The sequence below is a fragment of the Pleurodeles waltl genome, chromosome 4_2, assembly GCF_031143425.1.
Source record: "Pleurodeles waltl isolate 20211129_DDA chromosome 4_2, aPleWal1.hap1.20221129, whole genome shotgun sequence".
In the NCBI taxonomy this organism is placed as follows: Eukaryota; Metazoa; Chordata; class Amphibia; order Caudata; family Salamandridae; genus Pleurodeles; species Pleurodeles waltl.
In genome coordinates, this window is record NC_090443.1 from 954,734,428 (window position 1) to 954,806,516 (window position 72,089).

Genomic DNA, 72,089 nt, shown 5'->3' on the forward strand with positions numbered 1-72,089 from the left:
AGAAGAAAGGCTTGCCAAAGAACACCTGTAGGCCAACTGTGGAAACAGAAATGAAGGCCTAAACCACAACTGGGGCACTGTACAGAAACTTGATCAAGACAAAAAGAAGTGGAGGTCCATCATTGCTGCCCTACGTGCCAGCCGGGATAATGATATAAGGCTGAGTGGGCCAAGGGGCTCTGTAACGAGTATTGCTGACCTACTTGGTACCACTCAAAAGATGTGAACATCACCCTGTCTACATTTTGGAGTTCTTATCAGGTAACAAGGACTTCAAGATGATTCAGGGTGTGGACTGGAGGGTTCCACTACTTGTACTGGCCCCACGAAGATGCACAGAAATCCAGTTGGCAATCAGAGAGCAATACATTATTTACATTTAAAGTCTCTTTTTGTGAGGCAAACTGGAGGTACAGTAGAGTGTTGGAAAAAACATTTGTATTTTCCGGCCATTTCTCACAAAGAGTAAAACAACTTCTTAAATGAGAACATATGTCTCAAACAGTTGCTTAGTTGAGAGTGTCCCTATGTGAGAGATATATCAGCTAAAGCGCCCAACACCTTTGTGAAGCATGGCCAAATTATTACATAGCTGTCATTAGGAAAATAGCTTCTATTTTGCTTTTTGGTGAGGGAATTCATGGATTTGCCCAGGGTCCAGGAGGATTCACCCCTTGGCGACAGTCAACAGACTCTACCCACAAACCTTACAGTAGGCTGGTGGCAACAATGCATTCCCACCACAGTAAATTTTGTAAGCCCAATCACCCGAGTTGCAGGAGTGGGCTGGGGAAGTAGGGCTTGGCTTTCACACATAGTGTTGGCAACCTCAGAGTCCCTAGGCACCAGAGACTGTAGGGTAATGGGAGAAATGTGGAATGTCTTTGAGTGAAAGAGAAAACTGATAATCAAGGTAAAGCCCTAAGAAATGTTGCTGAAACGTAACATTCCTCATAGACTAGAAGAAAGACACTCATTCCATGGTAATTACATTTCTGACCAGGCTGCATTCAGAAGTATAAAGGTAAACACATTATTCCAGGCTGCGTCCCCTATCCTTGAAGTCACAGGGACAACCAAGATCTGACAAAGGAGTTCCCCACCCACCAAGACATTGGGTATATGCTGTATCGCATAATGTTATATTACAACACTCCCTTTACTCTCCAGAGGTGAGTACCCTCAAAATCAACACCAGAACATGGATGGGACATATTATTGAAGACAAAATATTGAAAATAAAATATCAACATGGAAGTAACTCTAGAGTTTCCATACCTAACTCCACATACCTGTACCTTGGCATTATACATATATCTTAAAGGTCCAAATATGTGGTGTTAGGAATAGTAAGTATAACGTTCCCTACGTACACTTCTCTTTCAATAGTTTGTCCCTTAATAGTCTCTCCTTGATATTCTTGCACCACAATATATTGGGGGTCACTACTCAGGAGTGCAACCGTCTTCTGGTAGCCGTGGATGTGAATTCACATCTTAGCTCCAAGTTGGTGGTGAATAGTTAAGTCTAGGTACAGTAAAACACAGTTATCAAAGTTGCAATAAAGGTGGGAATATCCTGCCAGACTTAACAGTATTTCAGCATTTAAATATATGTACTGTAAAAACAAAAGTCAAATAGCAAAAAGTGCACACATCACAGTGCACAACAATCAATCAATCACTTGTAAAGCGTGCTACTCACCCGTTCGGGTCCAAGGCGCTGGAGAGGGGGGGGTTGCTACTGCTCGAATAACCAGGTCTTGAGGCGTTTCCTGAAGGTCAGGAGGTCTGTCGTAGGTGGACGGGGAGGGAGTTACAGGTTTTGGCGGCGAGGTGTGGAAAGGATCTGCCGCTGGCTGTGGTTTGATGGATGCGGGGAATGGCGGTGAGGGAAACATTGGGAAACATTGTCATACAATGTTATTACAATGCTAAAACGAATAACCCTGTAATAAACATTGTACTAAGGATGTCCTCACTACATGTTTGCGAACACCGGAATACTCCTGAAAAATAACACAAAAGCAGCACAAAGCAGTGACCAGTAATAGTGGATTGTCGATACAGAGGGCCTGATTTAGAGTTTGTCAGACAGGTTACTCTGTGACAAACATGACAGATATCTTAACACGCCATTTTATAAGTGCTTTATATCCAATGGCACTTGCAGTACGGCCGACGGAATATGTTCGAGTAACTTGTCCGCTGAACTATAAATAAGGGCTAGAGTTAGCAAACATGTGAAATAGAGGATCAAAATCCTCACCATATTGTTTGCAGTGCCGATCAGTGAGGACAAGCAAAGCAATTGCTTATTTCCCTGCAATTGAAAACAAGTGTGTGTCAAAACTATTGCCCAAATCAAGGGGCCAAATTTATCAAAGAGTTGCGTTGCCCTTGTGCCATGCAAGGGGGTGCAAGGGCGACACAACTATTAAGTCAGATTTATCAAGCCACTCAAGGCCACGTTGCATGGCCTTGTGTGGCTTGATAAATCTAGAGTAACGCAGTGCAAATCAGTGAGTTGCATTACTCTGCCCCACAAAGGCGTTCCATAGGTGGAATGTCGGCGTTTCCACACATTCACCCATTGCTTTTGGTGCATTCTGAGCTTTCCCATTAGTGGTAGACCTGGGAATGTGTCAAGATGGTAAGCATCCCCAGGAGACGCGTAACAAAGAGAAATATTTTTATTTCTCCTCGTTTTTTTCTCTTTCTATGTGTGCACCACACATAGAAAGAGGTAAATGCCTCAGAGGATTGTTTTTGTGGAGGAAGGTCCCCCTTCCTGCTTTGGTGCAAGGCAGCATTCTGTGCACCAACGCAAGGAAAGGACAGGAATGCGCGCATTCCTGCCCTAGCGCTGCAAGATGGCTTGCTCTGCAGCGTGAAATATTGATGAATCTGTAGTGCTTAATTTGTAAATAAACACTGCTGGTGCTCAAAGCTCTCCTCTTAAACACTTGGCTGCTGCAATTAAATGTACGAGCACGGAATACTGAGGCAGCGTAATCCTGAAGCCATCTCCGATTTCATTAATCCATTTACAGCCACTCCCTGCCCCTTCAGCTCACTCTTGCAGCTTCCTGCTTTTCCCCTTTCCAACGCTTTTTTATTCTTCTCTTCCTCGGTCTTTCCCTTATCTGTCTTTAGCTTGCAGTAAATGCTTGAGGCATAAAAATAAGTGCCAGCCTTCAAAAATAAGTGCTGGTGCTCGGCACTGTAAACAACAAGCACAAATTAAGCACTGTGAAACTGCCCCCAAGGACCTTCTTTCCTGGCTAGAAGACATAGAAAGGGCTTGGATGGAGAGAGTAAAATGTCTTTCTTTATTTAGACAATCTTTGTGGGAATCACAAGACTGAGAGTCCTAAATCTATTCTGAAACCTAGGAATTCTAACCGTGTTAAAGGAACTTTGTTAGACTTCACCTTGTTGACTATGAAGCTAAGGCTCTGTAAAAGGGGCATATCTGACAGTCTTTTTAGGTCGAGCATAGCAGTGCACAAGCGCTGCTTTTCCGAAGTATTGTTATCTATTTGGTCTTTTAACCACGCCCGCCTCACGACCATCACTATCGCTCATTCATGGGCTTGCCCTTCAAAAATCCTTTGTTATCATTGGTAAATGTTTTATGTTTGTCCCTCCATGGGGCAATTTGGTAACTGCCTTGGACATCGACCCGGTTACATGTCAATTGTAGTTTTGTCGATACGTTTGACTGCAAGCTTCTATTTCCTTTTGTGTGTCTCCTTCACGCTCATGGCATGACACTTTGAATCGGCTTGCTTATGTGAAGCTGTTTTACTTTTCTTTTTCAATTTATGTGGCAAGAAAAGTCTGGTTAGGAGTTTACAACGCTAATAGCTATAACTCAAACAAATGTGAGACTCATTACATTGCAAGTACTTGTTTCCATATTATTAACTGCTTCTGGGCCGTGAATAAGATATAGGCCCTCATTACAACCCTGGCAGTCGGTGTTAAATTGGTGGTAATACCGCCAACAGTCCGGTGGTAACAAAAATGGAATCATGACCACGGCGGCAACTGCCAACACAGACAGCCACTTTAACACTCTGACCGCCACGGCAGTAGCAACAAACATCGTGGCGGTAACCGCCAACAGCCAGGCGGAAGACAATGTACTGCCCACCCATTACAACCCGCCCATCCGCAAGCTTTTCCGGGGCAGTACCAACGCCATCAAAAGCACGGTGGAAACAGTACACATAAGGGAAACCACTCACCTCTCGACAATCAAGGAAGAACCAGGACGCCATGGAGCCCGAGCTGCAGGTCCTCCCCATGCTGGTGTACCTTCTCATATACCAGAAGTACCAACGGCGGCAGCGACGACCACGGTGAGTATTGCACCTAGCACATAGGCGGGGGGGAGAGGTGACACACACACATGCAACACTCAACACGCAACATCCCCACCCCCACCCTCACCCTCAACACCATACACACAAACACATGCAACAACATTACATATACACCCTGTAACCCTCAGGAATAACGCAAGGACAATAGGAATTGAGTCAAATGAGTGTTATATTAGAAATAGTCAGAAAAAAATTCATATTTCTTAAACAATATTTACAAAATATACAATATGTACAAAAGGCGGGACAATGTCAACTCAAAATGTCTGTGGCCCGCTGGGCCAAAACACAGGCCAAGCCCACACTTGACTCCTGCCTCAATATGGAGAGAACACTGCAGGGGCATCAGGTTGAAAACACACAGGCACCTCAGGGGGACGGAGAAGGGGAGGGCACCTCAGCCGGATGATGGTACAACGCCACTGCTCCTGGAGGGGGCCCCATGCCCACAGCGATGTCCTGGGGAGTGCAAGGCCACAGTCTCTCAAGTCTCTCAAGTGGGTGGTTTACCCACTGTTTGGTCCTGGGGAGTGCAAAGCCACAGTGTCTCAAGTGGGTGGGTTACCCACTGCTTGTTCCTGGGGAGTGCAAAGCCACAGTCTCTCAAGTCTCTCAAGTGGGTGGGTTGCCCACCGCTTGGTCCTGGGGAGTGCAAAGCCACAGTCTCTCTTCACCTTGCCAGGTGGCGGAATGTTCTTTGCCTTGGCAGGGGTTGGTGGCACACTGGCTGGGCTGACAGGTGCCCTCTTTGAGCCTCTGACAGTTGCAGGAACGTGGACTTGGTGGCTGAGGTGCTGGGCCGGGTTTAGGCCACCCTGGCCCGAAGGGAAGGATGGGGGGGTAGGGGTAGGGAAGAGGTCAATGTTTGCCAGGAAAAGCTTCTTAGGGACATTGGGGCGGGAAGAGGGTGAAGGTTTGGGAGTGAAGGAAGAGGGGGTGCTTGTAGGAGGTGTCAGTCTGCTGTGTTTGGGTGCAGGTGCATGAGGTGGATGCTGTTGTGAGGTGGATGGCTGTTTGGTGGGTGTGTGCTTGCGTTTGAGTAATTTGGGAGGAGGGGGTCACAGACTCAGTGGGAGAGGACACAGGGAACGTGTGCATGGATGTGGGGGTGGTGAGTGCCAGTGAGGGGTGTGTAGTGATGGGCATGCTGGTGATGGAGGTAGTGGATGAGGATGTAGTGTATGCAGGTGTGAGTGGAGACACTACTGGGAGGGAGGTGGACGAGGAGGAGGAGGGGGACACAGTGGAGGCAGTGGATGTTGGTGTATCTGCATGGGGATGGTGCTTGTGTGAGTGCCTGTGAGATGAAGTGTGGTGCTTGTGTTTGCCTGAGCCACTTCTGTGTGTTGATTTGGGTGAATGCTTGTCTGCAGGTGTCCTTGGGATAGGCTGGGGTTGCGGAGATTGGGACTGCGTAGAGGAAGTTGGTGGGGGGAGGCTAGAGACAGGGACAATGGCTGCCATCAGTGCGGAGGCTGTACCTGTTGTTGGGGTGGGCACAGAGGTGTTCGCCACCGGCAGGGAGCTTCCATTGGAGGAGGAGTCGCTGTCTGTAGAGTCCCCTCCTGTCTCCGTCGTGGTGCTCCCCTCGCCCTCCGTCCTACTGGTGCCCTCACCCTCGGTTGATTCAGCCACCAGGCCCATGTGGGATGCAGCTCCCTCTGTCGCCAGTGCCTCTGCTCCTCCGCCAGAGGATGCTAATGCACACAAGGACAGGGTGACAAAACAAAAAGTGGGGGGGGGAGACAGAGGATACACTTGGTCAATGCCAGCAACAACACTACCGTTGGTGTACACAACACACAGGGAGCTGCCCTATGCACTAGGTCAGGCACTACCAGTTACAATGCTAGTCACCAGCCCATGGGGTACGTAGCATAACGCCATCAGCTGCACACCTAAAACAAGCAAGGCCCTGACCAGTAGTAGATGCCCACTAACACCATTGGGGTTGGAGTGCTTCAGAGCCTGACCAACAAGGGACCTACCCTGCCCTGTTCGCCCTGGCCAAGGGGCACCCACAGTCCACATCCCCACCCAGATAAAACCATAATGCGCGCAAACTCAGGAATCTGAATTTTTACTCATCCCCTTGTGGCTGCTGTGATGCCCTCAAGCGCCCATCCAACTTGGGATAGGCCACCGCCAGGATGCAGAACATCAGGGGGGTCATGGTACGACGGGCACCCTTTCCTCATTGGGAGGCCAGCCCCAGCTGGGCCTCCGCCGTCTTCCTCGCCCAGCGGCGCAGGTCCTCCCACCGTTTGCGGCAGTGGGTGCTCCGCCTGTCAAAGACCCCCAGGGTCCGCACCTCCTTGGTGATGGCAAGCAAAATACCCTTTTTCTGATTGGCGCTGACCTGCAGGAAAAATACAGCAGAAAAGGGATTAGTAATACCGTCTGGACCATCACACTCATGGCCCACCATATCCCTCCCATCCCCTAACGCACATACATTGACCACCATACATGTAGCACTCTGCCCAGGACACCTCAGCCCCCCCTACATGTGGCTTTCACACACAGCACTCCATACATTCATGGCCCACGCATCATGCTCACAGTGTACTCACCTGTTTGTCTGGAGGACGATAGAGTAAAGTGTACTGGGGTAGGACCCCATCCACCAGTCTCTCCAACTCCTCCGCAGTGAAAGCAGGGGCCCTTTCCCCAGACACATGAGCCATTGTCGCTTCCAGACACAGGTCACAGCAGCACTTGCAGTGTAGGTCCTCTCCTATTGAGGGTCAGGTAGTAAGTGAGTGAATAGATAGAAAATGGCGATCACGTCCGCGGCGGTGCGTACCGGCTCCGCTGGCATACATCGCCATTGGCTCCTGGAACCCACAGGGCCCAATGATAACCAATGCGAAGTTGCGCGGTGGTCATCAACCGCCTACCGCAACGGCGCACAATGCCAGCGGAATTACCTCATTTCCACTTGTCCCTCCTCACAGGTCAGGCAGCCGCCATTTCAGGGTGGCACAGGCGATGGCACCTAACTGAGTCACAGCAGACATTGGCCCATCAACTGACTCTCGGATTCACATACTGGTTCTGTTAATGAAGAGAGGCATCATTATTTCAATAGATGTGTGAATATGACCCTCTGCTCACCGTTTTCCTCCCTAGGCTTCAACCGCTGAGGATGAATATGAGATGGAGACATCCTCCAGTGTACAGACCCATGGTGGACCTGGCGACAATGGAGGACAGACACATTATCCTAACCTACAGACTTGATAGGGCCACAATCCAAGAACTGTGTGCCCAATTGGAGCCAGACCTGATGTCAGCTATCTGCCAGCCCACAGGTATTACCCCCCCCCCCCCCCCCCCCCCCCCCAGTGCAGGTCCTGTCAATGCTCCATTTCCTGGCAAGTGGTTCCTTCCAAACAACAGTGTCCATGGCATCAGGGATGTCTCAGCCAATGTTCTCCAACGTGTTGACCAGAGTGTTGTCTGCCCTGCTGAAACACATGCGCAGCTACATCGTATTCCCTCAGGTGGAGGATTTGGCCGCAGTGAAAGCTACTTTTATGCCCTGGGACATATCTTCAACATCATTGGTGCCATTGATGGTACACAAGTAGCATTTGGGCCCCACCCCTCTCCCCCCCATAGAAATGAACAAGTGTTCAGGAATAGAAAAAGCTTTCACTCTCTGAATGTGCAGATGGTGTGTTTGGCAGACCAGTACATCTCCCATGTGAATGTCAAGTATCCTAGCTCTGTGCATGACGCCTTTGTCTTGAGGAATAGCAGCATCCCATATGTGATGGTTCAACTCCAGAGGCACAGGGTGTGGCTAATAGGTGAGCCCATGGTCCCCACCCAGTGTCTGTTGGTATATGGGTGTGGGGTTGGCCCTAACGGTGAGTGTCTGGCTAACAGGTATCCCTCGATATTTACAGGTGACTGGTTACCCCAACCTCTTATAGCTACTGACCCCAGTGAGGAATGCCAGGACAAGGGCAGAGAAACGTTACAATGAGGCACATGGGCGAACAAGGAAGATTATTGAGAGAACCTTTGGCCTCCTAAAAGACCAGGTTCCGGTGCCTCCATCTGACCGGTGGATCCCTGTACTACTCTCCCAAGAAGGTGTGCCAGATCATTGTTGCATGTTGTATGTTGCACAACCTCGCCTTGAGATGCCAGGAGCCTTTTCTGCAGGAGGATGAGCCTGTGGACAGTGAAGAAGAGGAGGCAGAGGATGAAGATGTGGACAACAGAAGCTCTCTCATACAGCAGTACTTCCAGTGACACACAGGTAAGACACTGTAACTTCACTTTCCATTTCAGTTTTCTGTTGGACATTCTACATGGCAGCCTGATTTCCCTATTTCTATGGCCACTTACTGTACCCGTTGGCATTTCTATTTTCAGATCTCTGTGTCCCACTCTGGCTCCTGGTGTGTTTACTGCTGCCCACTACAGGTCATACCAATGTATATATAACTGTACATATGAATTGCAATGTTTTCATATTGTTGTACTAATACATATTTAAATCAATTGACAGACTCCAGAATTGTATTTGTTCCAAGGGTGTATATTTAAGTGCTAATAAGTAGAGGGGAATGTGCAATGGGCTGGGGTGATGGTGGAGGAATGTCCAGTTAGAGTCCAGTCTCTTGGTATCACAGGTGCATTGTCCAAGGGGCATAGGAAGGGGAGCAATGGCAGTTCAAGGTGGACAGGGTGACAGAGTGAGACACAAGGGTGACAATCAGGAGAGTCGTAATTCCTGGCGGGGGTCTTGGCAATGTTCTCTGGCTTCTGCCTGGATCGCAGGGACCGTTTGCGGGGTGGTTCTCCTTCTGCAGGGGGTGGGGTGCTGGTGGACTGTTGTTCCAGTGGCGGGGCCTCCTGTCCACTAGCGCCGGCGGAGGTGGAGAGCTGTTCATCGGTGTGGCTAGCGTCAGGGGCCCGTTTGATGTGCCTCTGCCTCCCTCATGTTGTTGGCCATGTCAGCCAGCACACCTGCAATGGTGACCAGGATGGTGTGGATGTGTTTGAGGTCATTCCTGTTCCCCAGGTGCTGTCCCTCCTGCAGGTGCTGGGTCTCCTGCAACTTGGCCAGCATCTGGCCCACGGTCTCCTGGGAATGTTGGTATGCTCCCAGGATCCCTGCAAGTGCCTCGTGGAGAGTGGGTTCCCTGGGCCTGTCCTCCCCCAGTTGCACAGCAGTCCTCCCAGCTTCCCTGTTGTCCTGTGCCTCTGTCCCCTGAACCGTGTGCCCACTGCCACTGACCCCAGGTCCCTGATTTATGGGTTTGTGGGGTTACCTGGGGTCCCTGTAGTGGTGGACACACTGCTGACAGACGTGTCCTGGGGACAGTGTTATGGGCCCGCTGGGTGGGTGCTCTGCTGGTGTTTCCTGAGGGGGGAGGCTCTTTGGTGGTATGGGACTGTGGCAGGGTAACCGACTGTCCAGAGATCCCTGATGGGCCATTTTGGTCATCATGATCCAGGCGTGCAGAGCTGCTGTCATCACTGTAGGCCTCTTCTGTGGGGGGACTGCATGTTGGTGGCACCTCCTCTCCAGTGACGTTGAGTGGGGGTCCTGTGGGGATGAAAATGCAGTGTTATTGTATCTGCGTGTGCCATCTTGTGCATGGGTGTGTTTCCCTGTATGGTTGTGATTGCCCTGTCAGATTTGCCTTGTGTGCGTGGTGATTTTGTGGGCTAGGTGATTCTCTCTAATGGGCATGCTGTGGTGATGGGTGTCCATGCAGGTCTTTGATAGGTGTCCATGCATTGGTGTTGCATGCAGGGCTTGGTATTGGGATGGGTGGGTTGTGATGGTGGGGTATATGTTAGGTGGTAGAGTGATGGGGGTGAGGGTAAGGGTAGGAGTTTGTGATGGCATGCCGGTAGGGTGGGGGATATAGTAGTAAAGATTTGACTTACCAGAGTCCAGTCCTTCTGCTACTCCTGCGAGGCCCTCAGGATGCATGATCGCCAAGACTTGCTCCTCCCATGTTGTTAGTTGTGGGGGAGGAGGTAGGGGTCCACCGCCAGTCCTGTGTACGGCTACCTGGTGTCTTGCAACCACAGAACGCACCTTCACCCATAGGTCGTTCCACCTCTTCCTGATGTCATCCCTTGTTCTGGGGTGCTGTCCCATGGCGTTGACCCTGTCCACGACTCTTTGCCATAACTCCTTCTTCCTTGCAATGGATGTCTGCTGCACCTGTGATCCGAATAGCTGTGGCTCTACCCGGATGATTTCCTCCACCATGACCCTTAGCTCCTCCTCTGAAAACCTGGGGTATCTTTGGTGTGCCGTTGATGTGGTGTGAGTGGTATGTGTGAGGATGTGTGGGGTGATGTGTTGTGGTGTGTGCTGTGAGGTGCGTGGATGGTGTATGGGTGATAATGTTTTGTGGCTCAGATTGAGTGGGTGCTCCTGGCTTGTCTCTCTCTCTCTGTTAGCAATCTTTTTTTTTCATTGAAAGGGTTGTGGGTAATGTGGGTGGGTGTTTTATAGTGGTGTGGGTGTGGGGGTGTGGTGTGTGTATGTGTGTCAGGTGTATCTAGTTTGAATTGTCCAATGTGGTGTAGTTTTGTAAATGTATGTGTATTTTGAGCGCGGCGTGTGTACTGCCAATGGTTTACCACAGTTGAAAGACCGCTGCGGTGATTCGTGGGTCCTGATGCTGTGGGCAAAATGTAAACAGTGTGGGTTTTAGTACCGCCAGTTCATCACTGACCTTTGGTCTGGCGGACTTGTGGTAGTGTCTGTATAGTGGCGGATTTCTCTGTGTGGGTCATAATACCCGTAGCAGTATACCACCGTGGTCACGGTATGTTGGCAGCCGTCGGCACAGCGGTAGGCAGCATTTACCGCCAAGGTTGAAATGAGGGCCATAGTCTAAACACGTTATCAGTCATTCTCCTTGAGAGTGAACCACCACAGAGAGTGGTTTCAAAATGTTTGTAAAACACCAGGGGGCTGACTACTGCGAGAACTGGAGATGTGAAGCTTTAGCAATGGTCACGCCAAATTAATTTCAAGTAATTGTGATGTTGGAGGCATATTTATAACATGAGACACTTGAAAAGTTTGGTACTGAGTGGAATACAAGTTTATTTGAAATCCATTAAAAGTGTGAAAAACCTAGAAATCGGCTGAAATATCTACCCAGTTTGAATAAACCATTGTTAACCTGCCACCTCCGTGAATAGAGGGGTCTGGTTGCCCTACTACAGAGGCTTGTTCTCTGTCTTCACTCTATAACCGGAAAATTAGAAAAGCCTTCCTTTTTGTGGGAATAATTGGGGTCAGTAATCTTGATAGCTAGTTCGAGAACCTCAGAATCATGAATGAACCTAGAGTTTTGTTGGGAGCGGTCATTAGAGCAGTTCTTACCACCAGCGACCCTCCCAGAAACCTAGGAGCCCACAATTCTTCAGCATTCTTTTTTGGGACAAAAAAAGTGCTGAACAGGCATCAATCGTGGCAGCTCTGCCGTCATTGACATTTTCGCTGAAAGTGGTCCCACCATGCTAGGAGGAGCATTATTGGTGAAAAGCACCTTCCAGAGCAGGAGAGAACTCTTAATTTTGTTAAGCAGCTCACCTCAGGATTGGTGGCACAGCAGCCTTGTCAAGATTATTATAATTTTTTTCTTCTGTGCATTCCCCTGATTGAGTTATGTGTCAACCAATTAAAAGTGAACGCCTGATTAACAGAAAGCATATTTAGCTAATATTATGTTCTGTAACATGATAAACTAGTATTGCTTGAATATATTAACAGTATTTAATTTAAATGCTGGTAGTTCTGTATCTGGTATTGATCTCCATCTAGTTTCTAGACTGTACTAAGGCCCTAATTTATACTTTTTTTGCGCTGCATTTGCGTCATTTTTTTACGCAAAAGCGGCGCAAACTTACAAAATACAATTGTATTTGCATTTTGTAAGTTTGCGCTGCTTTTGTGTCAAAAAATGACGCAAATGCGGCGCAAAAAAAGTATAAATCAGGGCCTATGTGTCTCGTTTGTCGTTATTCAAAAAAACACCATCTCTGAATGAAAAGAAGTGAAAAGGCATTGAGCCGCTCTCTGCTAATTGTTTACTCTGAGAGTTTCTGTAACAGTGGAATAATGTTATAAAAGCTGAGCACCATGCGAGAAGGGGGGACCTTCATGTCAGGAGACACTGGGACATGCTGTGGAGAATCATATCAGCAGCTCTTATTGGAAGCTACTGGGGAGCCACCTACCTGTCACCTCCCTGCTGGCTGAGCCTTTGACACTGACTGAATCCTTAGAGCCTGGGGGTCTAGAACAGAACTTTGCTTTTCTAGAACAAGCTAGAAATCGGCTCAGCCTCTGTCACCCTAGCAGTTTCCCACTGTAGTGATGTCATAGTTCTGACGTCAGCTGGGAATGGAATGGGATGGAGATTCTATGGAGGTTGAGGGTGGAACTGGGAGCACGGTAGAGATGGATGGCTGAGCTGTTTCTCTCTGAGGACTTGAAATAAACATCTACTCATCAGACAACTACAGCATGCAACCTCATTTATTACACCCACCCTGTGTGACAAAGAGCAAAAGTGCCCCTGGCGATTTCTTGTATAGCTCCAAATGATAACAGGTGGTCAGAAGACAAAACTTTGTGAAGTTTAGGTTGCCTTTGCAGCATATTGCATCAGTCTCAGCATGTGCTCTCTGCAGTACTTGACTGTCAGAACCTGATGCCTCTGTGACTCAATGCTCATGGCATATGTTTATGAAGAAAACATTAAATTGTTCAGACTGTGCGTATGCCTTCTCCCAGGAGCACACTTTATACCAGTTCTATCTGCACTGCTGGTATATTTGGTTATTTTTCAAAATCTCAGGCATGTGCCCAAAATTGAGGAAATCAACTCACAGTTTAGCCAGTTCGTGGAAATCAACCCTTGGCAAATGCTTGTTTTCTGTCACTTATGTTTAACATCTATACTACTATATTCTACTTGCAAGTATGTGATCATCTCATCCTTTTAAGACATCCTTAAAGTTTCCTTAAAATACACAGACCCTATTTGATTGGATATATGGAATTTTCTTTACGGACAGTGCTATTCTTGCTTAACTGATACACGTGTTGATCACATTTTGTCACCCGAGTGTATCACTTCAAAAGGAGGGCACAGAGCACGTTTTTCTACACCTATACTCACTGCACTTCTATATGGTTTTAAAAAAGAATTTGTTAATTTTTTTAGAATTATTATTTTGTAATTTGGTACTTTGTTTCGTAAATATCATTACTGGGACCCTTGTTTGTTTTGGTATAGTTAAAGTTTGCTTGCCATAGACCGACCAACATCAAGCGACTGCTGGGCTGTGGTTTATAGCACAATGGTTGAAAGGATAGATGCTTATGGACAGTAGTGGGACACTTCTCACGAAATGGCAGAAGTCCTGTCTGCCCTCTCTTGTTTTCCACCACCTGAGCTGAGAGACCCAATGGCGAAGCCTTGCCTGGCCCAGACATCACGAGTTGATGCTGACGCTACTGTAAATTGTGGCAGACTAGCGTCCTCATTTTTTTATATCCGACCTTCAACATTTTTGACATCTCTATTACAGAGAAAGACGCACATCCTCCTCCTCCCAAAGAAGCTGAAGCCATTCATCCTACTGGAAGATTTCAGGTCTACTGCACAGGAACTGGTCCTCGCACACCTAGATGGGGTCAATGGCTTACTCAGCCCTACCAAACAATGCTCTAACCCCACTCAGAGTAAGTTATCTCACATGCAGCTGCATAGCTTGTCAAAGAGGAGGACACATCTGGCCTTATCACCCCTTCTTGAGAGACATCCACTGTCTCCCACTGGAGGCCAAAATCTAATTCATGCCAGCCTACTTACCCACAAACCCATTTACTTAGGACGTCCCAACTTACTGAAAATTGGAGAGGGTAGAGACTCCAGGAAAAATCTTCTCCAAAGCAGGAGATCTTCAAAGTATGGAAGACACAAACACTGACCCAAGCTGCTTTATGTCCGGCTTCTAGACTCTTCCTGAAGAAAGAAGATGGAAGGAATCCCTGCTGTCTTCATGAAAAACAAACCTGGGGACCTACACATTCAAAATGAACTCTCCCTGTTCTCTTGCTTATCTCTCCTGTCTCAGTCTCCCCCGCTTACTGTTACTTTATCTCAGTACAGTCAGTTACCTCATTCTTGTTCATCATTGTATGTTTCCTATTATCTGTAAAGTGCTCTGCTGCTCATGTGGTGGGTTCTTGCTATACAAATATATGTAATAAATAAATAAAGCGAAATATTTGAAAAATTCAAAGGGTTTATGGAAATTGAAATAGAAGGTGCTGTCTGGTGCGGTCCCGCCTGAGGTTCCACAGCTGGCAATACTTTTGGCAATATTAGGATGCTTGCTTGTTTGTGTCCTATGGGTTAAAAACAGGACAAAATCTATCTCTGAAGTAAAATGAATTATGGCCTTTTGCAGTTATTTATGGATCAGGCCCACACATCTAGGAACATGTGCTGGAAGCTCCCCAGAGTAAGGGTTATTTAGCGACACGCACAGAAACCCTACTGCTACAGATCTGATCTGCCCTAACTCTAATACAGGAGTTGTACCCATGTCCTAGGGGGACGCTGGGATATACACTTGTCTTGCAGCTCACTAGTCTATGGGCACCTAATGTAGGTGTTGTGCCCGGGTGCCATTGGACACACTGGAGGACACTGGTTTTCCTGCTCAATTATCTAGGGGCAACTAATGTAGGTGTTGTGCCCAGCCACCAGCGAGCACAAGGAAGGTCTTTCGTCTTGCTCAATTGTCTAAGATATCTTAATGTAGGAAGTGTGCCCACGTACCAGATGGGCATAGGTAAGGTCTATCATCTTCCTATTCTGATGTCTAAGGGCACATAGTGTACCCAGGTACCAGGTGGGCCCAAGAAAGGACTTTTTTCTTGCTGCTCAGGTGGCAAGGAGCACCTGTTGTAGCATGTGTGCCCAGGTACTGATGGGCACAAGGAAATTCCCTCAGCTTTCTTCTTAGAGTCTAGCAGCACACAATATACGATCTATGCCCAGTTTTGCATTAGGCACAAGAAAAACCTCTAGAATTTCTTCTCAGAGTTTAGCGACTTTTAGTGTAGAAGTGGTACCCAGGTCCTGTATGGGCAGAAGAAAGGCTCTTGTCTTCCTGCTTAGGTGTCTAGTAGCCTACTGACTCTACATTTCAGTTTGGTGTCCAGTGGACTCCTGATACACCCATGGTCTCTAGGAGTGATACTGACCTGCAGTGTGACATCCATCTTATCAGCACTGAGGATGGGAGGCTTGCAGTCCTCTGTTATATGCTATTAATGCTCCTAATTTTTTCACTGTTAAAGCAAATAGCACATGTATATTAACCCATTTGCCAAAACTCATAAACCTCAGGTTTTGATTCCAGTGTAAGAACTGTGGTATCCTAATTTCACCGCACAAGGTTTCCCACTTAATCACATCACATACAATTGTGTTCCTCAAACTTTTTTGGGGAGTGATTTTGTTGGGTAACTGGCGCTCCTCACTATACCAATTCAATATCTCTTACCAGGTGGTGCCTGCTCTCTAGGAAACCCCTTATACCTAGACAAATAACTAAATTGCTATTACCATACCAACAATGAGCGGCACATCACCGTAATTTTATCTTAAAATAAAGTTCACTTGTATATTCAGTGATATGTCCATAAATCACATACTATTCCATAAATTCAAATTAATAATCTTTATTCGTCCTTGAAATTCTTATGTCCAAATTGTTCTTTACATTATCCCAGTCCTCCAAATTTCTCTCAATTCTGTCTCCATCTTGTGTCCAAATTGTCCATATATTCCATATGTTAACACCATTATCCTAGTCATCCAATTTGTTTACAACTTTGTCCCAGTCACTTTGTCCCAGTCAACACGTGTTTCGTCTAGGGTGTACCCTTTGATTTCATCAGGACTTTCTTATCATGTGTACAAATAAACTTCACGAAGTTTCTCATCCAACATTTTAACCTCCTTTTCTGGTGCACATTCTCAGGCGTTAACTCTATGTTTAAATCAACATCCATGTTACTTATATTGTAAACATAGCTTCCCTTTAGCCCGGTTAGGGGGCTGTTTAGAGTTTGAAGGATCGAGGGGTCCAGCATAAATCAAAGGTGCTTCCGCCACATCAAACTTGCAATTTTCTCTATTTAGTGTTTTTTTTTATCACCGGTATCCTCCTCTCCCCGCTCGCCTTTCAGGTCCTGGAGTGAACAGAAAAAAGAAACAACAGGTTAGTGGTCCCTCCAGGCCCCCCTGTGTAAGGGTACAGATGGGACCCCTTTGGGTCTTGAGGCTTCGTCATTGCTGTTGTCATCTAATCCGTCCAGTGCTGCATAGTCACGCAGGAGGCTAAGGATCATCTTCCGACAGGCCAGAGTCGATGCCTCCTTCGTCCCTACCACCAGGCGGTTTCTGAAAAACACAAGAACATCTTTAATACAGCGCATGAGCCTCCAGCAGTTCTGGAGGTCTCCAAGTGCGTGGGTCCCTGGGAACAAACCATACATTACTGAGTCTGCGGTGATTCACGATGTTGGTATCCAGGCCCCAAGCTCCAGGCTTAGGGCCTTCACCAGGTCCTGGGCATAGGCGCATTCCCAGAAGAGAAGGTAGGATGTCTCGTCTGCATTGCATCCTCTCAGGCAGGACTTGTATCGGATGAGCCCTCTTGCATGCATGAAGGCTCTCACTGGCAGACCTCCTTGGTTGGCCATTCAGGTGAGGTCTTTGTGGTGGTTGGTCAGGGGCTTGGAAGCAACATTCCCCACATGTGGTCCACTATGGCAGGGTGCCATTTGGTTTGCGGATGTCCATTGCATGAATCTGGCATTGGACGGTCTTCGGAGTCCACTGGTTCGGGGCTGCAGCCACCAGACCAAACTACTTGATGAACCTTTCCACTTCCTTGTAAAACCACAGGGTATCCCAGTTGTAGGGGATGGCACTCTCCCACTCTGCTCATCTGAGGGGCCTTCACATTAGCAACAGGAAGAAGCATGCCATCACAAAGCTGACCCGGCTCTCATCTTCGCTCCTCAGGGTGTTCCGCATACAGTGTCACACGAAGATTCCCCTTAGGATGGTGGCAATGTTTGGCGCTCCATTGCCTCCTTGTCATGGGTCTTGAACATCACCTCCTTCTTCACTCTATCCATCTTGGAGTTCCAGATGAAGTAGAAGATCATTCTTGTGATGGCCTTGGCCGTTTGAGGCTGCACTTGCCACACTTGGCCAAGGTACTGGAGCACTGGCAGGGTCTTGTTCCGTAGGACCAAAGACTTCCGTTTGATCGTCAGCTTCCAGAGGCTACAGAGTCCCATCTTCTGATTTGTCTTCGCCAGTCTCTTTTCTCGTGACTTCTCCCTCGCACCTTCTCCGCCGCACCAGACTCCAAGGATCTTCAGGAAATCCTGCTTGATGGGGAATAGCAGTGGATCACTGGTTGGGTCCCAATGGCCGAAGAGTAGTCTTTCTCACTTTCTGCCATTGATCTTCAATCCTGACGCCTTTGCAAACTCGATACAAGTCTTCTCTAGTTCTCTTATGGAGTGCCCATCCGCGCAGAATACTGAGGCATCGTCCATGTAGAGAGAGCACTTCACTTTGCCCTTTCCATTGCTTCCTGTTACTTCCTGGCGCTGTCACTCCGCTGATGTTCCTGTTCTGCCTGATGCATTTGGCAAGAAGCTCTATAACACAAATGAACAGAAGAGGTGAGAGTGGACATCCCCGCCTAATATCTTACAGGACAGGGGAGGGGTCAGTTTTCCATCTGTTAACCAATGTCATGCTAGAGATAACTCCATACATTGTGATCACTACGTAGCAAAAAAGTCGCACAGTCCCAGTGCTCTGAGTGTCTGGTCCATGAACTCATGGGAGAAGCAGTTGAATGCCTTTTCCTGGTCTAGACTGACCAAGGCTGCCTGAACCTTTCTGCTCTTGATGTACTCGATCGTGTCCCGAACCAGGGCCATACTGTCCGAGATCTGACGACCTGGTATCCCACAAGACTGATCAGGGTGAACTATCTTTGCTATCACTTTCTTTAGGCGGTTGGCCATTGCCTTCTCTAGGATTTTGTAGTCCACCTTAGTGTTGGGGTAAGCACTGGCGGTGTCTGCTCTTGCTCCACCACGAGAAACCTCTGACCTGGTGGCACAACCACCAGAGGGCTGTCAGGTCACATTGACAGTCTTCCTGCCTTACTTAGGGTGGGGCAACCATCAGAAGAGTATCACACCCACCATGGTGATCCCAGGCACGGAACTTCTTCACTGGCTCCAACATGCATGAAGAAAACTCCCTACTCGTTGGAGCCTTTGATTTATTCTTTTTAAATAACAAACTTCCGCCCTGGGAATTTATTATTGAAGTGCAAAAAACTTTATTGAGTGGGCGAATCAAACATAGCTTCCAACCTGAACAGCTTCACTGCTTTTAGTGGAGTTACTGCAGCAGCGCCTACACTGAAGATGTAGAGATCCTCATCTAATGGTGGGGGGAGGGACAGGGTGCACCAAGTATGGCAGGTCGTCTTACGCCAGAGTGGGGGTGATGTTCTCCGCTGACCTGATAGCTGAGGGAACTCTTTGCCATACTTTAAATAAGCCTAGCTATCTGCCAAGATTCTGATAGATTCCTACACTTTCCAGACCATGTATGCATGTCAGGAAGCACCAGCAATGGCAGCAGTGTTCAGACTCATGCAGGCATCCCTGTATGTTGATCGTTGACACTTTGCAAGGCGTCCACCAATCAGCCGCCAGCGGAAATGACCTCCTCTCTTCACCCACCTGCGCCAGGCTTGCACCTGTTGAAATGGAGCTAGAAGGTCCTTTAAGCTTGCGTGAATGACCGTGCATCCAATCAGATGTGGCCTGGGCGCCGGACTGAACTAAAAGCTGCGTGGGATAATGACTTGTAGTCGTGCATTAAGAAGAAAAAGTGCCAATGTTACATCCAATCATTTGTTGTTCAGCAGTGTATGGATTTTTCTTCTTCCTGCAAATGGGAGTAATTAGCATACTGCCACATTAGCAGCAATCTCCTTAGGGAGCTACTCGTTTACCTTCGCAGTGTTTTGCTATTAGTCGTGTTTTTTTATTTTTAGTCTGTGAACTGCGATTTTCGAGGACAGGAGGGAGGACTGGGCTGCTTGCATTTTAGGCTTCCCATTCATCCACAAATCTGAGTCCGGGGACTGCTGGAAGGGCTGGGGTGACGGCCTGGTCCTAGGTTTATGAAGCTGCAGGTCTGCCCAGAATGTGCCAGCCATAGCACAAAAGTGCAGTCAGGGGCTGCAGTGCAAAGACAGAAAGGTCTTTTGTAACTTTACATCAAACAAATGATGTTAAGTACAGGGGTGTGCAAGCAACTATGCACTCAGATTTGCAAATTCACTTTTTTTTTAGAAACGTGAAAAAGAGCAACAGAGTTTGAGAACCAGAAATCATTCATTCCACGTCTGGCAGAAGGAGGGCAGCTTGTCAGCAGTCCCCCTTGCCCTTCATCCCTACCGCCATCCTTGAGCACAGGCCTGACTTCTGATTGTAGCATCTTTCCCAGCCCTGGCTCATGCAAATAGATTATGCCACACACGGGAGCTGCAGTTGAACATGTCTTTATTCTCCAACATCCATTCACACACACCCATTATGTCATATTTCCCAGAACCACACCCTGATACCGCTGTGCATATTATGTGGTTCCTGTTCAGAGTCCGCCCAGAATCACAAGGGTCCGAGTGTGCAAAGCATCAATATGCTACATAGCTCCCTTTGCAAATAAAAAGGTGTCAGGCATCATTTGAAATCACATCCCCTCAGTCAGTCTGCAAGGAGGTTTCACTGGTCTGCCAGCTCGAGTGATCCTATGTAATTGAGGACCACCCATATCAGGCAACGGTTGTAAATGCTCAGGAGACGGACTTGAGGGTGTGGTCACCTCCAGCATAGTTGCAGGAGCTGGCAAGTGTCGAGGTAGCTGTTTAAAGTGTGAGGTGTCCCAAGTGATGGACTTTTCAGGTTGATGTGATGTCACCAGGTGTCCCTTACACTCCACCACTTGTAAAGTGTCCATGGGGAAAGAGGTGTGCGTCTTTCATTTTTTCTCTGATTACCAGTACCCAGGCCACTTTGTAAAAGACTGTTTCCTGGGTGTGTCTTCGCTGATCAGCATATGCTTTCACTTTGCTCATATGAGTAGCATTGATGTCACAAAGTTTGTCAGCATTCACTGATCAATCTGATGTCCATAGTTTTGTTCAGATGGCTCTCCCAGAAAAAACAATGTAGCTGGATTCTCACCTGTGGTAAAGGGAGGAGCTGATCAATAGGCCCGAAGGGCCTGGCTCATAGCTTGAGGGTGCCCATAAATCCTTCGACTACACCATTGACTTGGGGCCATAGGAGTGTACTCTTTTGGTGTTTGACGTTGAGTCGTACAAGAAGCTCTTTGAATTCTTTGCTGTTGAAGGGTGGGACATTTGTGGATTTGAGGATCTCAGGGATACCCAACTTTGCAAAGATGTCATAAAATCTTTCTATGACTTTATCATGAGTTGACGAGTACAGTGTTTCCATCAACAGCAATTGGGAATATTCGCCTATGGTTACTATGAGATGCTGTCCATTTCCTAATGGTCCCAAGAAGTCAACTGCGACTCTCTCTCAGGCATGGGCAGGAAGGTCAGACATAGGCCCTCATTCTGACCCTGGCGGTCGGTGATAAAGCGGCAGCCAACCCGCCAACAGGCCGGCGGTCCAAAATATGTAATTCTGACCCTGGCGGGAACCGCCAACACAGCCCGCCGCATTAACACTCCGCCCGCCACGGCGGAACAAACAAACAGCGCGGCGGTCCCCGCCGACAGCCAGGCGGCAGACAATGTACCGCCCACCCTATCACGACCCACCAATCCGCCACCTTTTCCGGGGCGGGAGCACTGCCGATAAAAACACGGCAGAAACAGACTACGAACGGGAAAACGCTCACCTCCACATACTCCACGCGAGATTCCGGCAGTATGGAACCCGAGTTACAGGTCATCCCCGCACTCCTATACCTGCTCCTGTACCAGGAGCACGCCCGGCGGCGCGGAAGACATCGGTGAGTACTGCACCTACGACACAGGGGAGGGAAAAGATTACCGGCACATACCCACCCACCCACACCCACTACAACACACACATCAAGGCATTCCCACAGATCACTGTCACAACCCACAAACCCCCCCCCCTCCGAAATAATGCAAAGACCAAAAGAAGAGATCTTAAACGGGCAGATATATTGAAAAATGGACAGCAGTAATCCAAATAAATAAATAAACTATGTACAAAATATATACATCTACTATATGTAGTCCAACCACTGTCCGTGGACCACAGGGGTCCTGAGCAAAGGGGCAAGGCCCAGTCCCACGACAAGAACTCCACGGAGAGAACACTGCAGGGGCATCAGAAAGAAAAAAGGACAGGCACCTCAGGGGGAAGGGAAGGGGGGGCACCTCAGCCACTTGAGTACACGACGCCAGATCCACGAGGGGACTCCATGACCACTGGCCCATCCTGGGGAGAGCAAAGCCACAGCCCATACAGTCCATACAGTGGGTGGCCTGCCCACTGGGCCATCCTGGGGAGAGCAAAGCCACAGTCCATACAGTCCATACAGTGGGTGGCCTGCCCACTGGGCCATCCTGGGGAGAGCAAAGCCACAGTCCATACAGTCCATACAGTGGGTGGCCTGCCCACTGGGCCATCCTGGGGAGAGCAAAGCCACAGTCCATACAGTCCATACAGTGGGTGGCCTGCCCACTGGGCCATCCTGGGGAGTGCAAAGCCACAGTCCATACAGTCCATACAGTGGTTGGCCTGCCCACTGGGCCATCCTGGGGAGAGCAAAGCCACAGTCCATACAGTGGGTGGCCTGCCCACTGGGCCATCCTGGGGAGAGCAAAGCCACAGTCCATACAGTCCATACAGTGGGTGGCCTGCCCACTGGGCCATCCTGGGGAGTGCAAAGCCACAGTCCATACAGTCCATACAGTGGTTGGCCTGCCCACTGGGCCATCCTGGGGAGTGCAAAGCCACAGTCCAAACAGTCCATAACAGACTCCACTGCCACTGGAGGAGGCATGTTGGCCAGAGGACATCCTGCAGCCCTGCCCGAGACAGATCCTGCCCTGCCACGTCTGCCAAAGGGCCAGCGGTTCTTGCCTGGAAGGGCCCAGTTCAGCGGTTCTTGCCTTGAAGGGCCCAGTTCAGCGGTTCTTGCCTTGAAGGGCCCAGTTCAGCGGTTCTTGAGACGGCGGTCCCCAGCGGAGCGGTGCTGGAGACGGCGGGGCCCAGTTCAGCGGTTCTTGCCTGGAAGGGCCCAGTTCAGCGGTTCTTGCCTTGAAGGGCCCAGTTCAGCGGTTCTTGAGACGGCGGTCCCCAGCGGAGCGGTGCTGGAGACGGCGGGGCCCAGTTCAGCGGTTCTTGCCTGGAAGGGCCCAGTTCAGCGGTTCTTACCTTGAAGGGCCCAGTTCAGCGGTTCTTGCCTTGAAGGGCCCAGTTCAGCGGTTCTTGAGACGGCGGTCCCCAGCGGAGCGGTGCTGGAGACGGCGGGGCCCAGTTCAGCGGTTCTTGCCTGGAAGGGCCCAGTTCAGCGGTTCTTGCCTTGAAGGGCCCAGTTCAGCGGTTCTTGAGACGGCGGTCCCCAGCGGAGCGGTGCTGGAGACGGCGGGGCCCAGTTCAGCGGTTCTTGCCTGGAAGGGCCCAGTTCAGCGGTTCTTGCCTTGAAGGGCCCAGTTCAGCGGTTCTTGCCTTGAAGGGCCCAGTTCAGCGGTTCTTGAGACGGCGGTCCCCAGCGGAGCAGTGCTGGAGCCGGCGGGGCCCAGTTCAGCGGTTCTTGCCTGGAAGGGCCCAGTTCAGCGGTTCTTGCCTTGAAGGGCCCAGTTCAGCGGTTCTTGAGACGGCGGTCCCCAGCGGAGCGGTGCTGGAGACGGCGGGGCCCAGTTCAGCGGTTCTTGCCTTGAAGGGCCCAGTTCAGCGGTTCTTGCCTGGAATGGCCCAGTTCAGCGGTTCTTGCCTTGAAGGGCCCAGTTCAGCGGTTCTTGCCTTGAAGGGCCCAGTTCAGCGGTTCCTGAGACGGCGGTCCCCAACGGAGCGGTGCTGGAGACGGAGGGGCCCAGTTCAGCGGTTCTTGAGACGGCGGTCCCCAGCGGAGCGGTGCTGGAGACGGCGGCCATTCTATGGCCAACTGCTCATTGCCTGGTGGTGCCCTCCTGGGCAGCGGGGATGGTGCTCCTTCACCCACCTGGGCTGTGGGTGGTGGGGCCCTCCTGGCCAGCTGGGCTGGGTCCTCCCTGGGCAGTGGCTATGGGGGTGGTGGGCTCTCCCGGGGCAGCTGTGCCGGTTCCTCCCTGGGCAGCGGCTATGGGGGTTGCGGGCTCCTCCTGGGCAGCTGTGACGGGTCCTCCATGGGCAGCAGGCCTGCTGCCTGACTTCTCCGCCTTGCTGCCCTTGCCCTCCTTAGTCGGGAGTCTGTGGCCCTTTCCTCCCTTTGGAGCTGTGGCTGTTGACGGTGGCTGGCTAGTGTCCTGGGGGGATATAGAACCCGGGCTCCTGCGGCGCCCCTTCCGCCTTCTGCTCCTCTTCCCAGGGGGTGGGCTGGCTGTCCCCTTGCTGCTGGGCGAAGATCCAGACCTGCGGGCTGGTGGGCTCCAATACCCCTGCACCCTTGTCAAGGGGGCTGCAGGGCTGGTGGTGGCTGAGGTGCTCTTCTTACCCCGACGAGAAGGAGGGGGGGGCTCAGGGTCAGGAAAGAAGGTAGCAGTAGAGAGATAGATTTTCCTGGGACAATGGATAGTGGTAGGTACAGTGGGTATGGGAGTGGAGGGAGAGGATGTGGTTGTAGGCGAGACAAGTTTGCTGTCTTTGGGTGCAGGTGCAGGAGCGGGAGGCTGTCGTGAGGTGGATGGCTGTTGGGTGGGTGGGTGTCTGCGTTTGTGTGGTGTGGAAGAGGGGGTGACAGACACAGTGGGAGAGGACACAGGGGACGTGTAAATGGCAGTGGGGGTGGTGACTGCACGTGTGCGGACTGTACTGGAGGGTGTGCTGGTGATGGTAACACTGGCTGATGGTGAGGTGAATGAAGGTGTGAGTGTAGACGTCACAGGGAGGGAGGAGGGAGACGAGGAGGTGGGGGTCACAGAGGTGGTAGTGACTGTTGGCATGTCTGCATCGGAATGTTGCTTGTGTGAATGTCTGCGTGATCTGTGGTGCTTATGTTTGGATGAGCTGCTCTTGGGTGTTGAGGTGTGTGCAGGCTGGTCTGATGGTGTGGGTGGGACAGGCAGAGGAACAGGAGACTGGGAGGAGGGAGTTAGTAGAGGGAGGCAGGAGACAGGGACAATGGCTGCCGTCAGTGCTGAGGCCAGAGCCTGGAACGATCGCTGATGGGCAGCCTGACCCGAATGAATGCCCTCCAGGTACGCATTGCTGCGATGAACCTCCCTCTCCACCCCCTGGATGGCATTCAAAAGGGTAGTCTGCCCAACAATGAGCGTTCGGAGGAGGTCAATGACCTCCTCACTGAGGGCAGCGGGGGTAACAGGGGCAGGGCCTGAGGTGCCTGGGGCGAAGGAGATGCCCGGCTTCCTGGCAGAGCGGGCACGGGGCGAACGCTGAGGGGCTGCTGGGAGGGCGGAGATGGTGCGCTGGGTGGCGGCTGTACCTGTAATGGCGGGGGGCACGGATGGTGCCACCCCCGCAAGGGAGCTCCCTTCCGAGGACGTGTCCGTGTCGCTGCAGGGTCCAGTCGTCCCCGTTGTGGAGCTCCCCTCGCCCTCCGTCTCACTGGTCCAGTCAGACTCTGTGGCATGGCCCTCCTGGGCCATGTGAGATGCAGCTCCCTCCTGCCCCGATGCCACTTCTCCTCCGCCTGATGATGCTGATGCACACAAGCACAGAAAGACAAACAAAAAGGGGGGGGTAGAGAGAAATAAAGAGATTTTGAGTACATGGATCACCGGTACAGTTAGCGGACATGACAGACACAGATGCCCCCTGCACTAAGTTGCGCACTTGGGGTCCCCTACGCATTCCGTGGAACATGCCCTACACGCCTAGAGTTGACAACTGCACCCATGGATGACACGGCCCAGGGATGGCTGTACTGGCACACTACTGAGGGTGGTGGCTGGGGACACAGGGGCTTACGGGGGTGCCCAGCCTACAGATATCGCCCTGGCCTAGGGGGACCCACAGCCCTCCTCCCCCACCCAGACACCTCCACTGCGCGACAACAGAGTAGATTATGCTTGTACTCACCCCCTTGTGTCTGCTGTGCTGCCCTCACGCGCCCATCCAAATCAGGGTAGGCCACCGCCAGGATCCGGAACATCAGGGGGGTCAGTTGACGGCAGGCACCCCGCCTACTTTGGGAGGCCATCCCCAGCAGAGACTCGGCGGTCTTCTTGGTCCCGCGGCGGATGTCCTCCCACCTCTTGCGGCAGTGGGTGCCCCGTCGATGGTGGACCCCCAGGGTCCGGACTTCCTTGGCGATGGCACGCCAAATCCCGATCTTCTCATGGGCGCGGACCTATGTGACACGTACAGGGAGGGAGAAATACCACGTTCAAGTTTGTCTGCATTATCGTTGCCAGTGGCCCAACGCCCCCCATCCCCGCCAGGCCCCCCGCCAGGCCCCCCGCCAGGCCCAACATGCCCCCCATCCCCGCCAGGCCCCCCGCCAGGCCCCCCGCCAGGCCCAACATGCCCCCCATCCCCGCCAGGCCCCCCGCCAGGCCACCCGCCAGGCCCAACATGCCCCCCATCCCCGCCAGGCCCCCCGCCATGCCCCCCGCCTGGCCCAACATGCCCCCCATCCCCGCCAGGCCCCCCGCCATGCCCCCCGCCAGGCCCAACATGCCCCCCATCCCCGCCAGGCCCCCCGCCAGGCCCAACATGCCCCCCATCCCCGCCAGGCCCCCCGCCAGGCCCCCAAGCCAGCCAGCGGCCCCAAATCCATATTGAATTAAACTCACTTGTTGGTCTGGAGGACCGTAGAGTAGCGCATACTGGGGGAGGACCCCATCCACAAGTTTCTCCAACTCTTCTCCAGTGAAGGCAGGGGCCCTTTCCCCAGGCGCAGCAGCCATTGTCCCTTCCAGACCGAAGTCACAGCAACACTTGCAGTATAGGTCCTCTCCTGTGAAAGTTCAAGTCGCAAGTGAATAAGTAGATAGAAAATGGCGGTCACGTCCGCGGCGGTGCGTACCGCGGCGGTGCGTACCGCCACCGCCGGCGCCCTTCGCCATTGGCTCCTGAAACCCATAGGCTTCAATGTTAACCAATGCGGCTTCGCGCCGCGGTCTTCGACCGCCTACCGCCACGGTGTGCCACGCCAGCGCATTGACCTCACATCCCATTGTCACACTTCACAGGTCAGGCAGCCGCCATTTCGAGGGTCCACATGGCTCAATTTCAACTGCGTCACACAGGCCTAGGCCTTGCATAGCCACTCAGACACGCCATTCACTGCATAGAGAATCGTTTACTGTGCAAGCTGTGAGTACGTACCTGTGGGTTGCTTGACTGTGTGCTCCATGTTGTCCTTCCTAGGCACCGTCCGCTGGGTTTGGCGAGGAGACGGATGAATCCTCCCGTGTACAGGCCGCTGGTGGACCTGTCGACAATGGAAGCACGCCACATTATCCTGACCTACCGGCTTGACCGTGCCACTATACATGAACTGTGTGCCCAGCTGGAGCCCGACCTGATGTCCCCCATCCGCCAACCCACAGGGATTCCCCCTCTGGTGCAGGTCCTGTCAGTACTCCACTTCTTGGCAAGTGGGTCATTTCAGACAACAGTGGGAATTGCTTCTGGGATGTCTCAGCCCATGTTTTCGAAGGTGTTATCCAGAGTGTTGTCGGCCCTGATGAAATACATGAGGAGCTACATCCTTTTCCCTGAGGTGGGCGAATTGGCTGCAGTGAAGGGTGATTTCTATGCCCTTGGACATATTCCCAACGTCATTGGTGCCATTGATGGGACCCATGTGGCTTTGGTTCCCCCAAGAGACAGGGAGCAGGTGTACAGGAACAGAAAAAGTTACCATTCCATGAACATCCAGGTGGTGTGTTTGGCTGACCAGTACATCTCGCATGTAAATGCCAAATTCCCTGGGTCAGTGCATGACGCCTACATCCTAAGGAATAGCAGCATCCCTTACGTGATGGAACAGCTAGAGAGACACCGTGTATGGCTATTGGGGGACTCTGGGTACCCCAACCTGTCGTGGCTACTGACCCCAGTAAGGAATCCCCGGACCAGGGCAGAGGAACGGTACAATGAGGCCCATGGGCGTACTAGGAGGGTGATCGAACGCACCTTCGGCCTCCTAAAGGCCAGGTTTCGGTGCCTGCATATGACAGGTGGATCCCTAATGTACTCACCTAAGAAGGTGTGTCACATCATCGTGGCCTGCTGCATGCTTCACAACCTGGCTTTGCGCCGCCAGGTGCCTTTCCTGCAGGAGGATGGTCCAGATGGTGGTGTTGTGGCAGCTGTGGAACCTGTGGAGAGTGAAGAGGAGGAAGACGACGGGGATGAAACAGACAACAGGGACAGAATCATTGCACAGTACTTCCAATAGGACACAGGTAACAATTCAAACATAATTTTGTTAATGTAAACTACTCTCCTGCATCTCTGCTGCCTGTCTATTTGCCCCAGTGTATGATGACTGAGTTGTGGCTTTTCCCTCCCTATTTCAGATCTGGGGTCCCCACTACGAGTCCTGTGCTTCGTTTCCCCATGGACTACAGCTTTGTGGCAGCTGTTTGTTGACTTCACTATGTACAAGGACATATTTGCACTGTCATGTCAATTACAATATTTTGAATTCACTGCCAGACTCCAGATAGTTTTGTGCAAAATAGGTGTTTATTTCAGTGCTCAAAATGGGATGGGTGGTTTCAAGTGGGTGGGGGCTATGGTGAAGGAATGTCCATGGCAGAGTCCAGAGTAACAGTCACACAGGTGCATTGTCCATAGGCCTGTGGAGAGATGGAGCATGGGCAGTTCAAGGATGGACAGGGTGACAATGTGGGACAGTGGGATGACATCAGGTGGTATCCTTTGCTGGCGGGGGTCTTGACATCCTACTCTGTCTTCTTGCGAGATCTCAGGGCCCTCTTGCGGGGTGGTTCTTCTCCTGCAGGAGGTGGGGGTCTGGTGGGCTGCTGTTGTGCGGGGGCCTCCTGTCCACTAGCGCCGGCGGAGGTGGTTGGCTGTTCTTGGTCCAGGCTAGTGGCAGGGGCCCTTTTTTGTTGTTGAGTGTCCGTCCTGGTGTTGATGAGTTCCTGCAGCAGCCCTACCATGGTAACCAGGGTGGAGGTGAGGGCTCTGATGTCCTCCCTGTACCCCCGATAGTGTTCCTCCTGCAGTACCTGGATCTCCTGGAACCGGGCCAGTACCGTCGCCATCGTCTCCTGGGAGCGGTTGTATGCTCCCATGATGGTGGTGAGGGCCTCGTGGAGAGTGGGTTCCCAGGGCCCGTCCCCCCCCTGTCGCACAGCTGCCCTCCGAGTTGCCCTGTTTCCCTGGGCCTCTGCCCCCTGGCCGGTGTGCCCACTACCACTGCCCCCAGGTCCCTGTTGTTGTTGGGGTGGTGGGTTATCCTGGGTGCCCTGTAGTGGTAGACACACCGCAGATTGACGCGCCCTGGAGACAGAGGCATGGGCCCGCTGGGTGGGAGCTGTGCTGGTGTTCCCAGAGGGGTTTGGGTCTGTAGTGGCCTGTGCTTGTGTGAGGGGAACCGACTGTCCAGAGGTCCCCGATGGTCCGGGCTGGTCATCAGTGTCCAGGTCGACAGAGCTGCTGTCATCGCTGACGGCCTCTTGGGTGGGGGGTGTGGAGAATTCTGGGCCCTCCGTGGCGGTGTTTTGGCGGTCGGGTCCTGCAGGGGTATAGAGGTATGGTTATAGTTTCAATGTGTGCCATATGGGTGTATCTGTGGGTTCCCGTGTCCCCAAGTGCTGGCATTCGTGTGTGGGGGCTTTGGTGAGGGTGGCTTGTGGGGGGGATGTGTATATGCATTGGGCATGCTTTGGTGATGGGTGTCCATGCTTAGTGGACGCATGCAGGCCTAGGTTTTGGGATGTGTGGGTTGTGATGGTGAGACATTGGCAGGGAATAGGTGTGCTGGGGGTGGGGGTGAGGATGGTGGTGGGGGTGAGGATGGTGGTGGGGGTGAGGGTGGTGGTGGGGGTGAGGGTGGGGGTGAGGATGGGGGTGGGGGTGAGGGTGGGGTTCGAGGATGGGGGTGAGGGTTGGGGTATGATTTGGCATGCAGGTGGGGGGGAAGCAGTAGTGAAGCTTCAACTTACCAGAATCCATTCCTCCGCCGACTCCTGCGAGGCCGTCAGGATGCAGGATGTTCAAGACTTCCTCCTCCCATGTTGTAAATTGTGGGGGTTGAGGTGGGGGTCCTCCGCCAGTCTTCTGCACGGCGATGTTGTGCCTGGATACCATGGAACGCACCTTCCCCCGTAGGTCGTTCCATCACTTCCTGATGTCTTCCCGATTTCTGGGGTGCTGTCCCACAGCGTTGACCCTGTCGACAATCCTCTGCCATAGCTCCGTCCTCCGGGCAATGCTGGTGTATTGGATCTGTGTGCCGAAGAGCTGGGGCTCTACCCGAACGATTTCCTCCACCATGACCCTGAGTTCTTCGTCTGAGAAGCGGGGGTGTCTTTGGGGTGCCATGGAGTGGTGTGTATGATGTGTGTGGTGGAGTATGTGTAGTTAAGTGTGTTGAGTGTGGTGGTGTGTGTTGTTTTGTGTGTGGATATTGTGTGGGTGATGGTGTAGTGTGCCTCTGTGTGATGGTGTTCTGTGATCGCTGCTGTGTCTCTCAGTGCTTCTTTTTGGATTTTGGTCGAAGGGGTTTGTGGGTGATGTGGGTGTGTGTTTTATATTGTATTGTGTGTGTGGGAGTGGTGTGTGTATGTGTATCAGGTGTGTGGAATTCAAATCGGCCAATGTGGCTGAGTTTTGTTCGTTTGTGTGTATACTGACCGCGGCGGTGTGTACCGCCAATGGAAAACCGCGTTTGAAAGACCGCCGCGTGGATTCGTGGGTCGTAATGGCATGGGCGTATTTCTGTTGGCGTGACGGTGGAGGTTTTGTCACCTCCACTTTTCCGCCGACCGCTGGTCTGGCGGTCTGTTGTGGCTGTCGGATTTTCGGAGGTTTGGCTGCTGCAGGTCAGAATGACCGTGGCGGGTTACCGCGACCGCGGCGGAATTATGGAGAATTTCTGACCGGCGGTAGGCGCCTTTTACCGCCGAGGTCCGAATGACCACCATAGTCACTGGGTGCTGTTTTACTTTGGGGGACAGGCAACTGCAGATGTGGCATGCCTTCAATTTCCTTTCTACCCCTTATCTAATCAAGGGAACCACACTCTGTGTCTCAGTGCTCTTTTGGTGGCTACAATGCCACAATGTCTTTCATGGGCTAACTCGATGACCTGTTGCCTTGGGCTCTCAGGTATGACGATTCTCGAGCCTCTCAGTATTATGAATTCTTATGTGATGACTAACTCATCCTGTACAGTTTTGAACTTTTGGAATTTAGTATCAGCAGCCAAAGCCTCCGTGCATCATCTCCGTGATTGTTCCTCAAACAATTCTTTGACAATAGTCATGTTACAGTCAGTGTTGGTGGCAGCAATGATTTGATCCATAGACAGAGCCATTGGTATGCTGGACTTCACAATCAAATTGAGATATTCTTCAGCCGTCATAGATGTTGAAGAAAGATGATGTAGTGTTGCCCCTGAAAAGTATTCTGCTGGGTTCTGATACTTCCCTAGTTTGTGTACAATCTAATAGTTATATTCTTGCAGCCTTAACCCCCACCTTTCGATGGGAGGAGGCATCTTGGCCTTCGGGTTTTCAAAAATAGGGAGCAATGCCTGGTGGTCCATGATGACTGTAAATCGATTCCCATAAAGGAATACATGAAAATGTTTGCACGCCCACACCACAGCCAGACTCTCCTTCTCTGGCTGAGAGGAGGCACGTTCTGTTTCAGGCAGGCTTCGACTGGCATAGGCCACCATGTGTCTCTGAGCATTTGCATGGTGGTGTTGAGCAAGGACTGCCCTTAGCCCCATCAGGCTTGCATCTACCATGACCTCGGTATGCACCTTGGGGTCGAGTAGGCCATTTCAGTCGAATTCTCAATTGCATGTTTTATTTCTTTGAAACTCTGAGCGCATTCAGATGACAACTAAAAAGGAACATTCACCTTGTCAAGTCTCTCAATGGGGCGCACATTGTGGCAAAATTGCAAATGTATCTTGAGCATTAACTCACCATGTCTAGAAAGGATTGCAGTATGGTAACATCTTGGGGGGTAGGGGCAAGTGGATTATAGTGCTTGGACGTTGTCTAGATCAGGAGTTGTTCCCCTATCAGAGAATATGTACCATAGAAAACGTAAGTTTGGTTTTGTGAAATTCATATTTCGCTTAATTCAAATTGAGACCTGCACCCCTAAGTAACTGGCACCCTTGAGTGAGGGCCTTTTCATGTTCTTTCTGGGTTCTCCTAAAGACCAGTATGTCGGAACAAGTTGGATTACTCTGCGGAGACATCCTGAAATATCTCATCAGCCAAAGATACTTCAAACCTCAGTCTTTTGTATCTGAACAAACCAACTGCCTGGAAAAAGTGGTAATATATCTGCAGCTCTCTTCAAACTCGAGTTGGTGGCACCCTTTGTTTAGGTCAAGAGGGGAAAAGAATTTAGCTCTGTTCAGTTGCATGATCATGTCTGATATATGTGTATGTGTGTCAACGGATCTGTTTGGCTAGCGCATATCAACACAAATGCACACTGCTCCACTGCTGTCCTTTTTGGGCACAACTACTATGGGCGAAACCTATGGCGTGGGGCCTGTGGAACGTTCTATGATGTCATGTTTCAAAAGTGTTGCCAACTCTTCCTCTACAGCTTCTTGCAGATGAAAAGCACCTCTACAGTGCCGCTGGGCAACCGGATAAATGTCTTTCTTTATGTGAAGTTGTACTTTAATTTCTTAAGTTTTCCCAAACCATGAAAATACAATGGGAATTGACTCATAATCTCAGGCTGAGCAGAGGTTGTAGTTGAGAGATATTAACCCCATGTCATCTGCTGTGGCAAAACTGAGCACTAGACGAGGGTCCTTGTAGAACATGAATGGTGGCTCATGTTGATGTAATTTTGTGTTGCATTACCGCTGTGCTTTGTAGCGGTTTAGAAGCTGCCCAGGTGTATACCTTCATGTCCGAAGGAGTAAGGAAAGGAACAGGTGAGAGATTGTTGAATTTTTCCACTGGCATGATATTAATCGACTCCCCACTGTCAATGATGAAGGATATCGGGTGACCGTTTACCGTCAATGTAATCCTGGAACAGTGTCGGAAAGACGTTTGGTGCTTTGTCTGGTGAGTTGTTTTTGAACTTCAGTCTTCTTCACAGGCATCTAGCTCCACATGTGCATGCGTGTTTTGTTGGACATCATCAGCACGCACCCATCGTGTTCACTGGTACTCAATACCGACGTTGAAGAACCTGTGTACAACAAACTTGACGATGAATGATTTTGCCTGGTCTCCACTTGTCGTAGTTGTTGTTGCTTTTCGGTTTTGTGGGTGTGGCGAGTATGCTTCTGGTACGTTCTTGCATCCATTTTTCTCTTTCTATTTCCTTAGCTCAACACACAGTTGAAGTGGTTCTATTTCTTACAATCCTTGCAGATTTGCCTTCATGGGGAAACGTCAATCCACATCGGAAGAGTAATTTTGTCTTCTTTCTTTTTTGATGGCATTGACTTACGTGCATCTTTTTTGTGCTTGTGCTTGCCTTTCGTGGTCAATGCTGATTCATTGTGCACTGTCCCTACTTCCATGTCAGGAGCTTGTCATTCTTCTCATTCCTTTGCTATCTCAGCCATCAGCATTTTTTCTAGATTGAGTGTCTCTTCCAAAATGCACCTTCTAAAATAATCTAAAAGGCAGCCATCAATGATTCTGAGGCACATGGATTTTTCATTGTTAAAGTCACAGAACTTGCAATGTTTAATAGGTGCAGCAAGTCTTTCAACAAACTCATTCATTGTTTCACCAGTCTGTTGTTGTGCTTGGTAGAAGATATTCCTTTCATAATTAACATTCGGCATTGGATTGAACTTGGCTTCCAGCACTTCTTTCACCTTTCGGTACGAGGCTGTGTCAGTCTGTGAAACTTTCTTTAGTGCTTCTTTCAGTCCATGGCCTGCAAGGTTTTTCAAATATATGATGATTTTCTTATTATCTTCCTCCTATCGGGCATCTTTGAAGTCAATGAATGTTTCAATCAATGCAGTCCACCTGGCACCCATGTTCTGTTTCTTGGATATGTTGATCGGCATGGGGTGGCTTCAAGAACACAGTTGGCGTTGTAATTCGTACTCCCTTCTTCCGCCATTATGTTAGCATGTTTCGTTCATCTGATTTCGCTGTGCAGGGTGACTCCGACTACCTATGCAAGTGCCAACTGAGTGCTGAGGCCTGTGTCACAGCATGCTTCAATCACCCCTGAATGTGAGTATGCTCTCTGTTTCTCATACCTTGTTGTTATGGTTGATTTCTTGCTATGTTTGAATAGTTGCTCTATGTTCGGGGCGCAGCGCAGCATCTCCACCGTCAACCTTACTGGCGGTTTTTGCGGGCGTTTTGTATATACTACTCTGCAGGACCTTAGATTGCTTCTGCAGCCATTTATGGGCTGGAGCAGGACTTTGACTGCATGTGTGCCTGTCGCAGACTGCTTTGCATTGATTCTGGGCACACGCTGCATGCACAAGCAGTTTGCCCTACCATTGCAAACTCTCAGGGAGAGCAGTCTTGTTTTACATGGGCTCGTAATCTTCTACTCATCGCCAGTTGTAGTGTCCTCTCTAACCCTGGAGCATGTCAATAGATTACGCCACACACAGGAGCTGCGGTCGAGAATGTCTTTACTCCCCAACATACATTCACACACACCCATTATGTCATATTTCCCAGAACCACTCCCTGACACCTCCCTGCATATTTTGTGGTTTCTGTTCAGAGTCTGCCCAGAACCACAGGGCTCCTAGTGCACATGGCATCAATATGCTGCACTGATAACGAGTACCTGTGCCCCCAACCAGCGCTGCCCTCTGCTTCCTCCACCCGTACCTCTCACCGGTGTGGGAAGGGTTGCATGGTGTCCTCAAGGTCACTTGGAGCAGGAGGTCTAAACTGTGGCACCTCCTGCTGCAGGTAATCCAAAGTGCAGCAGGGCCACAAGGGTGAAGTCGGCAACATTCAGGAAACATGTGTTTCCGGTTTCCTAAACAAGCAGGACTACTCAGGCGTAGCTGAAACCACGGTCCATCTCAGGTCAACTAGTTTGTATAGACAGTGTGCCCAGTTTTGTACTCACATGCCTTTTCTTCAGTCAATCAAACCAGGGCTTATTGTGTCAGTGTGCTTATGGGTGCCACCCACTCAGCAATCGAGGGAACGTATATCACTACATTTACAACCCCTGCATCTTCAACATTTGCAGTGTCACTAACATAGTACAAACATCCCAAACGTTAAGAAGAGGAAAGTGGGAGAATTAAAATAATAATAGGGAGAATGAATTTCCCATATTTACTTCTATTGAAGCAGACGCAATTTCAGGTGGGAGATGGTCGAAATAAAGCCATTTGAGGCTTACAAAATCAGGAGTCCCCCACCTGAATCAGGTATATTGGCAAGTATGATATTGTCATAAAAGTACATCAATATTCCATCATTTAAATGATTCATACTGTCAATGATTTTACAGCAGCAGATTGCTAACCTTAACTCTAGCATTAATCCATTAACCTGGGCTTAACCACATCCTTGCTAATAACCACAATCACTAACCATAACTAGCAACTCCTAACTTGAACCACACCACATAACCTCAATGCCTAACTGTAACCTCAACCTGTAACAATAACTCTGATCCCTTCTCCTTGTTCTAAGCCTAACTCCTATTCCTTAAAATAACCCATGCCATAAATAGAACCTTAAATCCTATCAATAAAACTAACCCCAACCCTTAACCATAACCCTAGCTTCAACCCCTTCGCCCAAATCCAAACCACAACACATACCCAGAATATTAACTCCTACCCACAACCCATAATCACAAACTCATGAACTCTTAATAGCCCCCACAGCTAAACCAAGAGGTGACCAAATCCACACTGCACAGCCTTTGGCAGTGCACAGTAGGTGTTTGGGGTGGGGGGGTTGGCTAGAGGGCATAACCTCTGGCCACATCCCACATCCCACATCCAACACTCTATGAGCAACTAACCTTCACTGCGAATGGCTGAAGGGCATGTGCAGAGGTGTTGGCTATAGGGCCTGACCTCTCACCCTCCCCTGGTGACCAAACACTGCTTATCTGCAGCAAGATGTGCCCCGTGGCACGGCTTCTGGCCTGTCCCCACAACCAACGCATCGTAAGCAATCAACAACTGCAGTGCAGTGCCTTCAGTACTACACCATTGGGTCGGTTGCAAGGCCTGGCCTCTGGCCAGACCCTGCATCCAACCCTCCATATTCTTAAGCCGTATGGTGCAGGCGGCTGGCTGCGAGTCCTGAGTTCTGTCTAGGCCCTGCCCCAAAAACTCCATGGGTGGCCAACCCCACCGTGCATGGCTGTGTGCGGTAAGGTCCTTCACACAGGCTGACATCCAGGTCTCCGGCAATGTTCAGTGAGCTGGTCACAGAGCCTGCCCTTCACCCAGGCCCTGCAGCCAACCCTTGGAAGGCAGCCCCCATGTATAGTAAACGACCTTTGGCCGCGTGCATCAGGTTTGGCCCAGTACTCCGCTTGCTGATGCTGTCAGCCATGCATGCTAGGGGATGGCGTAGAACCTAGCCTCAGGCCAGCCTATGTGTCCAACTCTTTGTGAGTGGTCAGCACTTGCAGCCCACGGTCTTTGGCCAGGTGTAGAGGGGGTTGACGGTAAGGCCTGGCCCATGGCCAGGTCCTGCTCCCAGCACTCACTGGGCGGCCAACCACAGGTGCACACAGGCTTCAATTACGCAAAGCAGGGTTTGCTGCAGGTCCTGACCTCCTCCCTACCACAGGCGACCAACCTCTCGGCACAGTCTTCAGTTGTCTGCAGCAGGGTTGGCTGTAGGACCTTACTTCCAGCCAAGCTCTGCACCCAACTCTCTGTGGGATGCGAACCCCCACTGCACCCGACCTTCGGTCACGTGCTACATGGCTACATGACCGCAGGGTCTTTACTATGGCCCTGCTCCCACCGCCCTGCATGTAGTCATTGTTCAAGCAAAGCATTAGTGCACTACGGGTCTGATTTAAATGTTAGCGGACATGGTACTCCGTCACATTTGCATGCCAATTTCTGTGTCCCCAAGCCTCATTAAGAGACTGGCAGACCTAAAGTATTCCAGTGCTTTGCTGGCTCCGTCATTGACTCTGTCAGGCTGTCAGAGGGAGGATTTTACACCGTCTGCCCTGTCTAGGGCAGACGGAGTAATGCTGTCCATCACCGCCAGTATAACCTGGTAGTAAGGGACAGAAAAAAGGCAATAATGACCCCACATCCTGGGAAAAGCCTTCCAGAGTATGGACGTCATTCGTTTTTTGTTTTTCAGAAACAAACTCCCACTTTGGGAGCTTGTTCCTTAAAAACAAAAAACAAAAAACATTTTAATGGACAGCAGTCTCAAAGCCAATGGCGGCTGGCCACCAGACGTTTAGTTCATAGAAAGGAACCACCGTACTGACAGTTCTCTACAGAGATGATTGCTGGGCCAGCAGTTATCTCTAGATTTGGCAGCTGGAGTATTGTTGAGATGGCAGAAGTAATGTCCTCTGCCTTCCTGACAGACACAACTCCATCTGCCAAACTCCAAACCTGTCCCTAAATGCTTTATTTAGAGTTCGGAGAACAGGATATTCTGTCACAAAGCGGCAAATGTCCCGTCCACCATAAAAGAAGTGTATTAAAGCCTATGGCACTTGTATTACCACAGAAGGAATATCCACCATGTTTTGATAGCGTATCCCATTAGACAAACTCTAAAAAGGCCCTTTATTTGTGTCAATTTTTTTATGCTGGAAAAAAAATGACAGGAGCTTGGAGACAGCGGCGAGGCAGCTGTCATCAAGTACCTTAAGTCATGGTATAGCCTCTTCTTAACAGAAGTCCTGCTTCTATCATACAAATCTACAGAGATCCCAACTGCATCAATGAAAATAAATTCCATTAACTTTGAAACTCACACAATTTGAAGGTCACAACTCAGTCATTACAAAAAAATCAATAAAGATGTCTTCCGTTAATTGTACTCCTTGGCATGACCCAGCACTTGAACCTTTATCAAAATACGCATGACTTGCAAAGCAGGCTGATTTCATACCCTTCCTAACTGAATCCATGTTAGCCCATGTCTCCTTCTGTGCAATACTGCTTGACCTTCCAAAGTGAATCCTACGGAGCTCTCAACACCAGGCTCACTGGCCCAACATATATAAGCATGCCCCTAAATATGTGTAACTAGTTTGTCTAACAAGATTATTGCTAATAAATAACACTGTGTACTAGAACAACCAAACAACAGAATAATACATACACATTCCCTCCATTCCCTTCAGTCACAGAGACACAGCAGGGAATACAATCCATTCTATGGTAAAGCTTCTGTATCATATCAACAATTATCAACTAACTTTCCTATAGACAACTAATCCATACAGCAAATCTGATCATGTTGCAAAACATACAACTAACTACAACTTAAAACGAACACTACAAAATAACTCAGAGCTCCGTTGAGCAGTGATACCCACACTCAAAGCACTCCAAGGTCTCATCATGGGTAGTGATACCTATGTAACCCAAGAGGACAGTAGAATACAGTACGGTTGCTTCCGTGGTGCAGCCCACTTCTTTTTCACCTGCATTGGTCAACTTCTCTTTTTTTAAATAGGGAGGCCCTCCCCCGACCTCCTGCTGCCAGGTCACTTTCTTTTTAAAGGGAGTGTACCCTTCTCCTCTATTATATTTTTTGAGATGGGTGCTCCCCATACACTTCATTGCCACTGCAGCCATTTTTATTTTTATTGTGGCAGAAGTGTAACTGCCAGAGGCAGGGGCAGCAACGGCAGAGTAGTGGCGGTGGCATCTTGTGTGATGGTCTATATACTCCACAGTGGGGTCTTCAAGTTGTTTTATAATGAAAGCTGCATCTAATCAATGAAAATCATCCTGGGCTATTAACCAAAATAACTACTGTAACAGCAATTCTATGTCAGGACCGGAGGTGAGAATTATGCTAAATCTTTCTTTCCTTTTTATTAATAGCAGAAATTTAAAGCAAACCACATTTCCCAGAACACCATGGGAAAAAAGGACTACAAATGTCAACAATCAATCAATGTCCTTTAATGCTCCGATAATATGCTCCATCTCCTTAGGCACTTCCTCTTTCTTTCCTGCTTGCTGAAAGATAAGTGCTCTTACGATTTATAGCTTTTTGGCACTGTATAACGTCTTCATCTAGGTTTGTGGACTGTATTCTGTTGTTCATTTTTCGTTTGCAGGTACACAGCCCTGGGAGTACCTTCACCGCTCCATTCGCTGCTGCTTCCCTCCAGGCACACTTGCAGAGAGATCCACTTGCCTGCAAAGATCATTAATCCACGAGGCAGCCACGATTGTTCCGACAAGGAGGCGTTCTGCTTGCAGTATTGCGCTATAGCCCGACTGCCTCGGAAGCCCTGATGCCCTGATCCGGGCTCTGTATTGTTTAAAAAAAATAGTACACATAAGCAGCGGTAAGACGCCCAGCAGAGTCAGTAACTAAAGCCTTTCAGGCTCCCCCTGGTTGCTCTACACGACGCGCGCAAGCGCCGACAGCTGCTGTGGGGCCTGGCCCAGTCGAGTGAAAGATCCTATTATAAGAAGGGAGCTGGCCCCGGGGAATTACCCCATATTTTTATTTTGCACAAGTTGGGCAATAACCTTCTCTGAAGCTTGCCCCAGTTATACAATTAATTTTCACACAGCGTGTGTAAGAAATTGCTGGTTGACCAGCCCAAAGTTCTGTGCTCACCACAGATTAAATATTACAGGTTACACCCGGCCCCTTCGTCATCATTTGCATACACTCCTGGCTGCTTATACCATGCTAACTGTTAGTATATTTTTGACTGTGCAGTCAGATAAACACATGGAGGAGGAAACCATATTGGTCCTCCCCATCGACAATGAAATCTGCGCGGCAGTAGACGCCTTCATACATCATGCAGTGACCACAGCCATTGAACCTCTGGCGAGACACCTGCTACAGTTGGCATGCAACTTCCCAGCCCCACTGAATCTATCCCTTTGCCCACCTAATAACTCCTTGGCAGGCAGCGATCAAGTAATGCACTGACCCTCTAAGCACAAGCTAGATGGCGGGATAGACACAACATTCTTAGACAGGGTAAAAAAGGCTTTTTCACAGCGTCCGCAATTCCCCTTACTTCCGTCCTCTTTGGACACCATGCAATCTGAGGGGGACCCCATCTCCTCCCTCCCCTCAGCGGATGACGACGACTCTCAGGGTGAATCCAATGATAAAGCAGGACCCTACAGGCCTTGGAGACCAGCCCAAAGCCTCTCAGAGTGTCCCCAAACAGGGGGACCATCCAATATGTTGGATCCGGACAATTTAATCCATCCCCGATCATCAGAGTGGTTTCCGTCAGGCAAAGTCAGTACATACGTTGCTGGCCGCTTGCGGAAACCTCTGGAGAAAGAGGTTTGGGCAAAATGGAGAGCAGAATGCCCTCCCCCATCCCTACCAGGCAAAGTCTCTTTTACCCCAGAGATTGATGCAAATATGGCCATCTTCTTACAAAAATGTATCCGGTATGCGAAGAAAGGATTGATAGGTCATGGAAGGACTGTCAGGATAAGCTTTTAGATATATCCGGGCCCTTTACCAAAATATTGGAGTTTGCAGAACAAGATAAAGCCTCGGGCACCCCCTTGTCCACGCAATCCATATCAGGCTGGGCCTAAAGGGCGATTATTTTTCTGGGGAATGCTAACTGTGCCCTCTCGCCGAGAGGCACAGATCACTCCTGATCAAGGTCGACCCCAAGTTGGGGGATCTTGCACCTTCCGAGGTGGGGCAATTACACAAGGCGGCCGGCCTATTTAGAGAGCCATTTATAAAAGAACTGTCAAGGTTTGCAGCCACTTTCACCTTGCTTGACAAAGCCCAATCATCAATCAAGAAAGTTTTTTGAGCCACACCTTTTCATCGCGGCCGGGAGTGGGTGCTTGACTGGCTGGTTCTACTTTCAGGCCCCCCTCAGAGGACACCCTCCTCGCAGAACTCCAGATCAACCCTGTTATGGGGAATTCTTCCCCACCATCGAGGCCAGCTTGGCAGAGGCGTCAAAGGGGCATTCCGAGGACAGCCTCAAGGTGCTCAAACCAGTGAGTTTTCTAAAGGAGGAACTTCATAACAGTGGGGGATCATCTGGCTCAGTTCAGCAAAAATTGGGAATCCCTTACTTCAGACTACTGGGTGCTCCAAACAATTTGCGGTTTTCAGGTAGAGTTCTACGGCTCCCCTGATCAGCCCTCACGTCCACATCCTTTGGTTTTTTTCCCCAGCCCCAGGATGCCCTAGTGGACCAGGAAGTGCGAGAGTTGTTCCACAAGGCAGCTATACCCCAGGCTTCACTGGGCTTCCTGAGTAAACTTTTTGTGGTGGATAAAAAGGACTGAGGGCAATGCCCAGTTATCAATCTGAGAGAATTCAATAGTTGGCTGGTATATCACCATTTCAAGATGGAGGGCATACACCTCCTACGCAATTTGTTACGTTCCAACAATTGGATGGTGCATCTCAACCTTCAGGATGCTTATCTGACAATTACATTCTCCCCCCCCCCCCCCCCCCATCGTCGCTTCCTGCAGTTTCAGTGGAAGGGACAGGTTTATGAGTTCACAACTATCCTGTTTGGCCTCTCATCGGCCCTTTGGTGCTTCACCAAGGTTATCAAACTGGTGATGGAGCATCTCAGAGCGAGAGGCTATAGATTGATTATTTATCTGGACGATCTCCTATTGATGGATCAATGTCCAATCAGGCTGGGAGACCAATTACAATACACCGTTTCCCTGCTGGAGAGCCTGGATTTAGAGCCTTGGTTTCCTTATCAATGCCAAAAATTGCTCCTAATGCCCTCCAGACAAACAACTTTCCTGGGGTTTGTCATAAATTCTATAGAAAAAACTCTCAGTTTGCCATCCAGGAAGTTCCCCAAAATTTTCAAGGAATTGCGCAAGACAATCTTTAGACAATCAACTTCTCTTTATCAGATAGCTCGGATAGTGGACCTTGTAGCCTCATCTATTCAAGCAATCTTTACAGGTCCTTTACATTGCCGGGCCCTTCAACGCTTAAAGACCTTCTGTTTATGCAGGGGTCTCTCTTACTCAGAACAGGTTCCCCTGATGACAGAAGTGAAGAACAAGATGTAGTGGTGGCTATCCCACATGTAGGCATGGAATGGTTGGGTCGTTTTTGGGTCCAACCCAGATATAGTCATAGAATCTGCTCCCAGTGGCTCTGGTTGGAGGGGCACGATGCGGCAACCCTGTCACAGGAGGAAAGTGGTCTTTGGAGGAACAATCCCTAAACATCAATTGTTTAGAGATGTTGCCAGGGTCATTTGCCATTCGATGTTGGGCCAAGGACAGGGCGAATTGTTCCATCTTTCTCAAGATGGACAATCTGTCAGTGGTCCAATATGTCAACCATCTAGAAGGTCCCAGATCCAAGGTCCTGGCAGATCTGGCCTAAGAACTCTGGGGGTATTGCCTAACTTTCAATATCTCTGTCACAGCAGAGTACCTTCTGGGACCCTCAAACTAGATTGCGGATTGGTGCTCAAGAGAGTGGTCGCACACGAGTTTGTGGTGGTTAAAGCCAAAAGGTATTTGGGAAACTCAACTCCGTTTGGGGTCCATTCACTATAGATCTCTGTGCGTCTCGGCTGGATCATCAGATTATACTATATGTTAGTCAGAAACCGGACCCACAGGCCCTAGCAACAGACGCCTTCCTTCAGGATTGGTCGAAAGAGAAAGGTTATGCCTTCCCTCCTTTTTGCCATGATCACATGTACAGCGGCCCAAGTGCGCAGGCAAGGGGCACAGCTAGAAGGGATCACTGTTAGGATATTGCTGGTGTGGTTCCCAGTGCATCTGGAACTCTCCTGGGATTTTCCAATCCCCCTTCTCAGGATCCAGATATTCTGACAGATCCCTTACGCCAGAGTCACTGGTTAGTCCTTCACGGCCATCTTTCCTTCACGACCGGGAGAGAAAGAGAGTCCCGGGCCTTTCATCGGATACTGAAAGACTGCTGGCCACGGCCTGGGCTGATAGCACCTCCAAGAGATATAAATCTGCATGGGCAAAGTGGGTGTGTTGGTGTATTCAACACAAAGAAGATTCCATGGGGTGTGACGTAGTTCCCATCTTGAATTTTGTGGCATCCTTAGCTTCTAAAGGCACAGCATACCGTACAGTGAATTCCTATCGATCTGCTATATCTGCAGGTCACTTTCCCATTCAGAATCTTCCAGTGGGAGAACATCCCCTGATCTGCAAACTTCTGGGGGTATTTGTCTCACTCTCCCTCCACACCCTAGATACTCCAAGTTATGGGACATCAACGTGGTTCTTAACCTTCTTCAGTCTTGGCAAGAAACCAGTATCTTTTGCACAAAGAATTGTCTGTGAAATTGGCAATGTTATCATGTTTGATTTCATGCTGTAGAGTCTCGAATGTCCGGGCCCTGGACATTTTAAGTAGAGTTTTTACACCGCAAGGAGTGATATTCCACATACCTAGAAGAACCAAAATGGATGCAAGGTTGATATCTTATCCCGCCTTCGATAGGGTCCTAAAATTGTGTGTAGTGAGATGCTTGAAGGCGTATGAACATGCAACAGAGGACGTACATCCACCGAGGAAGATCCACTGCTGATTTTCATCAGAAAGCCCTTTAGAGCCGAATATTCCCCTACCACAGCCCGATTGGTCTGTGGGGTTACGCAAGAAGCAGGGATCAATGTTGCAATGTTCGGAGCACATTCAGTTAGAGGAGCTATGGCTTCTAAGGCTTTCTCCTTAGGGGCTAGACTAGAGAACATTATTAATGCAGCTGACTGGTCATCAGATTCCTTGTTCAAACGTTTCTATTTTAAACCAGTAATTGACATGGCATTCTTGGTGGTAAATAAGCTTTAAACGAGCATAATCCTCGCCTCCGGTTCTGACAGAGAATGAAAAATTTCCTAGCTAACGTAACGGAACTTTTCAATTCTATTGAGGACACTGAGGCGAGGATTATTCCCTCCTAAATAGTACATGTTTTCCCACCCAGAAATCAATATAAGTGGATCGGAGACATAGTTGGGAGTAAGTAAGGAGTTGTTTTTTTTCTGTTCAAAACAGGTGTACTTATTGTTATTCTGATATCAGAAATGGTTTCTCCTTTTAATTGAGTATAAGGAAGTGTTCATAATGTGCTGTACATGATTGATTTTGCCTTCTCGATTGTATACAGTTGGATTTGTTTCATATAGGTTCTGTCCATTAAATTCCAACCTTGTCTTTTTTCCCCCAGGCAATGAGACAGCTAAAGGCGAATAAGTAGAGCATGTTTTTCATCTCACATCAAAAAAGAGGAAGTGCCTAAGGAGACGTAGCATTTTATCGGATCATCAAAGGACATTGATTGGTTGTTGACATTTGTAGTCCTTTTTTCCCATGGTGTTCTTGGAAATGTGGTTTGCTTTAAATTTCTGCTATTAATAAAAAGGAAAGAAAGATTGAGCATAATCCTCGCCTCCGTGACCTTATTAGAATTGAAACTTTCTGTTACGTTAGCTAAGAAATTTTTCATTACATCAGACAAAGTGCCAGTTTCATTAACCAGCACTCTGTCTCTTCAACTCCTGCAGGTCCACACTCAAGCTACTGTGCTCATTTTCCCATTCCTGTTCATACAATGTGACTGGCAGCATGGGGCCAATCAGCAGGTAGCTTGGTGGCTTTGCTGCATGGTGATTGGTCATGCTGAAGGCTGCGTGCCATCAGTAACATTGTGTGTGCGGTAGAGATCGTGGCACCTTGCTATTGGGGTGCCTGGCTGCCACTTAAAGTGTCTGCTGCTCAGTAGTGGTGCAGACTGCTCTATGTAGGAGGCAGCATCGCTCAATTCCAGGCCCTGTGAATCATGTACTAGCCTGGGCTCCATGTCTAAGCGAAACTTGCTGGAAGCTGGTGAGCTTCCAGTAGCTCGTGGGCTTGCCCTGTAGCCTCACGCCGGGAGGCAGGCTTCAAACTGAGGCCACACACCAGTGACTTAACATCAGGTTGTGACTTTGACTTCACTCCTGTAACTGGACATTAGTCCCTTGGGAAAACGTATTTCCACAAGAAGACTTCCTTTACTGTCAAATATGGGTTTACAGTTTTCACAGTGCCTGAACTTCAAAATGTACTCCTAACATAACTTGTATTGTAAAAATACATGCTCACCAAGAAGGGTGTCTTGGAGCTGAAAAGCAGATGTTTTTGGTACCCTGCTCAAGGGACCTCATTTTAATAGTCTCAGAAGGATGAAAGGTTGAGTATACCAGCCAGGATTGTAACCTGTTTCCATGAGGTCAAAGAGAATCTTGCAGGGAAGCCATTCGTCCACAGAGCCACCAAAGCTGTAGTTCTTGCAGCAGCCTGTCGGCAGCACAGATAAGGATATCAGTGGAGACACACACAATATGGCACACTCACTGTACTTGTCGACAATGACTACGAGTGACCATCTGCCCGTTTATTTATCTCTCTCGGACTGCACCTGGCCGTTGGAGTAAGAAATGGATACATTTTATGGTAGAGGCCGAGTGGCACTCTACATCCCTCCCATCTTTTAATAGTTGACAAACACATGTTCACACGTCCTGCAAAATGCACGCAATGTCTTTCAGCCTCTGACTGCGAGTGCTACTGGGCCAAAGACCATACTTCCGGCTTCTGGATGTGTTTTCATTACCACTCCCTGCATGGTTGCCCCAAGTGTCTCTCCAGCTGTGGAGACTGGCTATTCTCTGTCATCACAGGGTGAAAAAGCATCTGCTATATGGTTTACCCTATTTTCCCCAAGGGACTGCTCCTTCCTCAAGGTGAGGGTGTTGTTGGGTAGTCTTCTTCCGCCCGCTATCTTCCTTCAATTCATCTGTTACAGGGCTCTCTGTTCCTGCCACCCTCTTACACCACGATACGTTTCTTACAGCCATGCGACTTCCTGGTTCCATCGATCTTCCCAATCTCCCATACTTCCTGCTCGTATAGGGTCCTGAACTTCCAACTGGGGTGCTGATCCTTCTTGATAACTGTGGTCCCAACCTGAAAGTCAGGGTTTCACGTTCGTCATTGTCCGCTTGCTTTGTCATTAGTGGCAAGCCTCCATGTTCCAATTGGGAGACCGCCACCCTGGGCCTAGCTGGATGCAGTCCTTTGGGGGCCTCCTGAATAGTAAAGTAACAGGAGCGCAGTTGGCAGTACTATGCAGAGTTTTTCGGTATGCACTCAAGACTTTATGCAGGCACCACTCTGCATCTTCTCTTTGGTCCACTCCTGACCTTTTTAAGGTTTGCATGAATCTCTCGATTTTCCCGTTGGCTTAAGGCCAATGGGGAGGGATTTTGTGGTGATGGATGGCACGCAATGCTAGATAATCTTAAAATTCCTGACCCGAGAATGGGGACCCATTGTCTGATCTGATTTCCTCAGGCAAGCCTAGCATGGCAAAAGTTTTCTCTAGGATAGGCTTGACTCGGGCAAAAGCTGTGAAAGGCACTATCTCCACTTCTGTAAAATTCGTGTGAGAATCGATTAGCAAGATGGTGCAGCATCCATCTGGGAAGATCCCGAAGTCTATGCTGATTTTGGACTGTAGTTTGAGATTAAGTTCTTCAGTCAGCACTGGAGCTGGTGGAGGATCTTCACTGGTTATAGCACATGCATGGCTCATCCACTATTGCATCCATTCCAGGGAGCCATACTTTGCTGCACAGCCGGGCCTTTATCTTAGCAGTTCAGTGGTGATCTCAGTCCCACAAACTCTGTGGCATTACAATTTGTTGGCCTCGTAGCAGTAAGACATCCCAGCTCTCACTTAATTCATTCCTCACCCGCAACATCCGTTGTCTGGCTGTCCGTTCCTAGTGTTTTAGGGATCCCGACCCATTGAAGAAATGCTGCTGCCGCCTTCGCTTTGGTTGTACTTCCACCGTTCTTGGTCGCCTCACAGATTTCTTTGAGCGTTAGCGCCTTGGGGCATGCACTGCACAGTCATTTGAATGAAGTCCTCCTTTCCTTTCCTTCCTTCCCTTCTTCATCTTCCGTCAAACTACTGATCCCATTCTGAGAGGGGTGACTCGACAGATAGTCAGAAATGTTGTTGGCCCCAGGACGGTATATGACCCGAAAGGCGTGGGTCTGCAGCTGCAAGGCCCATATCCGTTTGTCTTGTTGTCCGTTCCTCCTGTGTTAGGGATCTCGACCCATTGAGGAAATGCTGCCGCCTCCTTCGCTTTGGTTGTACTTCCATCGTTCTTGGTCGCCTCAGAGATTTCTTCAAGGGCTAGCGCCTTGGGGCATGCTTTTTGCACAATCATTTGAATGAAGTCCTCCTTCCCTTTCCTTCCCTACCCTTCTTCATCTTCCGTCAAACTACTGATTCCATTCTGAGAGGAATGCCTCGACAGATAGTCAGTGAGGTTGTTGGCCCCAGGATGGTATATGACCCGAAAGGCGTGGGGCTGCAGCTGCAAGGCCCCACCTCTCGATCCTCGGAGGGGCAAGGAAAGTAGTGCCAGCGATTAGAGGGATGAGGAGTTTGTAATCGGTCATTACTCTGAACTCGTGACCACACAGGTACAGGTGGAAATGGTAGCAGCGGTCTTACTGAGGCATGTACGTATGGGGCTGGAGCTTGGTTCTGCTATTGCTGTACACTCATGGTGGTAGATTGCCTTCCAACACGCTTCGCAGTTACGTTATAGTCTCTGGATGTAAGCGGTTTCCCTTACGCTTGCGTTTGATGCCCTGCTCCAGTCAAACTTTTATTTTAGTGACCAGCAAGCATAGATAGTCGACGTTAATGCACTCATTGGATACTGTAAGCAAATGGATCTTTTCCCTGCAAGCGTGTTGTGTATGACTCTATTCACTTTACTGTTTTTTTTCATTGCTTTGCAAGGGCTCGTGCGTCCCCTCCCACACACGGGGTGTTGGCAGCCAGTCTCTGATACGGAATTCAGCTAGTCACTCCTCCAGGTGCCCCCATGCCACAAAACATGCTCTCTCTCTCTTACTTGTCTATTGTTGGTGGCATGATGTCACAGGCTGCGGTCCTCCCTCAGTGTTCGGCAGGCGGATGCCATAGGGGCAAAGTCCACGTGGTGAACAGAGGGCCGGCTCGGGCCTAGCAGGGAGGCATAGTGCCTGGCTGTGCAGAGCGTCAGTTGGCTCTGTGGTTGATCAGGGGCTGGACCACAGCTGCGCAGGCTGTAGGCGGTGGTGCTCCGACAGTGGATGTGCCCAGTGCTTAATTTGTAAATAAAAAGGTGCCAGTGCGCAAAGCTCTCCTGTGAAACACGTGGCTGCTGCAATTAAATGTGCGAACACGGAATACTGAGGCAGCGGAATCCTGAAGCCATCTCGGGCCTCTTCAATCCATTTAAAGCCACTCCCGGGCCCTTCAGCTCACTCTTACAGCTTTCTCCCATTGTGACGCTTTGTCGTTTTTCTCTTCCTCCGTCTTTTCCATATGTGTCTTTTGCTCGCAGCAAATGCTTGGGGCAGAAGAATAAGCGCCGGCCTTCAAAAATAAGTGTCGGTGATCCGCACCGGAAACAACAAGCACAAATTAAGCACTGGATGTGCCTCACTGTAGGGCACACAGTCGCAAGAAGAGGCCTCTTCTGGTCACAAACAGGCAAGTACGGCGTGCAGAGAATGCCAAAGTCTTTGCACGCGCCGATTGGGCGCGACATGATGAGCAAGGTGGGGCCTGGAAGGCAGGTGAGTGCGCTGGTACAGATGGGACAGGGACCCAGCCGGGACAACATGCAGGCTCAAACAAAACTCTCACCTGCAAGTGAGCATTCCACCGCAGGGGCCGGCATCCAGCGCAGGTGGGCGGCCCATTGGTCAGCATGCAGCCTCCCTAGCAGAGTCTCCTTTGCTGGCGTCTGCGAAGGGCTCTGAAGTTACAGATAATCGGCAAGGGTTGCGCCGCCTCGTCACCAAAGTAGCACTTGCAGCGGCCTGGTGGCAGGCCCGATGTAGCCTAAGGATATCAGAGGAGACACACACAACACGGCACACTCACTGTGCTTGTCGGCAATGGCCACGAGCGACCATCTGCCCATTTATTTATCTCCTTGGACTGCGCCCGGCCCTCGGAGTGGGAAATGCATGCATTTTATGGTAGAGGCCGTTTGGCACTCAGCCTAAAGTTAACACATATGTGGAATTATAACCGTGAAAAAAGTGTAAATAAAAAATGCAATACAAATTGCAATTTTCATAGATAGTTTGGTGGAAGGAACTTCGGGTTGTGGAAAATAATAGCCAATGAGAAAGAAAAAAGAACAAAAGCGATCATTTTAATTTTTCAAAATTTCTAATCCTATTCAAAGTCCTGCCTTACCAGAGAAGAGTAGACACCTAGGAAAAGTGAGGTCTATGCCTCCCTTGTGTCCAGTCACCCTAACCTCCACCTAATACTCTGATGACTGGTGGATAAATGTGGTGCCCATTGGAGCTGCCAACCTAAGCCGCCATCTTTTCTTTCCTGGTAACAGACCTTAGTTAAATTTAGTATATGGTCAGATGTGCATGCTTAACTCCACTCACTACTTGTTTCTTGATCACCACACATAGCGGTTCCTGTCAGATACCCGAGTTACTTGGCGCTTTATGGACCAATCCATTTTACAGTATTAATTTTTAATAGATGTCCGGTTACATAACGGAGCCTCTTCGCACAAAGCTGTAACTCGTGGCAGCCGATTATGTCAGGCGACACATTTGTAATGATGTCCTTGTGTCTCTTAAAGGCTCTGGCAGCATCCGCTGCGTTTTCCCTCCGCAATGAAATTTCACGAGGCCAGTGATGCGAGGATAAATGCAGCCGCTGTGTCCTTTCGATCAATGTGCGTATCTCTCAGGATTGGAAGCCATATGCCTTATTGATTATGCCTTAAAAATGTCCAACTTCATTTTTTGTCTGCCAGCTCACCTTACACGACCCTCACAGGGCGGCTGTAACTTGTAACTGAGGGAGGGTTGCATGTTCAGTGACCATTGATGCAGCAGGTGCAGTGGCGCCGGGGCTCGGAGGCCTGAGGGGCTCAGTGAACTCTTGCTGCTGTATTTCACAATTCAAACTGAGGTTAGGGGGGTCCATTTACTTCCTTGCACTAGGGCCCATGACACACTGCTGTGCTACTGTGTATGATATAAACAACTGGTTGAGCGCCTGTTACACAAAACTCTAAGGCCCAGATTTAAGAAGGCCTAGTGCCTCCTTGGGACACATTAGCGACATTTTTTATGACACTAATGTGGCTCAACGAGGCCAAATTCGCCACGCCAGATTTACAAAGCGGCGCAATGCATGCATTGCGCCACTTTGTAACCCCTTGCGCCATATTATGCCTATGCCAGACATAATGTATGCAAAGCAGGCGTTCCCCCGTTAGGGGGACTGCAAAAATGGCGCAGAGGAATCTCCGAGATTCCACTGTGCCATTTTTAACAGCTATTTTTAACTCCTGCACAGAGCAGGCGTGAACAGGGGGCACACCATTATTCTTAATGGGCCCCTATGTACCTTGCAGGTTTAGCGCCAACATTTTTGGTGCTAATCCTGCAATGTACTACAATAGCGTCAAAATTATGATGCTATTGGCCCTAACCTGCGCTATGGTGCAGGCTATGTTTAATATGGCACACACATGGCGGCGTTAGGGGGGCGCTAAGGGGTGCAAGAAAAGTGGCGCTGCGTATAATGCAGCGCCACTTTTCTGAAATTTGTGACTTAGTATCTTGAAGGTTACATGTTTGAGTCCTGGCAACTCCAGTGAGTACTAATGCGTTGATTAATGACAAACACTTACATTATAAACATCAGACTATCCACTTTTTGGGCGCTTATTACAAGTGACTGCATTCCACCTGGAGCTGTAACTCCAGGTACAGATATACCACTGACTGTTTGGAGTGTTCCTGTGTCTCTGGGTCTCACACACTCCACCCTTAGCTATTCCTTTGCATCTTAAAAAAATAATCATTGGCAAAGCCAATAGGTCTGGCGTTCGGTGCCATCTTTTTGGTTTTGTCAGCTATTTTGTTTGTTTTTCATGTTTTTTTTTAAACCATTATTTTTGAGATGCTGCTGAGCCATCACCAATATAAAAAATAAACATTGGCCTAAAGCAAAAATACTCTTTCGGCCTGACAAAGCACACTTTGCTATGGCAATTCCTGCTACCGAAGGCAAACCATTTTCTGTGAGTGTGGCGTTAGTAAAACAACAGAATGCTGTCACTCACAGTGAAGTTTACCAATGGTTGATGAGGGCTGACCCACTGCTCCATGCTGTAGTGGGAGGGCGGACAGCACTGGCTGCTTCCGCTGCCTCAGCAAATGGGAGGAGTCACCCTGCTCGGCAGCAGGTGTCACAGTTACAGGGATTCTGAAGAGTGCCGTCAGGGGCGTAGCTTGGTCAGTAAGATTGGCGGGGTGTATGCTTCTGATTTTCTGACAAAGGAGAAGCTGCAGCGTGCATGAGAGTGCCCAAGGGGCACTAGTAAGCAGCGCCTTAAATGGTCCCGTTTGTCTGGTACTGAGTACCGGCACTTTTGTATTTTGAGAGGGAGAGCACCTGCACTTCTCAAGATAAACGTAATACTGTTAATTGGAGAGTACCGGCACTTCTCAGAAACAAGCAGGTACTCTGTTACAGAGTACCTGCACTTCTATTTTTCCATTTCAAGCACTGGTAGTAAGGGAGAGAAATGCGGATAGGTGGGAGTGCTAAGGGAAAAAAACACAATAATTTGTCAAATAACCAATATTTCGAGGATTTGCAAAACAGAGAGGATAGAGTGAGTTTGCGTTTTTGTATGTGAAAGTTCCTGGTGAAATCCGACAGACGTCTCACCATACCCGAATGAAAGCACCTGTACCCAACTATTTATCAGAAAATACATTTATTGGGGGGAAAGGAGGGTGGAACACCCCAACTACCGCGCTTGAAGCTACGCCCCTGAGTGCCGTGTCATTTAAGCTGCTTGCTTCAGCTTCCTGCAGACCTGGGAGAGGCAGGGGATGGCATCAGAAGATTGTGCCACAGTGCGCCCCCTCTCTTTCCCTGCGGTCTCTGCAGTTCAATGAATGGGCGAGACAGAAAACAACAGGCTGCACTGCAGTCCACATCTCTCCTGAGTCCCTTCGGTTTGTAGAGAGTTGGGGAATTGAGGAAAGTTAGGATGGGGCACTGTTGCAGCCGTCACCTATTTTCTGCACCTATAAAACCTGCAGAGACCCGGGGGGTGCTTGCAGACGAAGCATCGCCTGTTTCCCTTTTCCCTCGACTGTGGAGACCTGGGACAGGAGTAGATGCAAGTTGCGGTTTGTCTTGTGTAACGCTACAGCAGCTGCCAATCACTGAGTGTTTTGTAAAATATCTTCTTATATGTATATACGCGGTATTTGTATAGTACAAACCTAGATTAAAAAGGCACTGGGGCGCTTGATAGGGTCAAAGGCCAGGCATGAAGTCTGTGAGTGATAGGAGAGGTAGCTGGGTTGTGGACAGTTAATGCATTGTGGTAAAATGTTCTTTAAATGGATAAGTCTTCAACTCTTACCTAAATTGAAGCAGAGACCTTTTAAGGCATGGTCAAAGTGGGCTCTAGCCCAGGGCCCTAGCCTTTGAGGGGCCCCTGATAGCGCCGGCTCTGTTCTGCAGAGTCATGTCCTGATAACCTTGAATAATTCTTAAACAGACTGTTTTAAGTACAGTTTTTCTGTAATTTATTTTTAATGTGGGTGTGAGAGGCTGTTACAGACTTTTTGAAGAGAAATGTGTTTATGTTTCATGCAACAGCCATAAAAAAAGTTTCTTTTAGATTAAAACAGGATCACACATATTAGAAATTGGAGGGTGTTGCAGAGATTATTTGCAGCAATATAAGTTGCTGCTGCTGCTGTGTAACAGTATTGAAAACACACTTCACTATCCCTGAATATTAGATGTAAACACATTTAGAATTTGGACACGTGTGCCTGTGCACTGTCAGCAACCTGGCCAAAGAGGATGTTTAAGAGCTGAAACTGGGGCCCCCAAATTAAGTGTGGCTCAGGGCCCCCAACATCCCTAAGATGTCCATAAATTGGAGCACAGTTGGGAGGGTCCTGATGGATAAGGGGGAGTTGTTCCAGATCTTAGGTGCATAGATGGAGAAGGCCTACTGCCTTTTTATTTGTTACATTTCTTAGTTTTCTGCCTGATCGTGGGTATGCCTAGAGCAGTGGTCTCCAAACTTTTTAATGTCACGCCCCCCCAGTTGAAAAATAAAAATCATTGGGTCCCCAATTATTTTATAAAGACATGTTTCTGCTTAAAGCTTAAACAAAACTGTTATCTGTGTAATGCTTCTTTTGGCCAGAGCCTGGTGCCCCCCCTGGGATCCCTTGAGGCAACCCTAGGGGGGCCTGCCCCCTAGTTTGAAGACCCCTGGCCTAGAGTCACCAAGGATGAATACAGTAGGACAGAATGAGTGCCAAAGGAGGAAGTGCGTAATGCAATGTTCAAACAGATGTCTAATTTATTAAACAGGGCACAAGGTCAAGTCGGTGGTATGATAAAATAATGCCTTGGAAGGAGAAAGAGGCTTCCTTCCCAGCCTCCTCAATTAACAAACTCTACTCACTCACACAGAATGTCACAAGCAGCATCCCATCACAGAGCCATCATACAGGCTGGGCGGTAGTACCCAGAAGATGAAATGCACACCAGTGAGTCTCACAGGGAGTATTTCATGCTGCTGCTGCTGCCATCTGGCATGGCCCGTCCTTTAGGGTGGAGGGGCCACGCCCCCCTACCTTTTGCCCCTCATGAAGAGTGTCTGTCAGGCTGAGCAAAGGTCAGCCTGACAGACACTCTTCATGTTCAGGTCAGGCAGCCAGGAGCAGACATGCACGATTTGCGCAGACTCCTGGCTGCCTGAGCTGAACTTTCCTAGGCTGAAGAGGTCTTATGGGCGTGACCTCCTCGGCTCAGCAAAGGTGCCTTGAGGCCCTCCCCCGGGTGACGAGGGGAAGCGTCACCCATTGACTTTGACCTGGGTGCTTCAGGTTTAAGCCCTGAAGCGCCCAGGGCGAGTGTCAATCAGTGACACCTCGTCACAAAGTGGGGTGGGGTCGACGTCTCACTGACCCCATCCCACTCTGTGACGAAGTTGGGACTGCTGCCTTCCCTCATTGGCTGACCTAAGGTCAGGCAGCAAGGGAAGGCATTAGTCCCAACCCTCCTGGGACCAAGGCTGAAGGTAAGTGTGTGTGTGATCTTCTTAAATGAATGTTTGGTGCGTGAGTGCATGTTTGAATGTTGATGAGTGTTAATGGATGTGTGTGTGTGTGTGAAAGAATGAGTGCAAGTGTGCTGCCCGCCCCCCACCCTCCTAAAACTGCCGGCCGCCACTGGCTGCCATGTCTGTAGCCCAGCAGGTATCTCCAGTCTCGAGTTAGAATCCGCCGGCAAGTGCAGGCCCTGATAGGGCAGAGAGAGATAAACTCCTTTAACTGTCTGCTAGTTCAGCACCCAAGCGATAGTGCATGTTGCAATGATTAATTAGCCTGAGCAGCCAATCCTGGTGTTTCTTGTAAAGTGTAATCAACAACATGATTGCTTGAGTTCTGGAGAGTGAGATAGAGCTAGAAAGGCACCTTAAAACAAGGGGCGGTGTGCTGGTTCCCCAGGGTGAGCACCATTACTGGAAGGAAAGAGGTGTGAACTGTAGGCAGGGTACCTTTTGCCATCGGTAGTTCTTAATTTCCTGCATCTGGTATCAGGTGACTGAGGTGTCTCTGCTCAGGTGTTTTTATTTAGAATATTTCCTTAGCGCAAAGTCAGAAAAAGGGGAGTGGGGCTCCTTACAGATATCACAGGAGGCACAGATCTAGAAAGGCGGGAAGAAGGAGAAAGCAGGTGAGAGTTAACCAGAAAGGTATTGTCTGAAGAGGTGAACTTTCAGATTCTTAGAGTAAGAAGAGATTGCACATCAGCCCATGGTCCTCATGAGTGGAATTCTACTATTTGGGAACTAGGCCAAGACAGACTTATTTTGAAGTTTTGCCTCTTTTAGGTCCATTGATTTCTGGAATTTTACATCTTATGTATTTTGGAGTTTATTATTCAGGTGGGATGGTTGGCTGCTGTGTACTGCTTTGTGTGTTATATATGCTACTATCCTGAATTATATTTTAGCTTCAGGTGGTGGTGTTAGATTTGGGGCAACACCCAGAGGGAGGTGATAGCAGTTCCTGCTCTGGGGTGCTTGTTCCTCTGGGATCGCCGGTAGCTGTTCGGAGCTGTATGGCTTTGCGTATGGGGCACCCTATTACTCTCAGTTTCAAATATTTGAGGGGGTCACTAATACTCATTAGGCCCTGTTCCACGTCTCTTTAGGGCAATAAAACACTGCATTTGCATCTGCGCCTGAAGGCATCTACTGGCTGCCACCTCTTTTTGTATCAGTTTGTGATGGTGCCACAACCCCTTTCAGAGGGCCAGGGGGCAGGCAGGGGTTCCTGGGCCAGACTGTGGTGGTTGCTGTCTTTAACTCCTGGTGTCCGGGGGTTCAACCTACTATGGATCTCGAGCAACTGGGCCAAGTACCCCTTCTGCATATGACACTCACTGGTAGACGAGTATGGATGGTGGGGGGGTGAGTATGGATAAAGGTTAGTGAACAGGACTTATAAAGCACACAGTTATGAAAATAAATCAATGTCCAGTAAAATACTTATTTTTATATTAAAAAGAAGTATTTTAATTCTAAATCTCCACATTCATAGGAGTGATACGACACTCATAAGCAATAATACAATCCTCTTGAAGACGAGGCTCTAGTGTATCTATGGCAAATCCCTGTCTCAAGGCAACTGGAGAGGGACTCCACACCCAGGGAATAGAGCACCTACAGAGACTTGTCTAGTCAAGATTTTTCCTTGGGGATTTAAATATTCAACATACTCATTTACAGCCATTCACTCTTCATTATCACGCATCTAACAAACTTGATGTTCCTGGGTGAATTGTTAAATTTTTGGTATCACAGGAGTTGTTAGACTATAAAGACCTTTAATATCATAAAGAAAGAAAATATACATTTTTTTGTTGAAGGAATAATAACAGACTTCTCTGCTATCAATCAGTAGATTTTCCCATTAAATCTGCCCGCATTTAAAACATTCGCAGCAATATACGGCGCAAACAATAAAACAAATAAAAGCAAAAAGTTAAAAACATGCACTAAGTGAGACACATAACACAGTCCCCATCTGTCTTTTTGGGTACTAATCCGTTAGGCTCAAAGTTCAAGACACATGACGTCTTCCATTTGTTCTCTATTGTGTCTTAAAGTCCATCAGATTTAGTGAACACCTATACGTCGACGCGTTTCGGTGGATTTAGAAAGATATCGACCACCTTCCTCAAGACAAAGCTTCACATACATCCCATCTGCTCTTCATAACATTGTTGGGATTATTCCCCATCCACTTGTGGCCACATGCACGGAATGCTCACTAGTAGGGCTTACTCATGGGTCCACTCTGACTCTTAGGAAGTAGTCAAAAGTGTCTGTGGTGCTGCAACACCTATATCATTGAGGCCCCCAGCGACCTGTAGGCCCAAATCAAGTTTACCTGCTCCAGCAGCAAGGAAGTATTCAGTGTCTCAGTGGGTGCCCCAACCAAGCACACTCACATGGCTCCAGTCCTGCTAGATTGAGCCGGGCTGCACGCAGGAGGCGCGACAGCAGCTGGCAGGCGTGGGCTGTCCAAGAGCTTGCACGGCTGGCTCCAGCAATGATCGTAAGTGCTCCAATGCTACTTCCTCCAAGGTAAGTTCAGTGCTCCCCACCAAGGGAGGTCAGCTTGATCCTGATGCTCTTGATCTGGTCCCATTGAGGTCGATGCACACATAGTATCCTCTTCTTTCCACGAGGCAGTTTGGGGGAAATTTCCTCGATGCTTGATCTCAACCAAGAGGTCACACTGCAGTTAACAGGCAATTGCCGGAACCCCAAAAGTTAATATTGGCAGCCCCTCCTAGCAGTGGGATTGCCGTGGTGTTGGCCCTTCTTGCACTGCAGTTCACACACCGGCAGCCACTCCTGGCATAGAGGGTCGCCCCTAGGTGCGGCAATGGTCTTTGCACTTGTTGGCAGTGTTCACTTCCATGGTGGCCCTTCCTGGCATAAAGGGTCATTTCAACGGTGTTGTACAGACTTCAAGCTTCCCGCATGGCACTTTGTTCACAGTTATCTTCACACCATCCCTCTCGTGACATGCAGGGTTTATGACCTGTTTCTGCACACGGGCATCAACCCATTTCGTGCAGCAGCTGTTTTCTCACTCTTCACACTGGGAGTCCTCTTCATAGGGCTCCACACTTGGCATCGCTCCCTCCAACATTCTTCTCTCCCTCGCAGGATACACTGGTCTTAGCAAGCAGGGAGGTGCTCGTGCTCCACGCTCCAGAGCAGGTGGTCTTGGTTTTTCTAGGTTATGCCCCTTCACCTAGCAGGGAAACTAGCAGGCTTTGGCCTCCAGTCCTGGTCACAGGAAGGTCTTGCAGAGCTTCCCGTTCTCACACAGCCTGTCTGGCTGCTTGGCAGATGATAATTTATGGGGTCTCAACCTTCCCTTCTTATACTGAATTTCCAAACACCAAATGTGATTTAGAATCTGGGTCTTTGAAGTTTTATGTTGGGGTTCTGTTTCTTTTGAGGTGCCTACTTCCTTTGTCTCCCTTCCTCTTGCAAGGAAGGAGATTCCGAAGCTAATAGTCCGAAAACACAGACCATGGGAGTGACTAGAATTCACACCTGGATGTCAGCCACAGTGATACATGCATCAAAAGTTAATCCAGAGCCCTCAGCTCTAATCTTTATCATTCCCTTTTCAGCCCATCTCCTTCCTGAGATGTGTCCAGACCCCTTCCCTGTGATCGCTCACTAAATCAAAGAGCAGCCTTTGAATTGCACAGGGGAGTCTCTCTTCTCTTCTCCATTGTGTCCCACCCAGCTCACAGGAAGGCAGCAATACACACATCTGTCTAGGAGGATTCCTCTACTCCTCCTGGGCTTCCCAAACTGGAACCCATGGTCCTCTGTGTAATGTACCATTGCAGGCACACTTGCAGTCAGTGTCATGGACACAGCACTCACTTATTCAGTACTGTAATTTCCATATATTGTGCCCTCACAGACACACATACAATGAGCACACGCATTGCTCAGCACACTGTTCAGTACTGTAGCCTTTCCATATTGTGCCATGGTGTGCTACTTGCAAACAGACACACATTCAACATGTGCTACACAACACTTTACCCATCATGTATTGTACCGTTCGCAAGCACACAAATACCCAGCACATGCTTCTACTGCGCATGCACATCTATCATGTGATGTATCCCTCACAGATATACATACACCCAATGCACACACTCACCATGCATGTACTGCACAACACTCATCTATCCCTGTTTTGTACCATTCCCAGGCACACATACATGCAGTGCAGAGTTAACACCCCTGCACAGCACTTAAAATCTAACTGATGCAGGCCAATGGTGAGTTAAGCACACAGCAACAGAACTTTAAAAAGGTGATTGAGCCAGTAGGCCTTACTCCAGTGACACAGATTAAAAGGACCTGTTCCCTCATACTGATCACTACAGGGTATGCTGCCCCCACCGTGCTCATGCTGCTTAACTTCTGGTGAAGGCAATAGTATGAGGATAGTGCTTTGGGTACCCCTCCTGGTCCTACACAATCGCAATCTGTGAGATAGGCCTATATCATCATGCACATGCATGACCTGTGTCTGCATTAGGGATCCAGCAAACAGTACAGTTAAGCATTCGGGTAGGGGTACAAGCCCTTTAACATGCAGAGGATGTTTCCATCCCAAACAGTGGATAAAAAGAGTACCGAATTTAGGAAATAGTAAATGAGAGGAGTGTGACTATCAGTGAAGCAGGTACAGTGCACTAGGGCTCAAAGAACTGATGAACTCACAGCATCTGATTATGGCTGTGTTTTACTCACCAGCATGAAGCGTGGACCTATTTTCCTTGCTTGCTCCATCACACGTACAGAAGCACTAGGTCAGAGATGCGCAGGCTAATAATGGATGCTGTGTAGGGGTTGCTATGGATAGCAGTTGCAAATGACAGTATCTTTGGAGACACGACTGTACAGTTCTAGACTTTCCTTTAATAACTGTATGCATGTTGGGAGCTGTAGCCTTGGTACATTCCATCTGCACTAACTGGACAAAAGCATCCAAAACAATGATTTGTGTTTAAAAAAAAAAAAGTCAGCTATTACCATTTTCTCCTAACATATTGGTGCTGGCAACCCATGTGATCTCCAGAAATAACATATGTGTAGAAGCAACTTCATTAATCTGGTTACCAAGCGCTGCTTGTTAGGAGATGCTGCTGCCTCAAACTCATAACTAAAGTAGTTTAAAAATGACCTTCTCCATCACTTCGCAAAAAGATGGCGGAAAAGATGGTGCAATATTAGTATCTGTTGTGCAAACAGGGTGAAGAGGCTATATGATGTCACTTAATGCTTCCCTATGAGTTTGTTGCAATGGAGACAAGGACAAAAAATTTCACTGAATGTTCCGCAATTTCCAAGGCTTGCATTCAGGGAGATTACTAGATGATGTCATAGCATCAGGTGGCCTACTTTAGGGGAGGCTGAACAATTCCACTGTGAGTTTAGAGCACGGAATTCTGGTAAAACTCCGCCACTATGTGGCACAGATTTTTCTCATGCATGGCTCACCAACATTAAGTTGTCAAACGCAAGCAAAAATTTACATCCCCCTATGGCAGAGGTCTTCAAACTGGGGGGGGGGCCCTTGGGGGGCCTGAAGTGATCCCAGGGGGGCCCCAGGCTCTGGCCAAAATAAATACTATACAGATAACAGGCCTTTCTTTTAAGCAGAAGCATGTTATTGCAGTTTTAAAAAGGTAACAGTACTTAACTGCAATGTTTAAATAGGTTTAGACATATTTAAACATTACCATGTTTATAAAATAATTGTGAAAATTTCTCAGGGGGGGCCCAATGATTTTTATTTTTCAACTGGGGGGGCGCGGCATTAAAAAGTTTGGAGACCTCTGCCCTATGGTGATTTTCAGGCTCTATAACGCCTCCCGCGAGATTTTTCCATGCTGGCGATCGTAGCAGGTTGCGACTGTAAGTATTGAGAAAGCGGCTGCTTGAATAGAAAATCTACAAGGGCGGCAGAAGGAAGCAGTGCCCTCTGGCACGCCACATGGAGGCATTCACACTAACTTAACAGTGCGGAATAAGCTCCAGGCGCTAAAAATCACTACGAGCAGCGCAACATGCCTGAATTCTGCCTGCATGAGGAACACTGCAAAATCTCAGGGAGTTTTTTTGTAACTCCGCAGAATTCCGCGGACTGAAACTCTGCAAGTTCCCCTGAGGCCTACCCTATATTCCGTTAAGGCTTTCCTTCTAACTACCACTCATTCTGCTTCTGAACTTCAGTCGGGGTACACTTATCATGAGTGAAAGTGTACAATCTCTAGGTTCCAAGGGTGAGTGAATGATGAGCCATCTGCACCCTAAATAAGGTTCTCGTTAGCAACGCAACCAGGGAAGTGGAGAAAGGGCCGACACTTGCATTAAGGCCCGCAGCACCCTTGTGACACCTCTGGTGCCACTAATGACACTGCGTCATCTGGCGGTAAGAATGAGCATGACAAGATGCGCAGCCTGGACTGGCGATGCGCGAGGTGAAAAAAAAGCGCAGGTTCCGTGTTGCTGCGTGCTAGACAGTAAACCTAGCCCTGATGGTGTAAGTTCTCGTTTCTTCAGCTACTCGCCCCAAAAGGGGAACAGTGTTCGACCCGGAAGTAGAGTTGACAGTGGCCAGTGCGACATTCTTCCATTTGCCCCTGAGTTTCAGGCCACCAGTCTGCCTTCAGAGGAAGACGGGCTGCTATGAATGGCTGAACAGCCTACTTCTAGTATCAGACTCCTTCAGCGTGTTGGGCTGCTGTGAATATTTTTGCCGGGGCAAGTTTTGGTTTCCATTCCTGCCCTGATGGCAGCCACGCCCAGAAGTCGTGCCCCACCAGCTAGCCTCTCTGAGGCTCCACCGACTCGCCCGGCCAGTCCGTTAGTCTCCATGGAGCTGTCACCAGAATAAAGGCGTTGTCAAAATAGCAATTATATATATATTGCTCACAAATGTGTCATACCGCCGTCCTGAAGCTCGAGTAACTAGTAAAAGTCCCAAATTCCTATAGTGGGAATTCACAGAGCAGCAAACCTAAATGAAAATAAAAGCGGCGTAAAGGGGAACTCCGGCGGAACATTTGCAGCGGAATTCATGCGGGATTCCCCTGCTTGTGTGGGGACGACCCGTATCTTCTTGAGCTCAGCTCGGACTTCAAGATGAATTCTTGTCTATATGGTGCGAAGTTAGAGCAGGGGCGCAGCTTCAGGGGTGTGTTGGGGGGTTACACCTCACTTATAATTGTACTTTTTGATGAATAGTTGGGTACGGATGCTTCCAGTCTGGTATGGTGAGGCGTCTGTGGGATTTCTCTTGGGATTTTTGCATGCACCCACTGACAAAAACACACACACTCATCTCTGTTTTGAGGGTCCTCAAAATGTTGGTTATTTTACAAAATGTGTTTTCTTACTTAGTACACCTACCAATACGCATTTCTTTCCCTTTCCACTGCCCATTAAGTCCCTTTAAGGTTCCTGCTTGTCCTGTGATGCATTTTCACATTATATGCCTGCTTGATTGTTGGGAAATCTGAAGCTTACACCCCCAATTTTACTGACCAAGCTACGCCCCCGTGAAACACCCTGCCGCCCCCATTTAGACCACTTGAGACCATACAGGGCCGGCTTTGGTAGCTCCCACTGCCACAATCTTTGTTGACGCCCCCTCCAGACAACTTTTTTTAACTTAAACTCATGCAGCAAAACAGTGCTGATTTCATGCATATTTGTGGACTCAGATGTATGCTGTCCTTGGCACGTGATATTTGAAATTGAGTATTTACTGTTTTCCTTAAAATAAGAGAGGCATTTGGTTTTGAGGCACACAGTATGGGAGGGAAAGAGTCTCATATAGAGTAGCGGGGTCTATAAGCGCACCCTGCTGCAAGGCGTTGTGTGGCACACACAGTGACAAGTGCACGGTTGTGTGAAACACAGTCAGGTGCACACTGCTTGAAATAGTGAGACTTTGGAAACCGAATGCAAAAAAATGACATTTGGAGTATAGAAGGCCTAAAGAAAAAGTCTTAGATGCCTATGCGCTTGTGTATCAGACCTCTACAAAGAAAACAATCACAGATACCAAAAGGAACATAGAGAGACCTGATCTCAGAAGAGAACTAGACAGTAGAGGCTTGCAGTGTTCAAGGGGGAGGTGCGCGAAGTGGGGGGAGCGGTAAGGGGTTGGGGAGAAAATATTAATAAAAAATAAACTTACCTGAAAACCGCACGCGCCGCACAGTGTCCCACTCCTCTGCTGGCTGCAGGCAGGCACAGGCTCCCAGCCTGCCCTGTGGCCAAAACCGACAATGCTCAAAGCAGCGTTGGGATTGGCTGGGAGCGCCCAGCCAGGGCGCTCTCAGGCAGATTGGGAGCCTGTGCAGGCCCTCTCCAGCCCAGCAACTATGTTGCTGGGCTGGAGAGATCCTTCTGCGCATGTGTGTTTAGCTGGCCCGAGACTGCCGGCCAAACACACACTCCCCCTCATACTCGTCACCCCCGTGGCCCCGCCCCTTTACAAGGAAACAATAATAAACACAGTTTATTATTGTTTCCTTATAAAGGTTTTGCAGCTGCTGCTGCTGGCGGGTGGGCAACACTCCTCCGCCCTCATGGAGAAGCCGCACCTGGAACTAGAGCAAAAAACAGAAACTCAAACTTGGTTCCCCACTTCCTAAGTTGGCAACTCTGGCCCTTAGGCCATATCTTCCATGCTGGCCACTCAGATTTGTCAGATGGCAATATTGTATACGTTCCACAGTTGTATTAATATGCCAGAACAGACTGTACATACCAGGGCAGCAGCAGCATAAAGCTGGGAAGGATCTGGCTGTACACACCAGAGCAGCCCTCTGAAGAGAGACGAGCTGACTGTAAACACCAGCACAGCAGTGTAAAAAGGGGCAAAAAGCAGACTGCATATACCGGGATAGCAGTGTGAAGACACACAAGCAGTCTGTACACCAGGAGAGCCGGGCATACTGTACAGATCAGGTCAACAGTGTACATACCTGAGCAGGCAGGGGCATAGCTTCCACTGGTGCAGCAGGTGCAGTGACATCCGTTTCTAGAGTCCTGAGGGGCCCCGTTAAGCCTGATTATAGCATACATGTCAACATTTCGACAATACATATAGGGGGATTTTGAAAAATAAATCAGGGAACTTTGTTTTTCTCACTGAAACAGATAATTTTAGGCTGCAGACTGCTAAAGTAAAGCCACTTTGACTTAAACATGCAAGAGTCTCCTGTCTGAGTCGGATCTGTTGGGATGTAGCTTACAGTTCAGTTACCAGGAGGCCCATTTCCTTCCTTGGACTAGGGCCCATGACACACTGAATACACCACTGACAGCAGGAGAGTGGTGTAAAGAGCCATGAGCAGGCTGTGCAATTCAGGGCACCACTGTAAACGCACAAAGGATCAGAACTGCAGTGAAAAAGGGGAAAGTAGCACATTGAAAAGAAATCCGTGCAGACTGTGCACATTAAAACGTACAGGCATGAGGAGGTTGTTCGCAAAAGACAGGGCACAAGTCGAGGGTACACACGGGTAGACTTCATCTACCTACTTTTTTTTAACAGGGTGGACACCGCCTACCCTGCAAAGAGGGTGGGCCCCACGGAAATATGCTGAACTGTCCCAGTCTAATATTTAAACACCAGGACTTCGTTACAAGCAGCAACGTTCAGGCAGGGAGGAGGCTTATCAGTTTCCAAATGGGCTCATAACAACTGCCATCAGGCCTGCTTTTGTTGGAGTATCCTGGCTGGGAGCTATCGGGGAGCTTCACACGTAGATGCAGTTGAGGGACAACTAAGGCACAGAGCTTATCACTTCAGAGGTAGTTAAGAAAAGTACGATTTTGACTTTGTTCAGTCCCTGTATATAAGACATATGCATACACTGTAAGAATGTCAGATGTGTTGGTCTAACCCAGTTATTATTCCCTGAGATTTACTGGGCACACAAAGATCTCTGCAGCAAGTGGCTTAACCCCATAAGATATTTTAAGATGTAAACTTTGCAATCAGCTAAGCAGAAGAGATTTACTGCCACATGTCTCCTTGTTGCCACTGTCTTTTAGCATGGTTTTAAGAAACAATTGCATAATTTGAGGCCCAGATTTTGCATTGGGGTTACGTCACATTTTGGCACATCCCAATACAAAATGTCATTTGTTTAATATTGTAATGCGCTCAAATGTATTCCTGATAGACCTGCTAAACATATGTGTGAGGTCTTAAGATCTGATGTCACTTCTTGTGATGTCACTTCCTGTGAGATCATGGGCTGTGATGCCACTTCCTGTGATGTCCAGTGCGATGTAACAGGCCGTGATGTCACGAACTGTGATGTCACGCACCATGATGTCACTTGCATACTGCCTAACTTGGTTAGTCCCCCCCATTCTTTTTTTAGGTCTTGTGCACTGACTATTGCAGAGTGACATGTAAAGCTGAGAGACAGAAGCACTGTTTTCCTTGACGGTGCTGTGCCTCAGTTTTCATTGACGGACACTCTGGTAAAGGCCAGTGCTGTCTCTCCTGTATTTGTAAGCTACTCTGGCGAGGGATGTCCAATACCTCCTGTGTCTGAGGAGCTGCCTTGTTCCAGAAAGACGGGAAGGCCGATACCGCCGATACGGGAAGGCCGATACAGTCGATCCTATCTCTGTGGAGCACTCAGGATGTCATACCTCTCCATCTGTGATCACGTGTGCATCTTTGTCCGTCTTTGTTTTCCACAATGTCCTGGAAATGAAAGATGGACAATGGTGTTCATTTTGGTCAGAGCCCAAATTGTGCCCCCACCCAGGCTTGGTGCCTGGTGCAGCGGCACCAGTTGCACCACCCTAAAGCCGGCCCTGGGAGAATATGAACTCCCAACAAAGCATCTGGATACGGGAGTAATGTCATATTATGTTATGCTATGTTATGTTACGCTACATTTATTTGTATAGCGTACTATTCACCGAGAGGGTCTAAGCACCTAATCAGTAGTATTAATTTTATCAAATTGGTAGCAAAGAAATGCTTGGTTATCCCTGCCGGAATTCGGTGACCTGTTTTTTGAAGTAATGACTACCTCTCTACCTCAGATGCATTAACCAACTGGGTTATCTTACCAGTACTGCAGGGTGAAGGCTTTTTGGATAGAAAGTCCTAATAACAGTCTAACCGGAAAGAAGCATGATTGTGGAGTGCTTCATTGTGGGCGCTATGTTGTGAGTAGGGCCTGGGTAAGAAGGTACCTGCGATAAGAGCAGAAATGAAGTATTTGTAAGCTATGTGCATATGAAAAGCAACTCTGAAAGCAAAATGAAACAAAAATCAATTTATACCAGTAATAATAATGAATACATGTCAGATCTCGTTAATGAGGGGTGGGGGTGTTGAGGCATAGGGCTGATGGGTCTACTTGGTCCTAGGGATGGTGCTTGAGGTCATTTGTCACTGGTGTCCTCCCAGGGCTCTGCAAACTGGGTCACTACAACCCTCGCCACACTTAATCCTCAGGACAGGGAGGAGGAGCTGTTCCTGGCCTCCCTGGAGGGTAGTGTAAGGGACAAGACCTCAAAACTCCACAGCCACCCAACAGACACAATAATGTGTTGCCCAGAACAGTGCTATGCTTTTATCTAAAAGAAAGTCAATTCATCTCACAGACAAACTAAATACTAAACAGTTCATTGCCAATTCAATATAGGATTTGTTTTTTATTTGTTTGAAGTTTTGTATACTGTAAACCAGGGGAAATACATACTGGAAAGGACAGCATGTACAAGAAAAGACAGCATGTACTTAGTAATGGTCACAAAGCTTAAAATAATATAAAGTCGAGAGAGCAATGTGGGCTGATAGTCGCGTTTCTCAGTGAGGCACATAGCCCCCTTTCTTGGGATCTACAAGTACAGTCTTGATAGAGCGGTCCGTAGTAATAATTTACCTGCGTTTGAACGCTCTTTAGGCCGATGAATCTTTTGACTAAGTGGGAACTCTCTGTACTCTTAATCGATCGATCTCATCAAAATCAATAATCAATAACGAACATAAGCAACCCCTTGAACGACATAACACTTTACAATTAATCCAGAATACATTTCGGCGAACCCTGACCTTTCAGTCAGGAATAACCACACCAGTTTATTGCAAAGTTAGTGAATTTATTTCCCTATATTAACAAAGCTAGCACAATATAAATGTGTCTCAACACCAAATGATAAACATATATGAACATTAATAGCTGTCCATAACGTCGAAACAAGTGTAATCTATGAAGCATTTGAATCACAAGGCATTCGATAATGGCAATGCAAATCACTAATACGATAATCTGTAATGAACTAATGGCATACATTTAGTCAGCATAACAAGATCTCAAATTGCATCGTGCGACAGATGGAAACCTCGTCTAACCTCAAATTAGCATCGGCATGTGGGACTTCATGCAAAAACAATTTAGCAACATTAATTTAGAAAAACTCCTAACTAGGGCTCTTACCAAAATCAGCAGTTGGTTACCTAAAAGGAACACAATGCAATTTTACAATTCCCTTTCATATTTACCAATTACGATCAGCATACAAGGAAGTCTTCGTCTCACAGGTACCGTTCTTCGGTCAGCATGGGTACCGCTTCTCGATCAGCATGGGACGGGACAAAGGGGCAGGGGTGAACGGGGCAATTGCCTCACGGCGGCAAGGTAAAACTATTACTTCATGCAAAGGGATCAAATCAAAGTTACAGTCTCTAGGGCAAGAATCATTTAAAGTCTCTTTCTCTCGATTAGAGAAAGAATCAAAGTCTCTCAAAATGGCGTCACAGCAAAGTGGGCCATAATAGCTACGAAGTCAAAATGGCGTAGTGTCCGAGTAATGGCCGATAATAGCCCAATGGCTGTAATGGCTCCCTTCTTCTCGTGCACCTGGTTTTTATAGACAACAGTTCGAGTCCTGTAGGGTCTCCATTGGAGGGTTCATAGGTTAGCTTCAAATTGACCAATCAAAAGCGACAGTTCTCAAGCTTTTACTTAAGCATACATTATCCTTGGAGATGGGTACGCAAGTTGCAACATTGTCTCCCAATTAGCTTACTCTCAGAGCCTCCATTGTCCGCACCTGCAAGTCGACCTTGAATTAAAGAGAAAATATGCCAGGCTGGCACTAACTTTAAGATAAGCATGTGAACAGTTTCTGTGGAAAAGTACAGCTTCAAGCAAAAATACACGTTTAATAGCACAGTGGAAAAATACGAGCATCTAAACCGTGAGACCAGCCAACTAGGCCAAAGCCTCCGCTGAAGTAATGCTAAGCTAAAAACATTTCAAACAAGCAAATCATAGCACACGTTTATGATTATGTCGGATTAGTGCAATTCTAATTCACCACGTTATATAAAGCACGCGTATAAATGATGGCAAACTACTCTGAGGGCACATTTTGTCCCCGTACAATCTTAATTAGTTCGGTTAAAGTCACACATGATTATTTCAGCACTACGTTTAAGCGTTAATAAATCAAAACCTTCATTTTCTGCTTCATCAATCCCTCCTCTGATGACTACTTGTCATCACACCAAACCACGCCCACAAATTTTATTCCATTAAAATTCTGTCAGTTCCCTTTTCCTTTTAGTACCCCTAGTTTGCGCTTTGTATTCTTCTGCCATTCTTTTCATAATTTTCTCTTCTTTTCTTCTTTTAATTCTTTCCATAATCATTATTATTCCTTTTTTTATTCCCCAAATTCCAAATACACAAATTATTACTATTAATATTCCTTCTATTATTTTCAATAATATTCCATTCCAAATTCCCCCAATCCAATGTCCCACTGAAGCAAGTCCCTTTCCAACCTTCTCCCACACTCCTGGTTCTTTCAATTCCTTCAAATCTGCACTTTCTTTTGTTAGATTAGCAAGCATAGTTTTAATCTTCACACTATTATCAGGTATATAGGTACAACAGTGACGTGCACCAATCATTTTGCAAACGCCTCCATCCTTTGCTAAAAGAATGTCTAAAGCAAGCCTATTTTGAAGAGTCATAGCTCTTTCCGCTGCAAGCTCAGCATCTATCAGGATTATAGCACCTGAAAACTTTGTCAACATGTTATCCACTATAGTAGACAACTTTCGTATCTTGATGGAATTCAACACAACTCCCAATGAAGGAATCATGGCTCCAAATATATCTCCTACCACAGCAGCTGCGGTCTCTCTTTTCTGGATACGATGAGATCCAGATGTCTTTTGAATCATCGATACGTCATCCAGTTGATAAACCTTTGGGAACACTATACCCAAATAACATCTCCCCCACCATCCCTTTGGAAGACGATAATAGGCATTATGCCCACAAATGTAATATACACCTGGAATGACAGGGTCAAGTCCGTTCATCATGAATGTCCATTTGGCCTTAAAAATAAACGTATGTTTGCATTCACTCGCTCCTACAAAAATATTGTCATAATAAGATTCTCCTCGATATATACAAAATTTCCCTACATGCCAAGCATCTAAAGCTATTTTCCCTTGTGTCTTTATAGCAGCAAAATCATAATTATCTACTGAAGTCCTCTTACTTAGCTCCTTTTCTAATTTCGCATTCATTTGTGCCCTTCTATCATCTGTGCGATCTAAAAAGCTTATTTCTACAGCAGAGACTGAGCAAGTAAGGTTCTCCCTATGAGCATGAGCCGTTTCAAAAGGTTGCATTGGCTCGAAAAATTCCCTCATTATTTTAGCATCCCAACCTTTAGCAATCTGGCTTAGCTGCGCTATTATAGGAACATAAGCAAAGGTAACATCATAATTCGAGTAAAAATACTGTATGTTAGTTTGACCATAAAACCTAGACATTACTATACTACATGTAATCCCATATGTAAGAGGCATGTGGTGATAAGTTACCCCTTCCTTTACCGATGTCGGTATCTGTGTACACACATAACAATCCTTCGCATCCATAGTCTCAACATACTCTGTTAGTAAGCGATAGAAAACGTTATACGAAAGCTCTTTCTTATCGTGCAAGAGCCTCTCATCCAATGCTAGTCTTTTCAATGGTGTTAGTTCAGTGACAGTAACAGGAGCAATAGTAGAAGCCTCGATATTCTCACTTTCACCCTTTCCATGCATTCCAATCACAATTGCCATTATTATTATTACACATGTAATTACCAAGCCTATACACACATATTTACAATATTTCTTTCTGTTATTTTGCGTAGCGTACCTAGTCATGATCTGTATAGAATCAGAGAGCTAGAAGCACCTATAAATGAAACTATTTAGTAATTCAGTTACAAAGCTGAACAAGCGCAATGTTCACACCGTCTTCTTCAAAAGGCCAGTCACTTATCGGTTAGCAGCATTTGTCTCAATTCGGCAATAACTCAGTCTTTATCAGTTTAGCAAATGTCTCATCCGGTTTAACAATGTCTCAGCTGGTTGTTTCTTTCACGTTATATTGTAGCGAGCAATATCATTTACTACTCTTTCAATCGACAGAGTCTATGAAACTTTTCTTTTCTATTGGTATCTCTTCTTCTTCTTCGTTCTCGATGCTTAGAGATACAAACTCGTCTGTCCAATCATCATTGACTGCATATGCCCATTCAGGACCGGAATATCTCCTGTTTGGTATCCTTTTCCTTTTCAATTTTGCTTCTCTTTTCGACTCTGCTTCGCTGGTACTTTCCTCTTTTGTCAAGTCTTTTTCCTCACTTGACGATTGTTCCACAACAGTCACTTCCTTTCTTTTCTCTTTCACTTTCGGCCTTCCTCCCTCGTTCAAACTTTCTTTACCCTTTTCTTTTATTGGTGAGATACTCAGTCTTCTCTTTGCACCATGTCCATTTGATGGACCTGCGATCTTTTCTGTGGAAGCTTGAACCTTTTCGTTCTTTTCTCCCTTATCCCCTTCTTCCGGGGAATCGATCACGTTCTCCTTTTCTTTTTCTGTGTCGTCTGCTTCTGGGAAAGCCCTCCTCTGATCAGGCTCTCCTGCCTCTTCACCTTTTCCGAGCCCTTCGTCACCGTTACTTTCTTCGGGCTCTTTATCACTTTCAGCTGCTTCAGGCTCCTTGTCACCTTCAGCTGCTTCAGGCTTTTTGCTACCCTCAGCTGCTTCAGGCTCTTTGTCACCTGCAGCTTCTTCGTCGCTGTCTGAACTTTCCCCTTGGTCTCCCCCAAGTGAGTTGGTGTCTTCGTCGTCGGAGAATATCTCTTTCTCTCCTGCTTCTGCCTGTTCGCTTTCAGTTCGCTTTTGTTCTGTCTCAGCACTCAGCACTGTTTTATCAGGCACTGGTAGTTTCAGCGCTTCAACTTCCTCATCTGTGGGACACAACACCTTCTTGGTGTGACTGGCGTGAATCCAGTTGGGAACCCCCGCACACTTCACAGCTGTAGTTGTCGTCAGGATCACTTGAAAAGGGCCTTTCCAACGGGGTTCCAGACACGACTTTCTCACGTGCTTCTTTACCACGACCCAGTCACCTGCTTTCAGTGCGTGTCCTGGACCTTGGATCGGTGGCAAGGTGGTCGCTTCCACCTGGTGAGAGAAAGAGCGAACCACGTCAGCCAGTCCTTTGCAGTAGTCTAACACCATATCATCTGTAATATTCAAAAGCATGTTTGCGGGAACTGCAGGAAGTCTCATAGCCCTGCCCATGAGAATTTCATGCGGAGACAATCCAGTTTTTCTATCAGGAGTGTTTCTCATTGACATTAGCACTAAAGGCAATGCGTCAGGCCATTTCAGATTTGTCGATGCACATATTTTTGCCATTCTCGATTTCAGCGTACCATTCATCTGCTCCACCAGTCCTGAGGCTTCAGGGCGATAGCTACAGTGCAGCTTTTGCTCAATGTTCAGCGCTTCGCAAAGTAACTTTATCACCTCGTTATTGAAGTGACTTCCCCTATCTGATTCTAAAGAGATCGGGAATCCGAAACGTGGTATCAACTCCCTCAACAATAGCTTGGCAACTGTAAGGCTGTCGTTTCTACGTGTGGGGTATGCCTCAATCCAGTGACTAAAAATGCACACAATCACCAACACATATTTCAGACCCCCATGCACAGGCATCTCAATGAAGTCCATCTGCATTCGACTAAAAGGACCGCTTGCCCTACCAATGTGACTCGCGCTCACAACTGTTCCCTTTCCTGGGTTCATCTGCTGGCAAGTGACACATCGATGGCAAACTGCTTCTGCAGCTTGGCGAAATCTGGGGTTAAACCAATCAGTTTTGAACAATCTTATCATGGCATCTCTCCCTAGGTGAGCCTGCCCATGATAGAACCGCGCAAGCTGTGATAAGAGACTATTTGGCAAAACATATTTTCCCTCATGTGAAACCCATAACTCGTCTTGTCTCTTTATACATTGTGATTTAATCCAGGAATCTCTTTCATCCTCCCTGACATTATTTTGCAATGCTTTCAGTTCATCTATCGTATCTACAACCTTCAAGGCAAATGCTTCAGCCGGTTCGAGTTCTGGCTCATTTATCGTATTCCAATCATCCCTTAGTAATATACAGTTCAAGGCACAAAATCTTGCGACTTGATCCGCATATGCATTTCCCAGAGACACATAGGGGGTCATTCTGACCCTGGCGGCCGGTGGCCGCCAGGGCCACCGACCACGGGAGCACCGCCAACAGGCTGGCGGTGCTCCAACGAGCATTCTGACCGCGGCGGTTCAGCCGCGGTCAGAAGCGGAAAGTCAGCGGTCTCCCGCTGACTTTCCGCTGCTCGTTTGAATCCTCCATGGCGCGCTCCGCAGCCATGAGGATTCTGACCCCCCCTA